Source organism: Elaeis guineensis, chromosome 7 (genome assembly GCF_000442705.2).
Source record: "Elaeis guineensis isolate ETL-2024a chromosome 7, EG11, whole genome shotgun sequence".
In the NCBI taxonomy this organism is placed as follows: domain Eukaryota; kingdom Viridiplantae; phylum Streptophyta; class Magnoliopsida; order Arecales; family Arecaceae; genus Elaeis; species Elaeis guineensis.
The window spans coordinates 90527059-90592246 of record NC_025999.2 but is presented as its reverse complement, the minus strand read 5'-3'; the positions used below and the strand labels follow the sequence as shown (position 1 = coordinate 90592246).

The 65188-nt window shown below is 38.7% G+C and overlaps 6 protein-coding genes across 9 annotated transcripts; 4 read left to right on the top strand and 2 right to left on the bottom strand.

Moving 5' to 3' along the window:
• The first annotated feature begins 12840 nt into the window (after positions 1-12840).
• Positions 12841-19557, top strand: LOC105048451 (multicopper oxidase LPR2). Of its 2 annotated transcripts, none has more exons than XM_010927756.4 (3): positions 12841-13187; positions 15052-16509; positions 19304-19557. In XM_010927756.4, exons 1-3 carry the CDS (start codon positions 13023-13025, stop codon positions 19355-19357), a joined length of 1677 nt encoding a protein of 558 aa, XP_010926058.1. In that variant the 5' UTR covers positions 12841-13022; the 3' UTR covers positions 19358-19557. The 2 variants fall into 2 exon arrangements, with proteins under 2 accessions (XP_010926058.1, XP_010926056.1); XM_010927754.4 differs by having other exon boundaries at positions 12843-13168.
• A 3717-nt stretch (positions 19558-23274) lies between these two features.
• Positions 23275-31591, bottom strand: LOC105048450 (pyridoxal kinase). Of its 2 annotated transcripts, none has more exons than XR_003801324.2 (4): positions 30283-31561; positions 26218-26280; positions 23826-24112; positions 23275-23724 (listed from the first exon to the last, which is right to left on the bottom strand). XR_003801324.2 is itself a non-coding variant. In XM_010927753.3 (4 exons), the coding sequence occupies exons 1-3, from the start codon at positions 31142-31144 to the stop codon at positions 23984-23986; spliced, it is 273 nt and encodes a 90-aa protein (XP_010926055.1). In that variant the 5' UTR covers positions 31145-31591; the 3' UTR covers positions 23275-23724; positions 23826-23983. The 2 variants fall into 2 exon arrangements, 1 of the variants encoding a protein (XP_010926055.1); XM_010927753.3 differs by having other exon boundaries at positions 31064-31591.
• A 6570-nt stretch (positions 31592-38161) lies between these two features.
• Positions 38162-39591, top strand: LOC105048449 (transcription factor MYB8). Of its 2 annotated transcripts, none has more exons than XM_073260161.1 (3): positions 38162-38474; positions 38591-38720; positions 38884-39591. In XM_073260161.1, exons 1-3 carry the CDS (start codon positions 38342-38344, stop codon positions 39341-39343), a joined length of 723 nt encoding a protein of 240 aa, XP_073116262.1. In that variant the 5' UTR covers positions 38162-38341; the 3' UTR covers positions 39344-39591. The 2 variants fall into 2 exon arrangements, with proteins under 2 accessions (XP_073116262.1, XP_010926054.1); XM_010927752.4 differs by having other exon boundaries at positions 38184-38471.
• Positions 39592-45502: 5911 nt separating this feature from the next.
• LOC105048448 (tetraketide alpha-pyrone reductase 2) lies at positions 45503-47586 on the top strand. Its single transcript, XM_010927750.4, has 6 exons — positions 45503-45727; positions 45810-45982; positions 46194-46382; positions 46682-46844; positions 46948-47137; positions 47234-47586. The coding sequence occupies exons 1-6, from the start codon at positions 45622-45624 to the stop codon at positions 47370-47372; spliced, it is 960 nt and encodes a 319-aa protein (XP_010926052.1). The 5' UTR covers positions 45503-45621; the 3' UTR covers positions 47373-47586.
• Positions 47587-49460: 1874 nt separating this feature from the next.
• On the bottom strand, positions 49461-56089 carry LOC105048447 (signal peptidase complex subunit 3A). The gene is made up of 6 exons (XM_010927749.4): positions 55758-56089; positions 54163-54210; positions 52623-52685; positions 51144-51197; positions 50025-50111; positions 49461-49782 (listed from the first exon to the last, which is right to left on the bottom strand). The coding sequence occupies exons 1-6, from the start codon at positions 55881-55883 to the stop codon at positions 49657-49659; spliced, it is 504 nt and encodes a 167-aa protein (XP_010926051.1). The 5' UTR covers positions 55884-56089; the 3' UTR covers positions 49461-49656.
• A 2447-nt stretch (positions 56090-58536) lies between these two features.
• Positions 58537-60021, top strand: LOC105048446 (stem-specific protein TSJT1). The gene is made up of 5 exons (XM_010927748.4): positions 58537-58830; positions 58925-59165; positions 59250-59370; positions 59570-59676; positions 59784-60021. Exons 1-5 carry the CDS (start codon positions 58628-58630, stop codon positions 59817-59819), a joined length of 708 nt encoding a protein of 235 aa, XP_010926050.1. The 5' UTR covers positions 58537-58627; the 3' UTR covers positions 59820-60021.
• Positions 60022-65188: the final 5167 nt, after the last annotated feature.

The following is a 65188-nucleotide window of genomic DNA, read 5'->3' as shown; positions in this document are numbered from 1 at the left end:
ATCGAACTTAAATAGTACTAAGGACTTCATCATAACAACGGAGTTCATTAGAAGATGAAAGCTTATGATGAAGATGCCAAATATATTTTATTTATTAACAAATCAATTACAATACTTGGTTGCTCAACCGTCAACAGCTTAACGATTGGCTTTTTGGGACACATTTCCCACATGTTTCATGCGGTCTACTATAGACTATGGCTGTTTCCTAGCCCGTTTCTCATGATCTACTGCAGTCCACACCCTATTTCACTCTGATTTTCTTGCAGGTGCACGATCCAGTGGCTGTGAGGAGTTTACGGTAGTGATCAGATGGCTCAGAAGTTCCTGGAGTTTTGATAGGAGATGGAATTCACATTGGACTCATTTTGAAACTCCTGTATAGATGATCTGAGGTCTTTAAAAGGATATGTGGCAAGCAGAGGCCTTAGAAGATCCGTGGCGTGGTGTGCTCTGTCGAGGACCTAGAGTAGTAGTAGACCGAAAGGAGCCATCAGAGAACAGAGGCAGGGGTGCTTCATGCAGACTATCAGGCGGCAGACAACAGTTGCTTCAAGGGTTCAAAAGATCTTCCTAGAGAGAGCTTTTATGAGGAAAAGCTTTTTGTGAGAGAGAGATTGGGTGTACAAATGTTGAGGGTGTGATATCGTCTTATAATTTTTTTTTTCTCATAGTGAAGCTTGCATGCCCCATAGAGGCGAGCCTTTTGGCTGATACACATATTTGATTGTTTTCTATTTTATTTTTTTTTCTTCCTGTTGTGATGCGTGGTATCGAAATAGTCCTGTGGAGGTGGTGTCCTAACCAAATATCTCCAACAAGTGGTATCAGAGTGAGGCATACCAGAACATAGATTGTGGCAGTAGTGAGAAAGATTGAAGATGGAGAAGACAGGCTAAATCAAGGTGGAGATAACAAGTTTGATGGAAAGAGCAATTTCTCCTTGTGGCAAGCGAGGGTGAAGGACGTGCTCATCCAGCAAGGATTGATCAATGCTCTCTTGTGCGAGGAAAAGCCAACTACTATGGAGGTACAGGATTGAAGCGGCTCCAGATGCAGACGGTAAGTACGATCCGCTTGTATCTAGCAGATGAGATAGTGATCCATGTGCTTGGTGAGTCTTCTCCGATGGTGTTATGGTCGAAGCTCGAGGAGTTGTACATAGCAAAATCTCTCACCAACACTCTCTTCCTCTAGAGACAATTCTACCAGCTACGAATGACTGAGGGGCAGAGCATGCAGGAGCATCTCAGCTACTTCTAAAAGATCCTCACCGACCTCCTCAGTGTTGGTGAGAAAATTGAGGAGAAGACTAGAATGCTGATCTTGCTAGCGTTGCTTTTTCTTTCATATGAGTCATTGGTGACTACTCTTCTAGTGGGAAAGAGCACCATCAAGATAGACGAAGTCACTGCAGCGATTTTTTAGAACAAGGTTCTCAGGAGGAAAGACATAGCTTTGAGCTCAGGCGGTAGCTCAGATTTGGCGGTTTCTGGAAGAGCAGAAGGTGGCAAATAGAGCGACAGAAGATTGCGACGAGGACGGTCCAAGTTTCGGATGAGGGACTTGAGCAAGACTAGATGTTATTGATGTGATGAGTTGGGGCATCTAACCAGAGATTGCCTCAACTCAGGGATCGGACGAGGACTACTACAACGATAGCCAGTAGCGAGCCAGAGGATGATGTCCTAGAGATATCTGATGAGGTATCTATTTTTTTTAGTAGTGGATTATAGATTATGCATGCATCTATCATGTATATTATAGGAAGGAGCAGTTTGATTCTCTAGAGAGCAGTGAAGGCATTATTTATCTGTCTGATGGATTGAGCGTGCGATCAGAGGCATCAGGATGGTCAATTGGAGGATACATGATGGTGTAGTGAGGAGATTAAAGGAGATCCGATATATGTCTGATTTCAAATAAAATCTTATCTTACTGAACAGACTAGATTCGAGAAGCTACATGATGGTAGCTGGTGGAGAAATTCTGAAGGTGTTGCACGACGATAGGATTATTCTGGAGAAAAAGAAGATGACGAGAGGATATTACTATCTGGTGGGGAGTCCAGTGCGAGGTGGAGCTTCAGGAGCCAAGAGGAGTCCAGAGCGAGATGGAGCTCCAGGTGGAGATAGATCGGGCATGAAATGCGAGACTTGAGAGGATGAGAGGCAATATCGCAAGATGAGATTCTTATTGCCGCAGATAATACCTTGAGCAGGTCTCAGGTCAGAAAAACCACAGCATATGATGGAGATGGGATCGAGTGGTCTAGCTCGACTTCCATGTTTATCCATTTATGATCAAGTAGGCGATTATCTCAGAATATGGGGTCGAGGAGATCCAGAAGCTCTCAGAGTTAGAAGGAAGCCGAATATCGAGTCGAGATAGAGATTGTTAAGATTTGATACCTCAAGATTCGGTCTATATTGAGCTCACAACGAGGTTCGTAACAACGAATGGAGTCCAACGAGCCCAAGATCAGTCCAAACGGAGTCCAAACGGTAAAGTTATGCATGAAAGAAGGTAGCACGACCCACGGAGCGGCGGAGGCTGGCAGCAGCACAGCCAGGCCCAACAGACGTGTGGGCGCTCGCGGCCCAGGCATGTGCACGGCTCAGGCATACGCACGGCCCAGCGCACGTGGGCTGACCTCGAGCGCGCGGCTCAGTAAGGATGCACACGGGCGGTCCTAGCACGAGCGCGTATGCGCGGCACAGCCTGCAGTTGTTCACGTGGTCCATCATGGACCGTCAGTCCACGTGAGGAGACATGAACTGCTACTTGGTTTCCCCACACGTTTCGCGTGGTCTACCATAGACCGGGGCCATTGTCTAGCCCGTTTCTCGCGATCCATACCCTATTTTCTTCCAATTTTCATGGAGGTATCCAGTGGCTGTGGGAGTTTGCGGTAGTGATCAGATGGCTCGGAGGGTCCTGGAGTTCTGATAGGAGATGGAATTCATGTTGGACTCGTTTTAAAACTCCTGTGCAGACGATCTAAGGTCTTTAAAAAGATCTGTGGTGAGTAGAGGCCTTAGAAGATCCGTGGCGTGGTGTGTTTGACCGAGGACTCAGAGTAGCAGCAGACCGAGAGGAGCCATCAGAGAGCAGAGGTAGGAGTGCTTCATATAGACTGTCAGGCATCAGACAGCGGTCGCTTCAGAAGTTCAAAAGATCTTCTTAGAGAGAAAGCTTTTGTGAGGGAGAGCTTTTTGTGAGAGAGAGATTGGGTGTACGAGGGTTGAAGATGTAATCTTCTCTTATAATTTTCTCTTTTTTCATAGTGAAGCTTGCATGCCTCATGCAGGCGAGTTTTTTTGTTGTCTATATATTTAATTATTTTTTATTTTGCTTCTTCTTTCTTCCTGCTATGATGTATGATATCGAAAAGATCTTATGAAAAAGATGTCCTGACCAGACATCTCCAACACTATGAAGCCCATCCTATATGATATTTTATAGTATCCACTCCATATGATTTTTGTTCATCCAATGTACCCATTAAGGCATACTTAATGAAGAAAACAAGCAAGGCACCTATAAAACTCGAGTAAATAACAACATAAATCCTAGGAGTAGCATCCTTGTCTTTGAATCGATGTTTGATTCTACCCTTCACTTAACGACGCTGATAATGATCCCTTCATCCACCCCCAATGGTAGCCAAGGTACTTCGACGAGCTGTTCACCATCAATGGTGAGGCCTTAATTATCGTTCCTCTTCAATCTTCATCGCTGCAAGTACCGCTTTCCTAACATCAATGCTGGCAACGCGCTCGGACCAGAGTATAAAAAAATGTGGAAAAAAATATGTGGTAAATATTAAGCATAGAGGGGCACTGTTGAACCTTTTGCACGAAAGGAGGATCCTATTTCCTTGGCGTAAACCTACCGCGAGTCATTTACTGATAGCTTTAAGATGTATATGGTTAGGAGGCATTTAGTATTGGATGATCGATCTAAAATTAAAGATGATATAGATAGAGATGATAAGATCATCATTTTTGATCGCATCATGATGATCCAATATGATAGTATTTTCAAATCATATCTACTTCTCAAATCATTCCTCAATCCAATAATAAGATGTACCTGTTCTCGAGGTCGGAAATCTAAAATCATCCTCAAACAATGATCTTGAACCAAAATATAAGGATAAAAAATATCCCTCGATGTAGTAAAAAAATTAATATATCAATAAACATTAATACATTATATCAATATTATATATATATATATATCATAATATTATATTATATTCAATATTATATATTATATTTATGATATATATTACATGATAATATATTATTAATCATATCATTATCATATTATGATTTAATGATAATTTTAAATTAGAACAAAAATATCTTATCGTATTTTATATTTGTTGATAAAATATTTAATGTATTACTTCAATTTGTCTTATTTTTTAATCAAAATAAATATTCATATTAATAAATAATATATTATAAGTATAAATAAAAATATTAATTTTATAATAACAATTAATATATTTTTATATTATTAATAATTTATAAGACTAATAAATATATTTTTATAGAATCTATTAATTATTAATATATTTATAAATATATTAATATTTTATTTATAATATATTATATATGATTAATAAATATATTTTTATAAAATATATTATGAATAGTTTTAGCATTATATAATCAGTAATCTTGGATTTTTATAGAATACCAAACAAATTACTCGTGGATATTCGAGGATTTTTAAATGCTAGATCATGGCCTACCAAATATCATGATTTTATATCACCGATGTTTATATCATCATAAGATTTATATCATCAGTAATCTTAGATCATCATGATGATCTTTTATTTTGGATCATCAAATGCTGCAGATGAATAGTGGAGTTTAAAATTTTTTGAAATTTGCATAATATATAATCCAATAATCAATTCGTGCACGAGAAAGTGAATCCTTTCTCACGAAAGATACAACCTGATCCAAGCATAGATACATGACAAGACCGGGGTTGTATCTTTCAATAAAGGAAGGTTTCACCTTCATTCTCATGAATCCACCATTGGATCACACATAGATCTTATTCAATGATTTGTACAGATCGCAAAGCAAGCAATGGATTTGTTCGAGTGAAGGCAAATCCTTCTTTCATGGAAAAAAACACGATATGAGTTCGAAGCCCAGTTACATCTACCATTGCCACATAATTTCTTAGCTCTACCTTCACACGAGTCGGGATCCTATGCAGTGTAAGCACTATACAGGAGGCAGTATGGCACTCGAACCACGTCATGTCATCTCGTCAAAGAGATGGATGGCGGCGATCATGGGCTGTACAGTACATCCTTCATGGTGCAAAACACGTAATACAAAGGAACCGAACTCCCTTCTTATTCTTAATTAATACAAGAAAACCAATATTAGTCAGCCGAACCTTAACCTAGATTGGGATGCGGAAAAGATGGATTCTATTGAAACACATCTGATATACGCTTGCAGCTTATGTGAGATGTGCAAAAGCATGCTAAGCCTACTGATGAAGAAATAATGCCTTTCCATATAGAAATTTTCTCTGCAATTTAATGAAGAGGTTGGCATTGTCCATTTGATAACCGCTCATGTATCGGTCGTTTTGTAATTTTACAATGCAATGGTTCGACCTATGAAGCTGATTTCTTGGTCCAATGCCAAAGCACAAAAAGCCACTCACTGCTTTGGAGATTTTTAGACATTTCACTATCTTTAAGCAAGAAAGCTTGGCCTACAAATTGTCTGTGATTCCCCTAAAAAGGTCAAGAAAGTCTAGTCTAGATTATATATCTAGAAATATTGTACATATTGCTGCTAACCTTTGGCCAATGTTGAGGTCAATGTAGCCGAGGGGAGTTGACGTTGGTTGAGTGGTTGAAGGTCCCAAGGTGAAGAGATAGACCTTAAAAAAGAAAAAAAAAATTCTTACCGGAAGTTTTTCTGATGGGGATCTTCCAAAAGCTTAAATCAGTTGAAGATTAAATAAAAAAGAGAGCGAGGGGGTTGAGACTTTCATGTGCACCATTTTCCTTGCTTTCCTTTATTTACATGGGGAGGTCAACGGCAATTTTCGTCGTGAGTGGCGGCCATTTCCACTAGGATTGCGCACATAATGGTCATATGCGTCGTGGTTGGCAATTAGCCGAAATGGGCAATGATAACCCACAGAGCTATTTTGGATGCCTTATCGGCCAAGTCGCAGGCGGCTAAGGATCCTGGACATAACTATCACCAAATATCAAGGGTGGACGTGATCGCACCTTCAAGTCATCTACGATCAAAGTAACTAGGTCAGTAGTCTCAATCCGAGTTCTCCTTAATACGAATTGAGATTAGGCAGAATATTTACTGCATCAATACAGGCTCCCACGCTTCCCCGACGGGCACTATATTGATACGTGGGATCTATTTGCCACTCGTATTATCCTTATGTCCTACCAAACCCTAATTGTCTGCCATGAGAGATTGATGTATTCAGGAGGGAGGACTGACCATAGAAAGCACTCCAGCAGGGGTTTAGGTTGCATCTTTCACACCAAAAATTGATTGATCTTCTTTCATGATATCAATCATTAGATTACATTTTACACGACTTCCAAAAAATGACAAATTTCTTCATTCCATCCGCAACACAGATGATGAATTTGATATTGTGCTCTAAAACACATACAAAATATGATCCAATGATTGATATCATGAAAGAAGATCAATCATTCTTTCACATAAAAGATACAATCCGAACCCCTCAACTATTGGTACATCCTAATTAAATCAGCACCATGATGCCATAGTGGATGGTTAATCAAATTTTAGTTCACAGAGGCATCAGCCACATAAAAATTTTGATGATAGATTTGAGTCTATATCTTCCAAACATCATGTCTAGTAGCATCTTTTTTTAAATTATAGTCCACCAAATGAAAATGATATTTCCAAATATCATACATTAGTACGTGCAAAGTAACAAAAATAAAAAGTATTTGATGAAGTGGGTGCTGTCTCTATTGGCCCCATTTTTTTTTTTGGTTTAGGCGGCAAATATTCTATACTTGAATATTGGATAGGACATTCTCATTATTCGGTCAGGAATAATTATTAAAGATATAAATTGAGGGTTGCTTAAGTTTTGACAATCTTTTGCTTAACAAATAAAAGTTACACATTTGATTCTTGGACGGTGCACTCCAAAAAAATCTAAATTTAAATAATTATATTTGAAAAGAATCTCTCTTCCACTAAAAATTACACATATAAACACACACACACACACACACACACACACACACACACACACACACACACATATATATATATATATATATATATATATATATATATATATATATATATATATATATATATATATATATCCACAAAATGATACTCAATTACTGAAATAATTAATTATTAAAGTATTTTCGATGGAAATCCTCCAACGCTCAAGTTAGTTGGAGATTGGAGTATAATGGAAGAGAGATAGAGATCAATGAAAGAGTGGGAAGGGCTCGAGACTTATCTAAGTGTCCTCTATTTTCCTCTATTTATATGGGGAGGTTGATGGCCGTTTTTGCAGTGAGCAGTGATCATTTCCATTGAGATTGCGCATATGATGATCGCATGCATTACTATTGGTAATTAGCTGAAATAGGCAATGATAACTAGCATGGCTATTTTAGATGCCTTATCGGCCAAGTTGTAGGTCGATAGGGATCCCAGATATAACTATCATTGAATATGAATGGTGGGCATGATCGTAGCTCAGATCATCAGTTGAGGTAACTTCGTTGGTAGTCCCAATTCGGATTCTCCTCAGCATCAATGGAGATTAGGTGGAATATTTATCGTATCGGTACGGGCTCCACACCTCCATGATGGTCACTATATTGATATGTGGGATCCATCTGCCACTCATATGATCCTCATGCACCAACCAAACCTTAATTATCTGCCATGGGAGACTGATGCACTAAATAAGGACTGATAATGGAAAACACTCAAATAGGGGTTTGGGTTGTATCTTTTGCACCAAAAAATGATTGATCTTCAATCGTGCTATCAGCCATTGGATTATATTTTATATGACTTTCAAAGAATGATAAATCTTTTCATTTCATCCACAATACAGATCACGAAACTGATGTTATGCTATAAAAGCCATACAAAATGTGATCCAATGAATGACATAACAAGAGAAGATCAATCATTCTTTCGTATGAAAGGTACAATCCGAACCCCTCAAGCAGCATTCGTTTATAAATGCTATGGATTTACTAAAGTGTTGGCAGATCCTAATTAAACCAGCACCATAATAACATAGTCGATGGTTAATGAAATTTTAGTTGACTAAGGCTTCCACCATATAAAAATTGTGACGACAGATCTATGAGTCTATATCCTCCAAATATCATGTCCAGAGGCATTTTTTTAAAAAAAAATTATAGTCAACCAAATAAAAATGACATTTCCAGATTTCAATATTATATGTGCAAAATAACAAAAATAAAAAGTATTTGATAAAGTTTAGGCAGCAAATATTCTATATTTGAATATTGGGTAGGGCATTCTCATTATTCGGACTGGAATAATTATTAAAGATATAAATTGGGGGTTGCTTTAGCTTTGACACTCTTTTGCTTAACAAATAAAAGTTACACATTTGATTCTTGGATGGTGCACTCCAAAAACTCTAAATTTAAATAATTATATTTGAAAAGAATCTCTCTCTCACTAAAAATTACACACACACACATATATATATGAAAATATCTTTAATTTGATACTCAATTACTGAAATAATTAATTATTAAAGTATTTTCGATGGAAACCTTCTGGTACTCAAGTTAGTTGGAGATCGGAGTATAATAGAAGAAAGATTGAGATCAATGAAAGGGTGAGAGGGGCTCGAGACTTATCTAAGAGTCCTCTATTTTCCTCAATTTATACGGGGAGGTCAATGGCCATTTTTGCAGTGAGCAGTGGTCTTTTCCATCGAGATTGCGCATGTGGTGATCGCATGCACTACTATTGGTAATTAGCTGAAATAGGCAATGGTAACTAGCATGACTATTTCAGATGCCTTATCGGCCAAGTTGTAGGTCGATAGAGATCCAAGATATAACTATTATTGAATATGAAGGGTGTGTTAGATGTATGTCCTAGAAGTCAATATGGCTGATACATTGTAATAAATCTAAGGTACAATTTTGTACTTAATATATTGATATGATCAATTAAAGGATAATTTTTTTCATTCAAGTATGATATGTCCTTGAATCGATCATGGAATTAGTTTCGATATATATTCTCAAAGTATTGAAAATTAGAGATATGTATTTAATTTCTAAATACTTTCGGTCATAGGATCATCATGAAGACGGTGATAGATCTGGCTAGACTGACACACAAGTCGCTTTCTTTGGGATAGATGAGTCTTTGATCTACTGTGTAGAGACAAAGGGTGATGAGTGCGGATAGTTATTAGAGAACAACTAGTACTGAGCATGACCATACGAGAGATCACTTGAATTTCTATTCGATTGTCCATGATTATCTCGATGTTGTAGTTGTGTGACTGATCTTTTGACTTGAGATGGTACTGTTACTCGCAGTGAGGTTACTGAAGTTTGACTGACATATAAATATGGATCTCAATGAGCCATTATAGTAGATGTTGGCGACAATTGATCCACTGTAGGAGTGGGGTACACATCAAGATAGGATCTATCGATCTTGATAGAAAAGAGTAATCTTATGAGATTTGAAAGTTTAAGTCCAAGAGTCTGTAGCCATAGTAGTGTGATTGATGGAAAAAAATTTTTATAGAAGTCACAACTGGACTTGAGCTAATCGAATATATCATATGACTGATGTTGAGGTTTGATGATTTATTCATGACCCGTCATCTAGTCAGGACTCATGATAGAGGGACTGAATCACACATTAACTACACCTAGAGATTCATTTCAGTTCTATTGGGTTGCTACTACATAGTGCTAGGTGTCACTGGTGGATTATGAGAGCTCACTAGGATTGTTCTGGATCGACAATCCTTACTAAGTTAAAGTAAAATTATTCCGATCCATTGAAAAGAGTTTCAATGATACAATGATAAGAGATCATTGTATATCTCACTACCAGATAGAATTGAATCTATGGAGTCACACAACAAAGAGATTAGGGCTGAAATTAATAATTGAGCTTATGAAGTATCAATTGGATTTAGAGAAATTCATTAGGTTCATGATAATCTTGTTAGCATATGATTGGATTCAATTCTTTTTTCAGTTGGGATTACTTATTTGATAAGATAATTCTAACTTAATTACCTGCTAATAATCTACATGAATAAGATTCATGGAACTCTAATTGTTGAGTGTCCAAGGTGATGGATCAAATTAATTAAGGATGCAAGTCCCTAATTAATTTTCATGATAGTTATTCTTGGACGCTACCTTGATTTGATCAAGTTGGGCATGTCCATTGATTAGAGGGCTTTTAGTTCTCTTATGAGTCGTCTCTTGAGTGTATTTTGGGATGTCTTATTATGGGTGCAAGAGCTTCAATTGTTAGCGCCTAAAAGGATTCCTAATCTAAATTGAATAACTTAAGTTATAAGGATTCCTAATCCAAGTAGGATTTGTATTATGAGATTGAATAGGATTCAATCCTTGTGCCTATGAGATCTCCCCTAAGGTCCTTAGAGCATCCAAACCAGTAACCCCACATGTCAAAAGAGAAGTCCCACGCCTTCTCTTTCTCTCCCTTTCTCTTCCCTTGGGCATCCCACACTCCCTTTCTCTTGAGACACGCGTCCCAAGGAGTCCCACGCTCAAAGGCTGTTGGGTGCTTCTTTCTTACTGGTTTCTAGCATCTGATAGCAGTACATAGTAAGGAGAGAAATTCTAGAGAAGAGAAGAAGAAGAAGATCAAAGAAAGAGATTAAGCGTTGATCGCGATTCAGATTTCGTTCAGATTCAGCAAACTGAATTTTGGAGAACAAAAATTCAGATTAAAGATGACTATTTCAGACTGATTCTAAGTGGATACTCGTAGAGGTCGGATATTTGTGCGGCTAAGAGAGAACTTCTTCTCTTCTAGATCCAAATTTGAAGAAAAAATTGCGAAACAGATATGTGATTTAATCACAATCTGAATTTCAGCATATATTAATTTCAGCATATGAGATAGATCTATATGGTTTTATGTTTTCATGCATGCATAATTCAGATTAAAAGTATTTTAATCTTGTTCTCCACTGTGGTGTTTAGAAAATAAAGTTTTGAAATACATATGCATGCATCAAATCCCGAATTCCAACAGGATGGGCGTGACCGCGGCTTCAGATCATCCATAGTTGAGGTAACTTCGTCGGTAGTCCCAATTCGAGTTCTCTTCAGCATCAACTGAGATTAGGCAGAATATTTACTACATCAGTACAGGCTGCCACACTTCCGTGATGGCCGCTATATTGATATGTGGGATCTATCTGCCACTTATATGATCCTCATGTACCAACCAAATCTTAATTGTCTTTCATGGGAGGCTGATGCACTAAATAAGGAGGGTTGATAATGGAAAATACTCAGCTAGGTGTTTGGGTTGTATTTTTTGCATCAAAAAATGATTGATTTTCATTCATGCTATCAACCATTGGATTATATTTTATAAGACTTTCAAAGTATGATAAATCTCTTCATTTCATCCACAACACGGATCATGAAACTGATGCTATGCTATGCTATAAAAGCCATGCAAAATGTGATCTAATGAATGATATAATAAGAGAAGATTAATCATTCTTTTATGTGAAAGGTACAATTTGAACCCCTCAAGCAGCACTCATCTATAAATGCTATGGATTACTAAACTGTTGGCAGATTCTCTAATTAAACCGGCATCATAATAACATAGTGGATGTTTAATGAAATTTTAATTGACTAAGGCTTCCACTACATAAAAATTATGATGACAGATCTATGAGTCTATACCCTCTAAATATCATGTCTAGAGGCATCTTTTTTTTATTTTTTTTCCATTATAGTCAACCAAATAAAAATAATATTTTCAGATATCAACATTATATGTGCAAAATAACAAAAATAAAAAGTATTTGATGAAGTTTAGGCGGCAAATATTCTGTACTTGAATATTGGATAGGGCATTCTCATTATTGGGACCGAAATAATTATTAAAGATATAAATTTGTGGTTGCTCCTGTTTTCACACTCTTTTGCTCAACAAACAGGAGTTATACATTTGAATCTTGGATAGTGCACCCTAAAAATTTTAAATTTGAATCATTATATCCTCCCAGTATCTCTCTCCCACTCAAAATTACATACATGTATACATATGAAAATATCCGTAAAATGATAATCAATACTGAAATAATTAATATCTTGTTATTTCTAACATGATTAAATGAAAATCTCTTGGAAGATTTGGACCTTACATGGTAGATATATGCCATCTCCTTTCTTAAATCCACAGCAAACCGTTCCTGGCTCATCAACCATGCCATATCCAGAATTAATCGGAGATTATGTGGAGGCTAAGAATGGATGACAGACGGAATTTATATTCAGCCCCGGACAGCCAAAGTCCATCCATGCGCGACAAAAGGCGTGCAAATGACCCCACGCACCATTAACTTTATTTCAAATCCTTCTTCTCTAGTGAAAATTGACAGTCCACTAATACGAGACAGCGACCTCCCGGTCAACACCAGCCGCTTCCTCCGCATCCAACCTGCTGAAGATATCCTGAAAAATATCGGAAACACCGTCCCATAAAAACAAGGGAGGGCCACCCCCAAGGCACTCAACCCCACACACTTCGTCCCCCCCGCCCTCTTCCCTGATCCCACGAACGAGAGCTAGGAAGAGAACAAAATAAAACACCAAGACCAAGGAGAAAAGATGGCAGCCATGGGGACGGCTCTCTTCTTTCTGATGCTGGTCTCTTTGGCCGTGGAGGGAGTGTGGGGTGGTAGTGATGATGGGGAGAGGCCGCTCAGCGCCTCCACGCTCGAGATGTTCGTGGACGAGCTTCCCGATATGCCCAGGCTCCGAGGGTACGAGGTCCAAGACGGCGTTCCGGTCGCCGGTAATCTCACCATCGGCATGTACGAAAAGACGTGGGTCAGTCCCCTTGCTCCCCGTAAGCCTTGTCCTTTCCCTCCGCATTTGTTTCTTTCGCCCCACGTTTTTTGAGTCACTGGGTGGTGCTGGGGTCTGAGCTCACCGGCCGGCCACCGGCCGAGTGGGCGCGGTTGGACTCCGTGTCCGACGATGATGGTTCGTCATCGGATGGCGGTGTACGATATCTAATTAGTTACAGGTACAAAAATTGTATAGAGAATTCCCACTTGATTAAATTGGAGTGATTTGCTTTCATTAAAAAACTCACTTAACGATGCTAACCCTCCTTGAGATTTTAGCTGAAGTAGCCTGAACCACACGTAGTCGCAGGCAAAGCAGAAGCTGGAGTAGGCTAAGCTCCTGCATGTGTCAGCTATTGGGCAACTCCGTTACCTCGAACGCTTTTGGAGAAAGATGTAATTGAAATATAAATTTTTAAGTTGATTTCTGAGTGCCCATAGTTTGGCCTTTATGCCGTCCACATGGACTTTAAGCTGAGGAAATAAACAATGTATCGAAATAGGATTAGCAAGTGTCTGGGTTAGTGTAATCTTCAACAAGTGGAAGGCCTGTGCAGCATACCAGTATAAAAATCAAAAATAAAATAAAAAAAGGTCAGGGCAGTGTACGCTGCGCAGTACGAACGTGTCAGATTCCTTTTTCTTATTATGAGGTAGGAGCTTTCTTATTTGCACTAGTACGGCAGCACATAATTTAAAATATTATTATTTTTCATTTTGATGCCCATCTTAAAACCAATTCAGTAAAGGGGATAAATTTTGGAGAAACAAACCTTTTACCGTATAAGGGGTAAGTTATTTCACAGGATAAACCTCCTTTTGGTATCTGATTGAAGGGATGAGTTCAACGAGTATGCATCAGATGTTCAATAATTTAAATTTCATGACCATGATAAAGAATTATCCTTCCATTATTCTACAGGTTTAAACGTGGATGAGGGCAAATTAATTTTTTAATTGGAGGGTATAAGTTTTCCTCTTCCATGGGATAATTCTATTCAGTTAAATTAGCCAAATAGTATTATCACTTATTTAGTTATTTCTCATATTTTTTTGGAGCCTATTTCGGGGACTTTAGCGTATTTGAGAGTATATCCCTATTTTCTACTAATCCTCTCTATCAAACGCAGTCTAAAAATATTGCACGAAGATGTTGCACCAAGATAGCACCACTATGGCAATCCACCTCTGTTAACTTGACATGATTTGGTTATCACTTATCACGTTTTTTCAGTTGGTGTCTTGTGATACGAGAACAACACTTTTTCCCCCTTTTTTGAGTCTAGTAGGTTTTCCTCAATATATAAGTAGTACGTTTTCTCTTTGATGAATATGGTTGTTTGTTACATGAAAGAGGGGAAAGAAGGGCTTGTTGGAGCTGAGTCACATCTATTGCATGGAGTGGTGGTGTCTTGCGGAGCTAAACTTGACAACAAAGCCTTTATGTGTGAGGATTGGGTTCCATCAAGTGTAGGGACAGTTATCGGGAAACTTGCATTTTATAGTCCATTTAGCAGTGTTATCTTTGCACTACGAAAGATCTTCTCTAAGTTGTATTGCAGAAAAATCACAAAAAGGAAATTGTTGAAGATTTTCTCCATGGCTTCCATATGAACTGTCGGGTCTCAGGGCTAACCTCACCCACATTCACAGCCGAAAGCCGCGAAATCACCAAAAACCACATCATCATAAAATATTATTTATTTATTTATTTATCTATCAATTTTTATTTAGTGACGGCCCTTGCAATTCCTCAAATGAACGATGATGATCCCATTTATAACTCATTTGATTATTAATATATATATATATATATATTATTTATTTATTTATTTATTTATTTATTTATTTTTTTTGTGACAGAAATTCCACCGGGACCTCCCGGCGTCGCGCGTCTTCGCTTTCGGCACCTCCAAGGAAACCGCTACGGTGCCGGGCCCCACCATCGAGGGCCTCCAGGGCGTCCCCACCCACGTGACGTGGACCAACTACCTCCCCTCCCGCCACATCCTTCCCTGGGACCCTACGCTCTCGGCTCCACGCCCTCGCACCGGCGGCGTCCCCACCGTCGTCCACCGCCACGGCGGCGTCCACCCCCCGCACTCCGACGGCCACTCCTTCGCGTGGTTCACCTCCTCCTTCTCCTCCACCGGCCCCAAATGGTCTCGCCCCACCTTCTCCTACCCCAACGCCCAGCCCCCTGGTTCTCTCTGGTACCACGACCACGCCATGGCCCTCACCCGTGTCAACCTCCTCGCCGGTCTCTTCGGCGCCTACTCCCTCCTCGCCCCCGCCCTCGAATCCCCCCTCCGCCTTCCCTCCGGACCCCAATTCGACCTCCCCCTCGTCGTCTTCGACCGCAGCTTCCTCTCCGACGGCTCCATCTACATGAACTCCACCGGCAACAACCCCGACATTCACCCCCAGTGGCAGCCGGAATACTTCGGCGACGCCATCATCGTCAACGGCAAGGCCTGGCCTTTCCTCGCCGTCCGCCGCCGCCGGTACCGCTTCCGGATCATCAACGCCAGCAACGCCCGCTTCTTCCGCTTCTTTTTCACCAACGGACTCCGATTTGTCCACGTCGCCTCCGATTCCGTCTACCTCCCAAGACCGGTGAGCTCCAAGAAATTCCTCCTCGCCCCGTCGGAGATCGCCGACGTGATCGTCGATTTCTCCCAATCTGCGAACGATTCGGCGATCCTCGCCAACGACGCGCCGTACCCGTACCCCTCCGGCGATCCAGCCGACGAGATCAACGGCCGGGTGATGAAGTTCGTGATCGGGCGGCAGAGGGAGGTGGATTCGTCGCGGATCCCGGAGAGCCTGCTCCGGTATCCTGCGCCGGCGGTGCACCAGGTGGCTGAGACGCGGTACATTGCGATGTACGAGTACGAGAGCGCGACGGGGGAGCCGACCCGTTTATACCTCAACGGGAAGTCTTTCATGGAGCCGGCGACGGAGACGCCGAGGGAGGGCAGCAGCGAGGTGTGGCACGTGATTAATCTGACGGACGACAACCACCCGCTGCACATACATCTCGCGGTGTTCGTGGTGCTGGAGCAGCGGGAGCTGGTGGACGAAGACCGGTTCAAGGACTGTATGATGAAATTGAACGATGCGATCAAGTGCCGCGTGGAGGATCATGCGATTGGGAAGAGATACAGTGTGCCGCGGTACGAGAGAGGGTGGAAGAACGTGTTCAAGATGAGGCCCGGGTGCGTGACAAAGATCCTGGTCCGGTTCAGTCCCCTCGAGCCCGAGATGGGGACGTATCCTTTCAATTCGACCGAGGAGCCGGGTTACGTTTATCACTGCCACGTAATCTCTCTCTCTCTCTCTCTCTCTCTGTGTTTTTTTTTTTTAAAAAAAAAAAATCCGTCGAACGAAATGGTCCAATGGACCTGTAGATAGAGTCATAGACTTTCTATAGCCCGTATTAGAATTGTTTGGCACGTGTCACGAGGCCCATCCGTAACGTAGGCAGGTGAATAATTGGTCGGTGTGGGACAAATACATGTGAACAGCTGTGTCCGGGTGCGGGGGCCGCCAACTGTTCACCTTGAAGTTGGTGGCTGTCCACCGCACATGTCACTCATCGTAGGATGCGATCGCTTCAGAGTTGGAGTCTAGCGGCAATGGGGTATGCTCACGCTGAAACATAGCATGGTTAGTTATACTGATAATAATTAATATAAAAAATTTAAAATAAATTTTTAATTTAAAATAATTTTTTAAATGAGTTTTAGATAAAAATAATTATTCATTCCAAACATAAATTAAAAATAATTATTCATTTTTGACTAAAATTATCTTTATATCCTTATATCTTTTAAAATACTACAGTATTATATTATCATAGTACAGTATTTCTTTATAATAAAGTAGTATTATATTATATTAATATAATATTTTTTATAATAATTTAATATTATTTTATTATATTATATTAATATACTATTCGTTTACAATAAGATAATATTATATTATATTAGTATAGTATTTCTTTACAATAATATAGTATTGTTTTATTGTATTATATTAGTATAGTGTTCCTTTATCATAAGATAGTATTACATTATCATAGTGTAGTATTTTTTCTATTATAGTATTAATTTACAATAATACAGTGTTGCTTTATAATAGCATAATATTACTTTATAATAGTGTAGTATTACTTTTATTACAGTACAGTATTGTTTTATTATGGTATAGTATTACTTTATAATAGTGTAGTATTGCTTTATAACTGCAATAATAATTGAGTTATTTTATCCCTATTTGAGTAGTTGTTTTTATGTTATATTTCAAATAAAAAAGATTCTTTATTTGAAACTTAAATGAATAGGTACTTTTAATTTTAAACTCAATCAGATATTTTTCATTAATTTTTTTTATTTAATATTTTAAATTTGAAAATATATCAAAATTAAAGCACTTAGTTTTACTATTTTTATTTGATGACAACAACTCCTCTGCCTTTCGTCGTCCCATAAATCCAACCATATCTTAATCTCATACGTCCAATGTGGGGTGTAGGCCTGGATGTCAAATTGCATGCATCAAACACCGTCCTCTAGGTGATAAAGTAAACTGAATCTCCTGTTGCGTGGTAAAGTATGATATCATCATAGATAGTTGTTATATTATCCAGCTTAAGACGGACAACTCTCCTACATTCCCATGATGTGTCATTCATCATGCTGAAAGATGCCTAGATATATTCTTGAAATTAATGAAAGTCGTTCTTCTCCGAAATGAATGATTTTGTGGCTCTCCCTGATGCCATATATAACTCTTCCTTGCAAAGATCTTGATAGTAAATATCCCATATTTAAGAGCCTCTCCCACCATCATTGAATATCAATTGATATGTGGACTCTCACCATGGCACCTCCGGAGTTGAGGTCCTAGAAACACTAAGAACATCTCACAACAAGGATATTTGCGACCTCTTTCTCTTTCTATACCTAGTCAATGGAAGAGGATGCCGTCTTATTAGCTTCTGTTAGTCAAGAGACATTGCCACCTGGCCCTTACCTTGTATTCCAAAATTTAAAACAGGAGCAGCTGGATGTTTTCTGGCATATTTAGTTGGGCATTGAGGGATAATTTGATGAGGTTCAAATCTTTAGAAAAAGAAAGGTAAATTGGAACTAAAAAATTAGAATGATAAAAATAAATATTTATATATGTAAATATGTAAGAATTTTTATTTTGTTGATTTTTATCCTAACCAGGTATTTTTTTTTAAAAAAAATTTATAAGAGTTTAGGATTTTTTTTTTTTTTTCAATGAAACAAAGAGAGTGCTAAACGCTTTGAACATGCTAGGGAATAGTTTAATAATATAAAGTAGAAAGAAAAAATTTGGTTGAAAAATATGGTGAACATTGCGGCTATATTTTGGGGGGGCCAAGTTCTATTCTTTGCCATCTCAATGTAATTGGATATAGATTTAGTTAGATGTAGAGTTGGGATCATCCCACTACGAGGATAAGAACTTTGAATGTCTCAAACCAAGTCTCCCTCCACGCCAATAATGAGACCTAAATCCTATCAACATAATTAAACTTCTGGACTTGATACTCCTTGCTATATTTTTAAGGTTTGCTTTCTTTTTTTTTTTTGTTACTTTATCGTTTTACAATTGCTTTGCTCTTAGGCAAAACGGTATATATATTAACATCTGTTTTGGCAGCAGGGCACCTTCCACCACCGCCACCACCACCAAAATCTCTCCTCCTTCCCACAATATAGAGTTACACAAATAATATCTAAATCTTCCACAGCTTTACCACCTAACTTGTGCACCACCACTACCTCCATGTCACTAAACCAAGATCCCAAACATTAGCATCACTGAAAAATCACTACCATTATAACCTAACCCAATCTGATTTTGGTGGCATCTAGTCAGAGTGGCCATGTAAGATTCTGACTGATTGTTAGAGTGGAAACCTAGTAGTCCATCTCTTTATTCAGTTTTGCGGAAACTGGGGGAAAAAAAGAAAAACCATTCTATGAGTCTTTTAATTAATTTCTTGGCTGTATATATCATTTTTTTGGTAAAATGAATTTGTATTAACCATCTTTTTGCTCAAATTGTAATGCAGATTTTAGATCATGAAGATAATGAGATGATGAGGCCTTTAAAACTCATACCTTGAGAGGATCTGCTGGTGGATCAAAAGCTTCGAGTTTTGTTTAAAGAGATATTCAATTGCTAAAGAAGAAAGAAGAAAGGCAACTATGCTTTTTATGGCTGTAAACTATCATGATGATATTAAATGTAAATTGACCTTACAGAGGTGATAAAACATATTCTACTACATAACATCAACTCACCTAATATATCCTTTGTACCGAAGCGTGTCCATCCGCATTTCTCCCATCCTGCCAATCCAATGGCTCAAAAGTTCAAATCCTTCCTCTGCTATTTATTATCTCTTTAAATAATTTTTATTTTATTAAAAACATAAAGGTACATGCATCACATGTGCCATGTTACAATAATTATCAAGGCAAACATTTCGAAAGGAGATTCCTAATGGTGCAAAACATACCAACCAGCATTGCATGTGCAATGATTCCTAAGCGACTAGTTAGTTTTCATGCAAAAATCTTTCTACAAATCTAGACATATTTGAATAAATTATGAACACTGCCAACCATAAAATACATAATCTCGAATGTTCTACCATGTATGCTCCAATTTATATGTTTGGTCGTAGTGATGCATATTTCAAGGACCTAGGATTGTAGAGAATTTGCGCTCTTTTAAAGACAAAGCAACACTGGAGAATTATTATGAAAGTAGCTTTCTTTCCTTCATGAGTAGTGGTTCTTTAACAAGTCATAATATGTCATAAAACTTATCTCACGCGAACCATTTATAGCCCCATAAATACCTACGTGCCAAGAACTTTCTCCTCCACTCAAAAGAGAACCTGCAGAAATGTTCAGGTGCAGAGTTACTAGATCACAATTAGATGCAAGCTCCGCCCAATGCCTAAGAATTCCATTCCTTCTGCACCCTTTGATAACAAACAGAAATTACTCTGAGAGGTGTTGTCTTGCATCACAAGCATCTTTGTCCAGGGAAGCAGCTTCAATGGCCGAATCATAGCATTGTCCTCATGATTTAGTATCTGCAAAGTAGATATGTTGAGCCAGAGAGAGAGAGAGAGAGAGCCGATGAGTGACTGCACGCGTGCGTGGGAGAGCAGCTAGGTGAGCCAGTAAAAAGCTAGTGGTGAGGCACCACCACTTTCTTGCGAGGTGGTCCTTGTTAGAATCTGTGTTACCTCACATTTTAACAGCCCTTGTTAATTACGACAAATAAAGCTAACTCTTCATAACTGTTCTTTTCCTTTTTTTTTTTTTTTTTTGAGAAGATGGGAAGCTCTATCAATTCTTGATAATTGCCTCAGATCTGCATGTTTTAAGAAACTTCTTATGAAAACATCAAGTTCGTCTAAAAGTACATAGTTTTTGTGACACGATACAATATCTAGATTTCGAAACGACTTGGTATATAGAAATTGGTCCATAGAAGATATAATATTTTGTCCCATTAAGTCTTTTAGATCGTATCCACTGACTTAGATTTTTCTTATTTAAATTATAAATATGAAGACTTCTATTTACAATTTTGTGCATAAATAATTATACCATCAATTATAATCTATTCAAGCATATTGTGGCCAATCCTCTATCATGCTCGTAGCCGGTGAAGAGCACCTATAAAACGAAATCTACACTGACCGAAATTATGTCCAACGGAGATCCTCCGATGATTAAGTCAGTAGAAAGTAGTGAACAGCAGATAAGAATATTTGAAATGGAAGAGTCTTAGTCTAGAATTGTCTTATCAATGCTATTCATCTACCTCCCTTTTATAAATGATTCAGATGTAACCATCGAGCACGTGGTTTCGTCTTTTATGTCATTAAATTATCGGGCCATAATTATAAAGTTAATGGACTGTTTATGCCCACTAATGATCGTGATACGTAGTTGATAACTATTTATAACGGTTAGATATGTAGGTTTCGCATATTCTGACATCATGTAATCATGGAAAGTTAAGCTGACTATATGTCGGTAGTTGTAAAGATCCGAATGAGCATCGATCGGTAACTCTGATATGCCGATGGTCATTGATCGGATATTAACTAAGTTATCATGATTGTCCGTTGATGGTTGAGAATAACCGACTGTCGGTTGGTCAACTGATTGTGAGTTGGTATACTGTATTTATGAAGTTGATTTATAATCGGAATCGAGGGTCGGTTGAATTATCCTAATAGTTGCCTCTCACTCTCAAATCTAAAGTGGCCCGACGTAAATATTGTCACGTGAACTGTCACGTTGGATGAAAGAAGTTGTTACATCACGTACTGCTTCGAGCCCCAATTTGGCTGCTGGCATTAATAATTTTTTGAAATATGAAAAATCTCTAGCTATTTTGTTGTTTCAATAACTGCGAGATCATCATTGGACTGTCGTTTTGGAAAGATAATTCGGTGCCCAGAAAATCTGGACAATTTGATTAGATTTTGGTCATGTGTCCAAATTTCATTGGTTCTGAACTGTTCACGCGGATAATGGTAAGGTGACATAATCTGAGAATGCCGAAAACGTGATTGCCCCTCTTAATAAGAATATCGAGATGGTCGCCGCTCTGGAGATGAGAAAGGTGAACGTCGTGGAGGACGACGGCTGTGCCTAGACAGCACGGAATGAGCCACTGACGGCTGCTGCTGTTGCTGTTGTGTTTGCTGCTGTTGGAGGCTTTGGACCGCCTCCGTCAATACCTTTATTTACTGCATAAGTGTAGTAATTTGCACATCTGTGGTAACCACAGGACGCGAAGAACTGGACTCTGCCAATGGAGGTGGAGGAAGAACATCTTCCCGATGAGAAGACTGCCTCACTGATTCTATTGACTGTTGAGCTCTGATTTTTGGTATGGTTGCTTGTATCCTTCTCTTACCTAGCGCGTCAATCTATTGCAGTCAATCCCCTGTTACGCTCATAGCCGGTGAAAAACACCTGTAAAACGAAATCCACACTGATCAGAATTGTGTCCGGCAGAAATCCTCCGATGCTTAAGTCAGTGGGGAGTAGTGAACAGCAGATAAGAATATTTGAAATGGCAGAGTCTCAGCCCAGAATTATCTTACTAATGCTATTCATTTACCTTTCTTTTATAGATGATTCAGATGTAACCGTCGAGTACATGATCCTGCCTTTTATGACACTAAATTATCGGACTATAATCATGGAGTTAACAGACTGTTTATGTCCATTAATGATCGTGATACGTAGTTGATAACTGTTTATAACAGTTAGATATGTAGGTTCCGCACATTCTAACATCATGTGATCGTGAGAAGTTAAGCCGACTATATGTCGGTAGTTGTGAAGATCCGAATGAGTATCAATCGATAATTCTGATATGCTGATGATCATCGATCGAATATTAACTGAGTTATCGTGGTTGTCCGTTGATGATTGAGAATAGCCGACTGTCGATCAGTCAACTGATTGTGAGTCGACATATTATGTTTATGAAATCGATTTATAGTCAGAATCGGAAGTCGGTTGAATTATCCCAATAAAATATATCGGAAGGTAGTACTAAAATTTATTTAAGTGTGCTGCTTTGGATGTTTTAGGGAGCCGCAAAATGAATGCACCAGTCAATTGGTTAGGCAGTCAGCTCCATGGAGTCGAGCTTCCCAACTTACTGCCACTTATATGACATGAAAATTGCAAGTTCTATAATTAATTTAGACCTACTTGTTTTACCCTTTTTCTCGATGACCCATCATTCATGCTCCACCCTTCTATAGATTAGATGCTTTGGTGTGATGCCCTTGTTCAGGATGTCAGAGCATGCATACAATATGCAGCTTTACAAGGACTTGGTTTGGATAGCCACCACCCTTCTATAGTTTTATTGGAGCACGTCCTTTTAACACTCTTCATGCACATCAGCACATGTGGTTGTCTCCGTTGAATCAAAATATCTTAGTTATATTTCCCACCAATGTACAAGACCACACACGAACAAGCTTAATGGAAAACAAGGAAATTCTGATTGATCATAACAAGATAGAAAAATAATTGTCTAATCTAACAAGAATCAAAATCTCTACGCTATATTTCCCAGTAATGCAGGGAGCATCACATGGAGGAGCCCTGGGAAACACAATTTTTAGTTCATCATGTTTTAAGTCATCAAATAATCATGCCAGGAGGCCTTAGACCGCCCAAATTCAGACCTCAGACGCAATTTCCTTGCCTTCACTTTACCAGCTTCCAGATGATTTCGGAGCATTACGGTTGGTGTTTGCCAAGTTTTCCTCGAATCAATCCCATCATCCCCCCAGCGACAGCAACAACTTGGCAGCTGCAGGCTGTGGTACTTAGTGAAGCAAGCTTTATGTCGGATGTCGAAACACAGTAAATTTAATGGAAGATTGTTCTCTCTACAATTCCAACTGATAGGATCACTTGATCATGAATCCTGATCAAGACAGAATGCAAATGCACCAGTTTTAAATTTAGAGAACTATTTGAGTAATATAGGTCTACAATATCTTTGTAATATCAAGAGAGAGATGGCACCTTATTTCAGGATCTTCAGCCCATATGGTTAGAAAACCTTTGAGAAAACAGAATGATATAAAAAATGGTTTCAGCATGACTATGAAGATGACAGCAGCTCTACTTCCTATGCCTTCAGGCAAGTGAAGCTTCATGCCACGATCATTTTAAGTATATTTTTAGGCCTTATATTTAAGCTCTGGGCTTTGGATGTCATTCTGGCTTTGAATTAATCGGGTCTCCAAGCTGCTTGACTGAGGATCAAAACCCTCTTTTTCATAGTCTGCTACCGTTCTTTGTAGCACAGCCTGCACATATGGAACGAGACCTATTAAATAGCTGCCAAAACATAAACCAAGAGAAGCCCTCCAATGAACCACACCCACATGTTCTGGGTCTGAAGGGCAGGAGAAAGGGAGTACGGGGTGTGAAGTTTTGCAAGAATCAGTCTCCTATCTACATCTTCTGGTTTTGGGATTCATCTGTTTGATATGTAAGAAAAATAGTGCATGCATGCTACTTTATAGAAATAACAAATTTGTCATAGATTTTGATCATTCTGGATTAGAAGTACTGATACTACAGACAGCAGCAATATAATATGGTTTAGAATGAAATCTGATAGTGTTTTTACATCTCTTTCTAAAACTTTGATTGTTTCCCTCACATCGTCCGATGATTTTAATATCCATTTTATTAGTTTCTCAACTTTCAGGTTGCCTTTGGTGCATCGCCGGGCAATCTTGAAAGATAACGTGGATTGCCTTCAAGATAGATTGCTAGCATTAAATTGCTAGTAATGTTGATTACTGTGTTTTGTACATATAAGTAATGTTGCAGTAAAATTACTGAGAATCGTGATTGACATATTTGGTATGATAATCAGATTACTAGTAATGTGAAATCAAATTCTCAAAATACCGCCATAAAATTGCACAAAAAAAAAAAACCTCCATAAACTTTTGTGGAATTTTGAATTACTAGGAAAGAGTTTGATTTTATTTTCTAAATTTAAATCAAAATTTTCAAAATACGCCTAGCGAGAAGAGGGGGCAATGGCTAGGTCATCGGAGGAGGGGGCAGATGAGGGCGGCGGTAATGGAGGCAAGGGAGGAGAGGTCGATGCCGGCGTAAAAGTGGGGGCCATAGTCGGAGATGACAAGGGCACGAGTGGAGGGGAGGTAGTCGAGGGCGTAGAGGGCACAGGGGATTTCAGAGAAGAAGAGTGTGAGAGCCGCCAAGGGAAGGTGTGGAGGGGTGGGTTTTGTATGATTTTTTTTTTTTGAGAGATAATTTTGTCCAAAAATTTTTTTGCAACATTGCCAAATAAGTGATAATCTGAATAGCTACATCTCCTCAAGGCAATTTGCATTGCCTCCTATGAGGCAATCTGGATTGTCGAGGCAATCTGGATTGTGAAGACAATCTGGATTGCCGAGGCAATCTGCATTACCATCCAAAAAACATACCAAACACAGTAATCTGGTGAGAGCATTTTAAATTGCCGGCAATTTGGATAGATTGAAACAGCTGCGATGATTATCTGAGTATGAATGAAAGTACATGCCAGAATTAAATGTGAAATCTTTTATGTTGTCAAGGTCAAAAAAATTGTTCACCTGTCTCATTATTCCACTACAGCATATCTACAGCCGTTTACTAACAGTTGCTTGACAAGGTTATAGTTCCAACTTCCAAGTATTGCCTATACCAGATTACATTATCCAATATATACCATGCTATGTTGTCATCAGCAATATAATAACTCAATAACTTCCTTTTCTCTTTTCTTTTTTACATTGTCCAATCTTTAAATAAGTCTAACCTTTTGAAAGCATTACTTCCCCATTCTCACACTCCAATCCACACTTCAAGTAACCATTCGCTCAACTGTCACAAATATGTCATCGATAAACCTCAGCAGAAAAGGATAAAATTTTGGCATTATTCTCCTATTTTTTATTTTCTATAAAATATTTTATTCCTAATTGATCATAATAAAATTTTGATGTATTCAAACATTATTCTGGAGATATAGAAGATGAGTAAAAAAGCAAACATAAATAACAAAAACATTTTGTTTGAATGTTAATTAGCAGTTCTTGAAATACTTTGCTTCTGCAAACTCATTGTTCCATGAAGATACCCTTAACTGTTTGCAAATACAAGGTCTTTATAAAAGGACAAAAAACACATTTAATTCTGATAATCTCAGTAGCATCTTTATTAAAATAAAAATGAATTCTACATTGCAAATCAAGAATCTATACATGCTAATCAGGAAGGTGAGCTTATGAAATTTGGCACCAGAATAACTTGTTACCTAGTCTTAAGAAGTCAATCATGTACTTTGCACTTAAACAGCAATTCACAGGCAGCTTTTCTTGTAAAGCTATGTATTAACGTAACAAACCTTTATAGGTCCAGCAGCATGAAGAAAATTACAAGCTTCCAGTCCATCTGTTTCACAGTAACCCTGCAATCAACCAATTAATTAGACGCCCATAATGGATAATGTAATTTTTCTATGAATAACAGACAAGTTTCTATAGAAGAAAACTTTATCCACAAAAGATATGATTGTACAGAGAATAGATTATGATATGTCAAGCATCTCTTGGAAATCACAGAAAAGAAAACTATGGCAAAAAGTTACATCCAGATCCAAGAATTCACCCAATTTATCTGCTAAAATCCATCACATAAGTAACACCAACTCAAATAAATAGATAAACAGTGCTATTATAAAATCTTGTGAAAAGCAAAAAGCAGGAATTTGTAATCTGATCACCAGATGGCACTGAGACTCAAAGAAAAATTTGCAAAACAAGAAGGAATATTCTAGATTGTGTTTATTTATATTATGTTACCTTACCGCAACTATTCATTGGCAGTTGGTTGTTTAATATTATGGTTACTCCTATCAGTTGTTTTGAGATTGGTTTAAATCAGAGCAATCAAAATCTAGTCCACCATAGTTAACTGTTTGTCCCAGTTAAACTAAAAGGAACAAAGATGTGGCCACCTGTTCCTCTCTCCATTATTTAACGATCAGGTCCAATTCATGCATCTAATTCTTCTGGATCACTGGAGTGTTGTGGAAGATCAAAAAGGAAAAATTACAAGAAGATGCTTAAAAAAGCATGAAGAACTGCAAGAGGACAAATGGCAACAAAATGGAGTGACCAAATTTAAGATAAGTATTTCCAACCATCCTTCAGAATAAATAGAAGTCTAGAAGAAGGTTGGCCATATATATTGCTTTCCTTGATTATGCCCAGCTTAATTGGTCTAGATTACAACCAAAAATGTCAAACAGGCTCAGTGAGCACATTCGCACGTATCAGATCAGATAAATGGTAGAAACCTCATAACGAGCACCATTCTCATCCAGGATAGTGAACCTGAAAACTCAAGTACTACATATTAAATGAGATTACATGATATTTATATTGTTGTTGCTCGATACTTCAAATACCAGCATAAGACTAAGATTGCATCATAATGAAGCAAGAAAATGAATGCATTCAAATAGGTGTTAAGAAGGATGATCGTAACGATAAAGACACCTAAAACCTACCTGAAATATAGCAAACCATGTATCCAATCCAGATTTCGACTGTACATTCTAAACTGTAAGTCTTGCAGTCTAACTAGAAGGGCAGTTCATGCAGCGAATAAAGCTGAAAGACTTATTTGGCCTGTGTATTGTAAACCTGACATCGGAGGCATTATTATCTTCTTTTCTTCCAAGAAGACTTTCCTATCCCTAATAAGAAAAAATATATTACTTAAACCTTTTACCTATCTACCATAAAAGCAAGTTTAGTTTGTCTTTTCAGTAGAAATGACAATCCTGCTGAGTAATTGGAGACATAGCTTAAAACAAACAATGGTTGTGCGTCTAGAGTGGACCACACCTACTTGTTCAAGTTGTTCCTGCAGTCTACACTGACTCACTAATAACATCCTACCTTCAGTAAACAGCATGATTACTATTATAACGTTTCATTATTATGTCATCATTTTCTCTCTCTACCACCAACACTATAGCCTCTCAGCTATGCTCTCTGCCTCTACAACTATCAGAACACCACCAAAAAGATGCTAAAGCAAACCAACCGCCGAAGAAAGAAGCACGCGAGGAATACATGTTTGTTCTTCTAAATTCATATCCAAAACATTCTTAGTCTTCAAATCATCAGACTCATTTCCTCTTTACATCAAGCTGAAATTATCAATTCACTTATCTAGCTGATGCATGAGACATTCTTGTTACATGGAAATGTATGCTCAGAGCATTCAAATCTCAATGCTCTATCAAATAACATCAATTTACAATTGATCCATGGTTTCAGGTTTCATAGTAAGGCTAGCACCAGGGAACTGTTCCAATCAAGTTCATTCAGATTCACACCATTGAAAAAGGGCTTTTTAACTAGTTGAATAAAGGGTTTTCCTTCCACATCACTAAAGTAGTTTTTAGCCAGCCAGGTTGAGACTGCAGTACCATACCAGACCTGTTCATACCATGCATATCGACTCATACCGGTAATGAATCGATACTCAATATGCCACTAGTGTTGAGTGTCGGTACCAAGAACCATTAGTACCAACACCATAGCAGTTGGATAACGATACAGGTACTGAAAAGTGGTCATGCAAACTTTGCTCTGATGTTATTGTCGTTGTCACCACTTCTACCGTCTAAAAGTGGAACCTATCTGGAATGGCCAGCAAGTCAGAATATACTGTTATATTTCTGATTCTAATCTAGTTGCCAGGCTGTCACATAAAGATTTGTGGAAATTCCTGGTGACTAATCTTAGAAGTTTTTTAGCATATGTGCTTTTATAAAAAAAAAACATATCAACTTATTGCAGCATTAGGGAGGGAAAACACATGCAATAGTCAATCTTGCCTGATAGGAACGTTCATAACATAACTAGGTCAACCAAGCAAACATATTAATCAACTATCGACAAATCACATTTTACATATGCAGAGGCCCATGCCAAATACAACACAATCATGAGCAAACACAACTAACAGCAATTGCTCATTATGTATGTACACTACCTCCACTCACCCATCATTTGTGCTTTAAAGGGTGGATACATAATGTAGGTGGTCAAGGAACTGTATAGCGCATATGCATTATACTGTCGCATACTCATATCTTGTCAGTATTTTAAACATTTAAAAACTAATAAAGATATATTAAATACAATAACAACAATAACTTTTAAAACAAAGCAAGATCACTAGCAATAACATCTTGCAATTAGTACTTGGTACTTACTGACAGCACCAATTATAGAATAAATAAGGCCACATGTGCAGTCATAATGACAATCAGGCTGCATATGATGCAGGACAGTCACAATCCTGCCATGTATATGCCCTCAGGATGCTAAATAAACCATCTTTTTCGGCACAAATGTGGCTCGCTTTGATATAGTAGTCATGTATAGGGAATGCAATGTGATCAGGGAGCTGTACATGCATATGCAGCTTCGTCCACCATATTTTAGAACATTGTTCGTGCTTCTATTGCAAAGAAGGGAGACAATCAGCAAATCTCTTTGGTAAGATGTAAATCTCCACCAAAAAACAAAGGATAAGAAAGAAGAAAAAATATTCAAATGAAAGCTAATAATCTCAGCCTTCTTCTAATAAAACATCTGCGATCAAGGTAATTAGCCTAGAATTAAGTAAAAAGAGGGGGGGGCGCGGTGCATAAGAACAAAGAGAGGCATAGAGAAGAAAGTGTTTATCTCCTATGATATATAATGCCAACTCTCAGAACGTCCATCAGTCATTCACTGATATCTAACATCAGAACTTCCATACTCTTTAATATCCTCCTCCTCTCTCCAAGTTTTGCAAGTTCAAACCATTATGCTGACTACTTCAATGTACACATATCAAGGATGCTAAAGTGGGAATTGGAAGTATGATCACAAAGGAGTGGCAGTTAATGATCCAGTCTAGTGATAGATGAGCCATTAGATTTAGAATTTGAATTTAATAAAATTTCCATTTTGGATATAATTACAGCAACGATTATTAGGGGGCACAAGCAATGTTTTAAAAGGTAGTTGCAGTATGAAGGCAGTCAAGGATAAAACAACACATGCATCATGCAGGCCACATATGCAAGCATTTATGTGCTTAATATTGTAATATTTAAATAACAATAAGAATATTTTTTATAAAATGGCAATATCAACAAAACTAAATTTTTCCCAAAAACAACAACCTGTATAAGGTCTCCAATATGAAAATGATAACGATCTAAATTGAATTTGGCATAAGATGCTTGCAGTCCTAACTCCTAAATAGACAACACATCCATAGGGACCCAAGACCGAGCATTTCCACATGAAGGCATTTCTTATACACGCTTTTAAGGTTGAGCTTCATTCATCCATGTTCATTGGATGTAATTATAGATTTATACTGGCTGTCAACCTACCGCAATTCTCCTCTTTTATTCCGGCTTGGGGCCACGTAGGTACAAAATATAGACAGAGTTGAGTTGAGTTGATTTGGCTTCCTTCATCTCTCTCAATGGAAGAAAACCGACCCCTGAGTGTTCAGCATTATGGACTTCAGCAACTTTAAGACTCTGCAGGACCATGCCTCTTGCCCACTGATTTACACAGTATGTCTCCATTGCCAAAACTCACCCTGGAGCTTGTCCTTGGACTTCATATGGTAAAAAACCCACATACTAGAAAAAGTGACGGCGAGGTATGTTACTCGCGTGCTATATGTATGGCAGGTTTTCTAGACTATATTTTCCAGGGCTTGACTCTATGAGCACGAGATTAAAGAAACAAGTGGTGTAGTTTTTCTCCCTCTTTTGCTGTAGGAACTCCCGTGATTTCAAAAAGAAACACTTTTGAATCAAGGGCTCTTCAGGAAATCTTTGAGGAATTTGAAGCCACTCATGTTTCCGATCTCGGGGTGCATCGAAGTCATACCCTGTATTTTTTTTTCCCCTACCATTTCGTATCAGACGTCGTAGAGTTCGGTAGGCGGGCCATAAAGCACCCATTTCGGTCCAAAAGCATCGTTCTGCAGCTATTTGGCCCCTTTATTGGACCCATCCATCTTTCCCCAAGAAAGGGTCCGGAACTTCCGTCACTTTCCAATGTAAAGACTAGGGATTATATAATTCCACGAGGGAAAAAAAAAAAAAAGGAAACAAAGGGTAATCAAGGAAGGAAAGAAGACAGAACCCGGATGAAAACCTGAACGGTGTGGCACTGGATGCCAAGGACGCGACCAGTCTCGGACGGGAGGGTGATGGAGAGGATCGGAGGAGACGCCATCGCCTATCTCCTCGGGAAGGAAATCCTCGACGACCTGCGAGCGAGGATCAAGAACGACAGCCGAAAAGGCTACGAATAAAGGCGTAAGCTTCCTGGAGCGAGAGGGGGAGCAAGGCGGTGGTTTTTTTTTTTTTTTTTTTACCTGGAGACTGTGGAAAGAAGGAGGGTTCTTGATTGGGCACAGGGCGGCTAGGACGAAAAATTATCGCACGGACCAGGACAAATCTCAGAGCATACGCACGGTGGATGACGGGCACTCAGGAATCGGTGAAAGACAAGGGGTAACGTGGCGTGTTATGCACCGTTGGATTTGCCTTGGTCCGTTGGGACGTCCGGGACCGGGGAGTAGGACGAAGCAGCTTTGTGGCTGGGCCGGAGCAAGGGCAGGGTGGGGCAGAAAAAAAAAAAAACAGTGGGATCAGCAGGATAAAAATAGTTTTGATGTTATTATATGAACCGATTCGGATATAGGTAAAAATTTTAAAATTTAATTAATATTAATATTTATATTTATTAAAAAAATAAATATAAATATAAATTGATAATTATTTAATTTATATTTAAATATTTAAATTTATATATAATTTTATATAATATTTATTAATTTTTTAATAAATAATATTTATTAATTTTTTAAAAAATATATATTTATATAAATATGTTATTAATTCAATTTATCATCTATTTTTAATTTTGTAATCATAAAAATTAATTATCTAAATAATATTTATAATTATATTTATATTTTTAATATTTGAATGATATTAATATTCATTTCAAATAAATATAAATATAAATTTTTTATTTAAATAATATTTATATCAATATTTATATTTATTAAATAAGATAAATATAGATATAGATACGATGATATTTGATTGGGCTTCGTTCCATGAAATCAAATTCACCATTAATTATTAATAATTTATTAATTAAAAAAAATAAATATATTGTAGTGAATGTTTCTTTTTTACGCATCATATGGAAGGGGAAGGAAAAAAAATAGTGAAACCTGGTCCAACAAATAATTTTTCCGATTTAAGGCACTGGCAGGGACCCGTCCGCGTTATGCAAGGGGCGCAAGGGTGGTTCTTTGTTGACTTTCCGTGATTTACGGATATGCCCTTCGACGAGTATTTTTTATGAAGGGAGCGGATCTTGCACCATCCAGCTGTTACATCCAACGGTTCAGTGAAGTCAAAAAAATTACTCGTCGAGTTTCATTCCTCTTTTCGTAGCGTTTTCGAGGGATGCAGGGACCGCCGGTCAATGCACGCATCGTAACGACCCACGAGAAGCGTTTTCGAGGGATGCAGGGACCGCCGGTCAATGAACGCATCGCAACGACCCACGAGATGTGTTTCAGGTGCCTGGGGGAGGGGGAGGGGGAGGGGAGGGTGGGGGGTGTATTTTCGATGAATAAAGAGGATCTCGAACGATACAGTAGTCACATCCAACGGTCGGTAAACCCCAAAAACTGGAAAAAATCACTTCATGGTTCCTCCCACCTTTCAGAGTCCGGTGCCAACCGGTCAACGTGCATGCATCTGATTTGGGAATGGGGATAAAAAAGAGTGAAAAGAACCCTTTCAATTCTTGTGAATGATACAAGTTGAGAGAAAATACTTCAAGAACGATAAGTTGAGAGAAAATGGATAAAAAAGACTCCCAATCTATACCATGTTGTCTATCGTGGATGTATTGTGTTGTGCATTTGTTGTTATATGCATAGATCATCCGCGTATTTTATGTTTGGAATCTGTTTAAATCATATAATTTAAGTTGAATCATAGCTCAAGTTACATTACAGTTTGATTTTGAAAATCAAGTACAGGAGACTCAATATTCGATGTTTAGAGAAAAGATAGAAGAAGATGAGGAGGGAATGGCAGATGGAGAAAGCGAGCAACAAAGGAGAAGATGGTGGCGAAAGAGGTGGGTTAGAGATGTAAAGTGGAGAATACGCTTAGGTTGGCGGGGAGCCATGCAGCTCATCTCGCAATCATTTTGGTCACAAGTCACATTGCAGTTTATGGAATCTCAATTACAAGCTTGCCACAATTTGACCTTGCAATACTGTCAAACATTTGAGATTGGCTAAGAACGCAACTTGACTTGCAGGCAGGTCCACCTACAGGGCTCCAAACATGTTCTTAGTTCCTTATCCAGCAAGATAGCTAGGAACCAAAATTTGTGCATGGTGAATGCTTTATAGGAATTGAACCATTCGTGGAGAATCTACTCGGACTGGTCGAGAGTCTTTTTATGTTGTTAGATGTACACATTTGGATGTAATCAAGTATCCCTCCAGGCATGTAATTGATCTCACAGGAATTGATTGGTTCGACGTTTCCTTTTGAGGTGTAAATAATGGGATTTTTTTTTTTTTTTTTTGGGTAGAATGTAAATAATGGGATTTATCCCTTGGTTTTCTAACAAAGAAAACCATTTTTTTTTCTCTTGATTTTATGTGATTTGCATCACCTAGATGGTTCATAATATGGGTAAAGGACTGACTGCTAATTCATGGATAGGTCCAAGAGATACGTAGTCATTATCTTTCTGGGAAATTCGGACCTTGAGACTTTTCCTCTCGAGCTCATTTTTCTTTAGTCAGATATATATCCACCAACAGGTGCTGTTAGAATTCAATTATGAGGGATCTTTGGACACAAATTAAAGGTTAGTGAATGTCGGCTTTCTCGTATAGATCATCAAAGAAGCGTGACTTATGTAGAATCTATTCCATTGCAACTTGATTATGTTGAAACGATTGAGCCCATACTAGACTAGATGGAGTAATTTGGGCTGGGAGAACACATGGAGAGATAATTTCCTACATGTTGAGGACTTTGTGATAATGATCATTTGGATCAAAATAAAACCTTCAACCCACCCCTACAACTCCCTGATATAACATATTAGCATCAAACTGGGAGACAAATTAGAGATTAAGAGTCAAAGTTTGGCTTGCCAAAAAAGGTGTATGTCATTATTATCATGTCTTTGGGGTTCAAAACTTTTCTCTTTCATTCATGCCACAACAGGTAACTTAGGAGGTTGTAATGTAATTCTTTTTTCTTACACTAAAAAATAATGTGAGATGTTTTATAGAGTATATATAGTAAAGCCAGTTTCCAAGCCCATTCTCCATTTATTCATGTGGCACCACATTGTATTCCTCTTCAAGATTATGGTTTCATACTCTAATACGTCTTGAGATGAATAGTTACACATCCATCAACATAAATTGCATCTCTTAGGATGTGTGTTAATCTCAATATCAACAATGCTAGCTATCTGATTTACCATTTGCCAAATGGCACTCCCCCTCTGCCATCTCCGCCTATCTCTAAGTCCATTCTTCGTCTCTCTTGCTCTACCATTCTCCATCTTAAGGTAAACATAACATGTCTGATTCCCCCTTCACCCTCTTTTCTTTTTGTTTGGGCTCTTCTAAGCAAGTTTGCTCTTCGTCACGACGAACATGGGCATGACTTGTTGCCCATCGACTGAACCCTCTCCTTTTCACCAACTACATCATGTTCCATCTCAAAAAAAAAAAAAATCTTAAGAATATTTTTTTTAAAAAAAAATTATCCCAATTCTCAATCAGAGAGAATCGAATTTTTCTATATCCCATATGAATTTTTATTTTCTAAATAATATAAAAATATTATTCTATATAAAAGATATTTTTTTTACTCTTTGCTTTGAAACTTCAACATTTATAAGACATCTCTCCATTTTTCGTTGACCATATCCCTCCCCTCAAGATTTGTTCTTGTTTTAAATCTTTGTTTAGCAGCGAAACTTAGGACTTATTAGACTAAGCTCAGCCGTAACTTTGAACCTAATTCTCCAATTGGGTCCAACTAGACATGGGTCTGGTCCATGAAATATGGACCCAACCCGAACGTGTTGTAATAGAGATCAAATACGTTTGGACTCGACCCGTTTTGCATGCCTCATTTGTCGTTGATTTCATTTATTGTGTCATGGTTCGTTCCTATTGAACTGAAAAAAAAAAAGGATACATCTCTCGTGGAAAAAAAAAAAAAAAAAAAAAGGACAAAAAGAAAAAAAAAACTTTGGGATTGAAGTGACACATCACATCACTCGATATCTTCCTCGTCGGCACCGGTTGGCTATCACACTCAAGATATCCTTGACGCCAAGGTGCTTAATTATTGGGATTAGGGATGCTTATAGGGCCTACCAATCCCGTCCTCTAATGGTTGTAAAGCTTTGCCCTCTTGATTGCGTGAACAAGTTTATAATTCGTTCTAAAATATTTTTTTGATTCATCCCAAATATATTTATTGATCAGTAAAAAAAAAAAAAAAGAAAGTAATGCAGCCCTATATTCGTCAAAGTCTGTGGCGACTGGATATTTTTATGAATACAAGATTCACAAACGTCAGTAGCATAAAAGAGCTCCGGTTGAATTATTTCCTTGTCAACTTAGTATTGAAATATATACACATGTATTCAAGTGACATCCAACACCATCACAGATTCCATTAAGGCCTCCGATAGGGGTTAATAATTGTCGTGGCATCACGACATTCAAAACAAAACTAGGTTCAAGATCTGGCCCGTATGGTACGGTCTTCCAGCCCCATCAAACCAACCGACCAGCATCCCACACACCATGATGCTGAGTTCTCCATGCAAGACGTCATCCCTTGTGCTTTTTCCACAGAAAATTTTAAATAATATTAAAAATGATGTGAGAAAGAAAAAGCCACATCAATGCAAGGTTCAGGCCCACCGCGGCACAGCAGTATCAATGCTAGTTTCCAACCGAGGTAGCATAGGGATCGATCTCTATTATTTATAAATACGTACACAAACTTTGACTTGAGTGGTGCACATATCTTATTTCTCTATCTTAAATTTTGAATATACTTAAGTAACATGCACTTCTCTTTTCTAATCAGGTTGAGGGCAAACACATCAGCCAGTCAGATTTTTTGCTTTGGTAGGAGATAAGGATGCCGAGCAATTGAAACAACTTAGCCGATTGGTACCTACAATTGTAGGCCCCAGATGTTGACCCTGATAAGCAATTAAAGGGGATACTTCAGGTTGAACCAGCTCTACCGCTTAGCCGATGGACCAACCCAGCTACAGAGCAATCTGCATAATGACGGATGGAAAGGATAAAAACGTGGTGCACACATTTTTGTATGTATTGATTGCTTCATGATTGAATTGGTCCACCAACTCAATGATGGATCGATCTTAATCCAACTAAAAATTTTATGATTATTTTATGCATGCTTTGGATAAGAACAAGATATATACGGCCTCTTTATCCATCAATTGTGTTTGTGGTCTCGAAGTATTGAAGTTTCAGCAAACCTAACTTGTATCTTGTAGTACCATGCATAGAGAAGAATAGTGCCTAGATTGGTTTGATATATATATCCTCGTAGCCTCATCCAACAACCAGCCAATCCATTATCCTTTATTCTTCGGACATGAGCATAGGTCTAGGAATGACAACAGATAGGTTACTCGCAAAATTTGCTCTTTCTATATCCGAGTCCGTTTAAAATGCTGCTACCAAAATTCATTCAGAAGTTGATTAAAAATTTATCCAAACATTCCAAACCTATCCCATCAAAAAGGGTAAATCTGTTTGATACCCAAACTCGTTTAATTGATCTTTATTCAAATCGGGTTATTTGGATCAGACACTAGGCTTGAAATTTAAAAAAAAAATAAAAATAAAAAGGGGGAGAGGGAGGGAAAGATCTTTGTATAATAATCTGAATACAACCAATATCAAGTAAAAAATTAGTATGTATGTATGTGTGTGTGTGTGTGTGTAATTAGATTCAAGTAATGGATATCCAAGGGCCAAATCTTAAATCCTTCCTAAGTACCATGAGGTGTCGCTAAATGGATCCTATTCCACCCTCTTCATTTGTCCATGTCAGGGCTATGTTCTCAAAGTACTGAGATTTTTTTCTCTCAAAATTTATATAAGTCTAGTTAGTACAAAGACCGGAAGGTAGAGTAATGTTGAGAAATTATGTCGAAATAGATGCAAAAGTAAAAAAGAAAAAGAACATTTTTAAGCAAAAATTTGTGGTCGAAGTGTTGAACTATGTCCTACAATATCTAGAATGAGACGAGTTGAGAACTTAGAAGGTCCCAAAAGATTATAAAAAATTTTCATTATGACAATTAAGAAAGGATCGAATTTTGTCAAAAATAAAAAAGAAGTAGAAGAAGAAAGAGAGAAAAAACTAGTCTTGGTTCCTTTACAAGGTTAATTGATATTGACTACCATGGTATATTTATTTGTTTCTTCTAAAAGTAGTGATATGCCAACTGGATTTCCTTGAATAGTTAAACTTCATCTCCTACGGGGTGAGGACGGTTGGTTCGCAACGTGCCAGCCCATCTAGCTAGCCAAAAAATCTTGCAGCCAATGAGTACCAGCCATCCCAATGAAGCGTCGGAATTCGACTTCAGCATGGTTAGTCTTGTTCAAGATGATTAGGTTTTTGGCTCTGGTGGGTCTAAAGCTTATATTATGTGGCTCACTCCGGACTAGTTCAAGGGTGGCCTATCCCAAGCCCTAGTTCCGAAGGAGGCTTATCGATCTAATATGTAGGTCTAAGGGGTTTGTAACTTGTTCTGCTGCATGCAAAAATTTGCATAATATTAATTTCACAACACCATATTTGCTCTATCACTTAAATGCCATTGAATTTGATTCAACGTCATTGATACGAAGTATAGCAAGTATTAAAGCTCCCATAACCTGGCCGGCTAAATCTAGAACAGCAGTACGTAGCGGATTGAAGTCAGAAGTTTTCAAGCTGTTCTATGGGCGCACAAAGGATCGATTGGAGACGGGTGCATGGGGGGTGGAAAGCTATCGGTCAGAGAGGGAACGCGTGACCAACCAGCTTCTATCGCCATTCTGGAAGAAATCCAACCCGGCCAGGTTGGCTACTATTTGCCAGCGGTTGAAGCAAATGGAACAATACCAGGACTTCTAACCGCAACTAACAGGCCACACTTTCCCTCACACCCCCCCAATTCTAAACCACCATTCTTCTGGCCAATAGTCAACTCCTTCTCACTCCTTCCATTTGTTTAGAAACCCAGAATCTCTACTATATATTCTTCACCATTGCCCTCTCCTCCACACCTCTCTCTCTCAAACACACAACAATGAGGAAGCCTTGTTGTGATAAGCGAGACACCAACAAGGGAGCATGGTCGAAGCAGGAGGACGAGAAGCTGATTGACTACATCCGCAACCACGGAGAAGGTTCTTGGAGATCGCTCCCCAAGGCTGCAGGTGGTACACACCTCAAATCCCGAGTATCATCACTTATCTTGCTATAAACAAAAAGAAAAGGACTCTTATGAGTGATTGCATTGCTACCTTGAATAATTGTTTCTAGATTCTTTTCTTAGGACTACTTCGGTGCGCTAAGAGTTGTAGGCTTCGATGGATTAACTACCTACAGCCTAATATTAAGAGAGGGAACTTTGCAGAAGATGAAGAGGACCTCATCGTTAAGCTCCATGCTCTTCTTGGCAACCGGTACGCTTAGCTTTCAATGAAGAACCAGTAATACCTGATAGTACTATAGAATTTGTAGAAATTAAGAGATTTAATTTCTACTCATATATATATATATATATGTGGATATATATGGGAAATACGCTTGTTAAAGTGATTTGCTTGCTCTATTTTTTGGCTTCAGGTGGTCATTGATAGCTGGAAGGCTGCCTGGACGAACAGATAATGAGATAAAGAATTATTGGAACTCTCATCTGAGGAGGAAGCTCATAAATATGGGGATTGATCCCAACAACCACCACGTCAGCCAGAGCCTCTCTCTCCACCGGCCTCAAATCTCAGGGAGTGCAACGTTATCCGGTGGGCCTGTGAACCATGAACGTAAGAAATGGCAGCAGTACTTGATCTCGATGACGGACAATGATCGGGTGTCTGATACTGGGAGCTGCCTACCATCGAAAAAAGGTGCTGCGAGCTGCCTGGAGGATAATGCCTACGTGTTGCCCGACTTGAACCTTGATCTTACCATGTCCATTCCTTCTCCATCTACCACATTTGCGGAGTGGAAGCAAGAGTCTGCAGAGTTGGAGGCACCATCAGAGCTTGGGAATGCAACCAACCAGACGCTTCTCCTCTTTAGATAACCTGATCATAATGCTTAATTAATATGTTGGATTAGTGAGGAATGAAAGGGTATTGAAGTAGGTAAGGGGGGAGAGGATATCCTTTATTGTTCTGAAGCCTAGCTAGCATGGAAGAGAGAGTGGTGTTTTTCTAAAGCTAGTCTTGTGCTTGTATTAAGATTTAGGAAGTCTAAGAGAGGGAAACGAAATGGATATGGCAGTGCAGACAGTTTGTTTCCATGATACAATTATAAATTTTTGGCATATCACTAAGAGATTCTAAATTTATAGAAGAACCCTTTGCGTTTTAATATGCATACACACCATTCAAATTGCCAATACTGGTCCAAACCATAGAAAAAAAGATGGAAATTATGTTAAATTGATAGCTAATAGATAAGTTGTAAAATCAAGAAAGCTTAACCATATAAGTTGAAGTCTAATTTATCAAAAAAAAATTATATTGAACTTTAAGAACTATAATTATTTTAACCCTTAGATTTCATAGCCATTTTATGTTTAACCCTTCATAGAAGAAAGTTTCAGTAAAGGTATAACCATATATGTCAAGAAACTAGTACACATGCGTGCAAAAACAAGCCTAAGTGTATATATGCGTGTGGAAGACTCAACATCAAATGCTACTTGTGTTTGAACTAAAGTAAATGGTAGTCAAACACAAGGAGCAAGTGATTCCTCTGCTGTGTATCAAAATCAACACCATTTTTTCTGCTAGATTGAGTTCCATAATTTTTTTTTTCTTTTCTTTTATTAAAAAAAAGGTGGAATGTACATGTTTAATTTCTTACAAAACAGCATCCTAGTCTACCAGAATTCTATTCTCATGTGTATCAAGGTTTCCAATTAGATGTCATCAGTTTATATTTGTATCAACATCAATCAATTGGTATGAAGTATTGGCCTTTATTAATTAGGACAACCACTACAGACTGATATATCTCCAGAAGATGACCATATAATGTAAACAGCTGCATGAGATTTTCCATCGTTTCTTATACAATGTAAAATATTTTTATTGTTAAATACTAAAAAATGCCTTATATTAATAATTAATCTTATTTTTATATCGTGGCCAAAACTTAAATGCATGTCTAATCTATTTGCATGTCCATGGATGTCGAATTCTGTCTTTTTCAAATTTATAGCATTCCGTCTCAGTTGAAATAAACTGCGATCCCCAGTCACATTGACATCCGCAATGGAGATGGCTCAGGTATTAGGCTTCGAAAGAATTAGTGTGTGTTGTCCATGATAAGGCACTAGCACTCGGACATTTGACGTTTGATAAAATTTAATATGATGCCTAATGAGAAGATTGGATCCGGGTATACATACTAGGCTATCGCCTAATAAGTACTATTTGGTGCTTTGGGCCAATCTCTAGATGTTCCTCGGTGTTCAATATACATAATTATTATATTATTTCTATGAAATATCTTAACTGATGGCACTTTAGTATCATTTTTTGAAGATAAAAACACGATCGTGGATGTTGTATTTAAGAATATATAGAAGTCAAGCTTAAGCAAGCTCACCCTAGCTCAGGCTTAGTAATTTGATATATAATCAAGCCAATCTTGAGTGGTTCACAAAAGAGATTTAGGTAAAGCTAGAAATATTTTAAAACTCTGACATGTCTATATGCATACTTTAAGCTAATTTTTACAATCAGATATCAATATTATAGCTGAAAGACATTTATATTAGTATCTAAGAAGTAAATTAATATAAAATAAAATTATTATATATAATAAGTAAAAAAAAAAAAAACAAAACAAACAACTATCTATATAATTTGAATTTTAATTCAGTCATATATATACAGACTAACTAGGCAAAGCACACAAGCTTTACCAGTCTCATACATGGCATCGCATAACCTGTTCGATGGTTCTCAGCTCGTTTGACGACTCTACTTGCGTAAATCTTTTGCTACATGACTTTTCGTTTTCACAACCACCCCCACCAACCCCTCGCCACCCCCTCTGCCCCCACCCCGACGCGCACACAAATAAAATTTTTTTGATAGATGTTCGTCATACGGCCTTGAAAGTCTTTGAGGTGGCTCTTTCCTGGTCTCCCTCATCATTATTATCGTCATCCAAAAAAAAAAAAAAAAACACTTAAAAGTCAATATTATATAATGCATGTCTCCGCCAGATGAAACCAGATGGAAAATATATGCTTCACTAGAGCCATCTGGTTAGGTAGTACACTACATAACTAGCAGGCCCCTACAAATTGCGCAGTACTAAACAAGCTCATCTGGATCCAATGGCCCTTCTAAACTCACAGGTACGTACGAACATAGTTCGCAACAACCATTGAATTTGAGGAGTTTTGAGATTAGATTTTTTTGCTACTGGGATTCTATTTGGATGGTTGAATCCCAAATTTTATAGGATTCATAATTTAATCATCAAAAATATTAGATTATAAACTGGTTAGATCTATATTTTGAACTATCCAAAATCATCTTTTGAGTAGACGGACTTAAATCCCATAAAAAAAAAAAAATCTTAATAGATCATTTTTTTTTCACTCTTTGATATTCAGACGAGCTCGCTCAAAAAATGACCTTGCATAATTGAAAATATAAGCATAGCCAATTTATAATCTAATGCTTTTGATAGTTGGGCCACAAATGTCATAAAATTTTGAGCCCAGCTATCCAAAAAGACCCTCATTTCCGCTCCTTTATCCTGTTAAGTACCGGATTGCGGCATCACAAGATAAGAGGAACTTTTAGGTGGATTAGATCTACAATGGAGCTAGAATGAATTAAATCTTTTATTTTTTTTTATTGTAATAGCAATGCGTGCTCGGATGAATTCATTCTAGATCCTCAGTGGACTTGATCCACCTAAGAAATTTCCTTATCTGAATTCTTTTTTTGCACACAATTCGGATCTTCGATGGTGCGATGTTGGCATTGCAGAATGCCGGGCAGTGTCTCACAGCTACCATCAATAAAGGACAACTATCAAATGAGATGCTTTACGTGCAACGTGCACGGTGACGATGACTATCAAGTGCTGCACCGCATTCTGGGGTGCAGAGGATCTTGGATCTTGATATAGAAATATTATTGGATGGACCACCGTACGTTCATCCTGGTGGATCTTGCTATTATACGTAAAAGGAAGAAAGAGGACAGCTGATAAAATCTCTACGCATATCATTCCACATTCCAGACAGCAGGATACTTTTTCTATCTCCGTTTTGGTTTTTAAAGCATGTTGACTAGAATCCCCCCACACACAAAAAAAAGAAAAAGAAAAAAAAATAGAGAAAACAACTTGTCTAATAAATTATCATGAACGTAGTTTTAGATAATAAGCCATCTTAGTGGTTCACGAGCTTAGCAGCCATCGTTTTATAGGATTGGCCTATGAGACCTAGAAGGCTGGTTTCATAGGATTAACTTTGTTCACAAGCTTGGCCGGTAGATAGAGTTAAATTGAATGTAATTCAATTTTCTATTCACATTAAAAATATAAACACTGATTTGAGCCAAACAACCCATGATCCTTCGTACTTCTTCACGAAAATGATGGTAAAAAAGTGAAAAAGCCATTAGAAATCATCAAAATCATGAACTGTTCCGCTTAGGGTAAAGTAGTATAGATATTATCCATCCAGATCCATTTTCATATCCGAATCAATCCGGATATGGATAGAAATTTGAAGATATGATAAATTAATATTCATATCCGTATTCATATCCATATTCGTCAAATGAAAATGAATATGGATATGGATAGACAACTATTCGATCCGTATCCGAATGTCAGAATCTATATATAATTTTATATAATACTTATTATTTTTTAAAAAATATATATAATTATATAAACATATTATTAACTTGATTTATTATCTATTTAATAATATTTTTGATTCTGTAGCCATAAAATTTAATTATCTCAGTAATATATGCAATTATATCAATATTTTCAGTATCCGAATTGTACCTGTATCCATTTAAAATAAATATGGATACGAATTTTTGTATCTGAATAATATCCATCTGTATTCATATTTATATTTGTCAGATAAAATAAATATGAATATTGATATTGTAGTATCTGATCCGTATTCGATCTAATTTTAGCCCTAGTTCCACTAAAATATCAATAGCCTATAAAGGCCACTACAAAAGAAAATGTGTAAATGAAAGAGGAGGAGTGAAAGAAAATCTTGGATATGTACTGGGCAAATCTTGATTACTTATACAAAATTTCAAATAACACATTCTAACTAATTTTTTTGATAAAGTCCTGAATTATTATAAATATTATTAGAGCAAAATTAGTCCATGGCCATATAGACCGGGGAATACCATAATATGGGCCCATTTTGACTAGCTAACAGATTGGTTGTGGTGTTTCTGATGGGATTTTAGTATTTGTGATTGAATTTGATGGGATTTAGATTTTTAGTGGGATTAGAATGCAAAGGTTTAAATACAGCTAGTATGTGAAAATCTATATGGGCAATATATTTAGTCTCGCATTAGCTATGCATTATATAGTTTTTGGATACTTATAGAAGGTCAAGAAACCAAAATAATACCTTGCAATTGGTATTTTTGAATGAAATCCTAAGTTATTATAAATGGAATTAGAGCAAATCTATCTTATGGTCCATATATACTAGGGGGTATTGCACCAGGGCCCAATTGGATTGGTCGCAGACTGATCATAGTATTTATGATTAGATTTTTAATATCCATAATCGAATTTGAATGGATCTAAACTATTAGCCTAACAAGGATGCTAAAATGCAAACAGTATGTGAAATGAAGAGTAAAGACCCATACAAGTATCTATTTAGCTCCATATCGACTATATACTGAATAAATCTTGGATATTTTTACGGTGTCAAAAAATTAAATATTATCTTTAGACTACCGTTTTTGGGTTAGGGCCAGCATTATCACAACAACCTACAAAGTTTCGGCACGACTAAGATCAGTAAGCTAGGTTTGCCACCCCTCTGAGATATTCCCCATCTGATGACCGTATCAAAAGTTCCTAAGAGAGGTTTTACCAAAAAAAAAAAAAAAAATCCCAGGAGTGAAGCAATATATGCTACATCTCAATAGAAATTTACTAGCATTTTGATTTATTTCATTATCGATGAGTGAGTTGACCCGAGGATGGAAATAAATATTTCCTTGGACAAATCCCCGGTAGTCAAAAATTCGGCATCCGACCCAAATTAAATGAAATATGGTCACCATGGACCCTGTCTTTAACAGAACAAAAAATCTGATTAAACAGGAGGACAAAACGAGAATTACATCCATGCAACGCACTGCATTTTCAAAGCAATAATGGCAGAAAATGTAGGGGAAGCTGAGGCTATAGAGTATAGCCATACTTAGAGCACTACATGTTTCACAAGATAAAACTTTGGAGCACTTACTATTTTACATGTTGAGTTGGACTCTTTTAATCTTACCCAGTCTCTCAGCTTCTTGGAGCCCAACCAACCTATCATGTTATCTGGAGATTTATTTTGGCAGATCTTAAGCACTTGCATGTGAAGCCATCAATTTATCATATGAACCAAGTCTTCAAGAAGATACTTTTTCAGAAAAAAAAAAAGAATGTTGGTGATGTAGACGTGCATCTCCCTTCTAATCTCCATGTCAAGGAATACTTTACAGTAATCAATTTGTAAAATTTATAATAATAGCAAATATATTTAGAGTGCATTTGATTCGAGATTGAAATCAAAATTAGATGGAGTGGATTGAAAATTGAAATAGTCATATTTCTAATATATTTAGTTTGTAAATCGAATCGAAATCAGAATATAATTTTAATACCGAAAAAAATAAAAATTAAATTTTAAAAATTATAATAATTTTTTAAAATTAAAATTAAAATAAAATTTTTATTAATCAAATAATTAAAATAAAATTATTTATTTTTATTTTTATTTCAGGACCTAACTCTCCAGACATGTGCCTAATATATGTGTAGAAAAAAAAGAAATGAGAAATGATAACAAAAAAAAAAGGGGAGAAATATTCCAATAGCACAGTAATATAACCAAGAATTAATATCAGAAAAAAAAAAAAAAAAAAAAAGCATAACCAAGAAAACTAGATAGTGACATGACAGAAACTACGCCCAAATGAACAAAGAAGAAGCTTGGCGATGCCCAGCTACTCTGAGTGGAGAGATCGTGAAGCCTCCACCACAAAATGACCAAAAGTAGAGAAAAAGGAACTCCCTCGAAAGAGTAAAGAAGGAAGACGTGAGAAGATGCCGGAGTACTGCGTGACCGGGGGGACGGGCTTGATAGCCTCTCAACTCGTTAGAGCACTGCTGGCCAAAGGCCATACCGTCCGCGCCACCGTCAGAGATCCAGGTACCTGAGGCCTTGCCATATCTCAATTGAAGTAATCAAAGGCTTAACTAAAGGGGCCGCGTTTCTTTGGTTTCTTCTCAAGGGGATGAGGCCAAGGTTGGCTTCTTATGGAGCTTTGATGGAGCCAAGGAGAGGCTCAGGTTGGTGAAGGCCGATCTGCTGGTTGAAGGAAGCTTCGATGAGGCTGTGGACGGCGCTGATGGGGTCTTCCACACGGCGTGCCCAGTCCATGCTCCCCCTGGCCAAAACATTCAGGTAGCAGGTTCCAGCATACGGGCATGATCCATTAGCTGTTATGTCTCCTATCCACGATCGGAATTATTCACATCATAGGTTTAAGTCTTTAGTTCTTGATCTGATCATGACGAAGTTGAGTTCACTTTGCAGTATCCTCTGCATCATAAAATCACCTAATAATAGATCTGACACACACACAGTTATTCATTATATTAAAAATGTTTTGCAGGAAGCTCTGATTGATCCAGCCATTAGAGGCACAGCAAATGTGCTCAAGTCCTGCTCTAAAGCAAGCTCGGTCCGGCGAGTCGTGCTCACATCCACCTGCGCTGCAGTCAGGTATCGAGACGATGCGACTGCAGTCTCCCCGCTCGATGAATCACACTGGAGTGACCCCGAATACTGCAAAAGATACAAGGTAATCCTCTCGATCCATCTACCTTTCAATTCTTTTTAATGAGTTCAAAAGACCATCAGGCTCTAGTCATTCTTTTTATTGATAAAAATGCTTCAATTCAAGAACAATTTTTTGAAGTTGAGGTGAAGACAGAAAATGGGTAGGTGAAGATCTTTGTACCTGCCTCTGGTATTTTGCCTGATTGGTAGAGTGGGAATTTCTTTTCTTTTCTTTTCTTTTCTTTTAGACCATTAGATGTGTAGCAACTTGGAGATTGAGCAGCATGGTAGATTTGATTTGGATTTTGAACTGAATGACAGATGTGGTATGCTTACGCTAAGACACTGGCTGAGAAAGAGGCATGGCAACTGGCAAAGGAATATGGCATTGATCTTGTGGTTGTGCTCCCATCCTTTGTTGTAGGGACATTCCTCACGCCGCAGCCCACAAGCACTCTCCAAACGCTACTATCCATCATAAAAGGTTAAGCATATAGTCCAAACCCAAGGCCTCTCTCTCTCTCCCCCCCCTCCTCCATACATATACATAACACGTTTGCTCTTGTTCATCAAAAATCCACAAGCAGGAGAGCGCCCTACTTACCCTAACAGGACTGGGGGATTTGTGCACATTGACGATGTGGTCCTCGGCCACATTTTGGCAATGGAGGAGAGCAGAGCCTCGGGAAGGCTCATTTGTTCGGGTAGCGTAGCTAATTGGACCGAGGTTATGGAGATGCTGAGAACCAAACATCCATCCTATCCAATCCCTACCAAGTGAGAATTCCTTTTGTTTTCTGCTTTTTTGAGTTCTCTGTTCTACGACATTCTGCTTTTCTGACACACGTTGCTGGGTCCATGTGGAAAAATTAGGTGTGGCGATTATCAAGGAGAGAACCCACACAGCATGGATACCACTAAGATCAAGGACCTAGGGATGCCACCTTTCAAAGCTATTCCCCAGATGTTTGCTGACTTCATCAAGAATCTCCAAGAGAAGGGATTTTTGTGAAGCTCTTCATTGTTGAAAGCCATCTGACACTTGAGAACAGCAGTGTATGCTACATCTATATCAATTTAAGATGTTTTAGAGTGTTTTGATTTACGCCATTAGTGTCATGAATTTTCTCTGATTAAAGATGTATTTGTCTGCTAAATTTACCATCCTATGATAAAGAGCTCCGAACGTCAGACAATAAAGGTTTGGTTGGATCTTGTGATCTCAATTCATGATACACTTTCTATTTTGGAAAGCCAAATTCGAGCTTTAGACCAAATCCCCATATTAAATTGCTGGGTATTTCCAAAGTAGAAGAAACGTCTTCTTTCTAAAATAAATAAAAAGAAAAATATAGAGTACGTCTTAGATCCATTTTTGGGTAAAAAAAAAAATGTCTTGGATCGTTTTGGGTGACTAAAATGTCTTGGATCTTTAAGGAGGAGAAGTAAAAGTGGGAGAGAACATTGGTAATTGTCTCTGAGGAGAAAAGTTGAAACTGGAAGACATGCAAACAAATACAAAAACAGCAACAACGACGACTCTTACTACCACTTCAAAATAATAAAAAGAACATACAGCATAAAAGTCCTAGATCCTTTTTTGTGTTAAAAAAAGTCATGATCTTTGAAACTGGAAGAGAACATTGGTAGGCTTGGGATAGTGATAATAATCTGTTTGATGAACAACAACAACAACAACAAAAGACGGAAAAAAAAAAAAAAAAAACCTTCGCTGCGCGAGACTGGTGGCTAATACTATATGGTATCTCGTACAGCGAGACTGGTGGCTCATACTATATGGTATCTCCCTGTACGACACGGCATTGCATCATCCATTTCAGCTTACTAGTTTTGCAGTACATCTGCCTCGGTTTTAGGTACAGAACTGCATTCAAAATTGGGGTCAGAATTTTTAATTTCCAACTTAAGGATCAAAATTTGAGGAACCTTTCAAATCTACCCAGATTGTGTGGTAGGAATTGCAAGTTGGCAACCACTATCTGTTATTCTAACCATATTTAGTGTTCAAAGTCAAAAGCTAGGCCTTGGCTCTACCAGTCAACTTGAACGCATGATGTCTCCTTACATAAAATTTTATGAATCCTTTTCGACAAGTAGTTTAATAATGATTTCAAAAGAAGATTAAACAAGATAATCTCAAGGAAGATTGAGCATTACGTAAAAGTCTGACATCAAGTCACATCTAAGACTTCTGTGGCTCTGTATGAAAAATTTATCCCCTGCACCTTGATTTCAAAGAATGATGATTGGAATCAAGATTGGTTCCCGACAAGGCCATTGGGTAGGTAGTGCTTCCATTTCAGAGGAAAATGCTAGCTACAATTTATTTTACCACTAAAGCCGAAAGACCAGGGGCTGATCTGGTCCACAAGTCATTGAAAATCAATTTTTCTGAAAATATCAAGTTATATAATTGGACATCGAAACACATGTAGAAATAAATGAAAAGGATATAATCAATTGATTTAATATCAATATACTAACATGATCAAACTAATAGCCCAAATCCTTTACCATGAACTTGGTATAGAACATGTGCAATATCGAGAAATTTAGGAGAATCCACTGATTATCAGGTCACAAGCAAAATCAGCAGAAGCAAGAAAAAACTCTGATTCAAAACATGCAGGTTCTGTTCCTATATATTGGGTTTATCCAACACGATCTCCAGGGAAAGCATCAAGCTTTTATTTTTCATTATTTTTTTCAGGTAAAAAGGGATTGGCTTTGTCAGACGATCAACAGTTTTAGGCCATTCATCTCTTCCAGCCAGAGAGCTGCTTTCACTCATTAATGGTACCATCACAAAAAAATATATAGCTGTAGCTATACAAAACAAACTTCTAAGAGTGAGATCGGTTTATGTAAGTTGCAACCATCTATATGTGTGTGTGTGGAGCATAATGTATAAAAAGTCTTTCCCTTTGGCAAAGTGATGAGTACTGCATGCAATTTACTGACACAAAGGAAAAACTTTAGCACTTGACAAGCCTCAGCGGAAATTATGAGCATCAGGTGAAATGAGGCTATGGCATGAACATATGCTAAGATGCATTAAAAAAGAACTGAAGTACCCATCTTTGATGTAATATGCAAGCCCATTGATAATCACTAATATTTCTATTCAAGGGATGCGACAAAATTGATTTTGAGAAAGAAACAATGCATTAGGAAAAAAATACATTTAAATAGAAGTTCACTTAAGATTTGACTATGGTAGCCATGAACCATCACAGACAATCAGTTATCAATGGGATTATGGGACATGCTATAAACTATGTATATGCCTCAGGTAGATAGAAACTGGACACGGCCATCTTATCTTGAATCATTCTACCTGTCCTGGGCATAACATGCCAGTGGAGGACAAGTTCAAATTTCTTACCACGAAGGTTGCTTCCCTGAACAAAATAAACATAAACTGTTAGGTTCTTGATATATAATCTTACGATATAAAGTATTATGAAGTAGTCTAAGAAATCTGTCCATCGAATTTTGATATTTTTCATTTAAATCAAAAGAGACATCTCTTTTTTTAAAAATATCAATCAAACTGAGTATTCCAAGTTTGAATTATATATATTTTTTAAATATATTTTGCACTGTGAGCACTAATGGAGGTGTGGATTCTAAGACAACTTGCCTGATCGATGAGAGGATATTTGTTGGCAACCTGTGCTTGAAACTCTGCGTGGTCCTTATCAGGGACTATATGATCCCACAGCGAAATCTAAACAACGGACGACAGAAAAATCAATTTGAAATGCTCTTCAGTGAGAACCTCTGTCAAAATCATGGTGTATACAACAGCACAAAATGATGATAGATGAAGTGTCCCAGTTATGTAATGGTGGAAGCAACATTCCCATGATATATAAGTCAAATTATTGGCCTGTACAACAGAATCCATGCATCTGTGTTTTCCACATCCTAACACAATATAAAGGCTCTATATCCCAACTTTTTAATCCCATAATAATCTTAAGTAGATTCTCCCGATTTAATCATGCTAAAATTGCTGGACAATGAGAAGGACTCTGAGGGTCACACTGATTAAGCTGCTAGCTCATATGTCAGCATTAACTTTCACAAAGAATATTGATTGGTTCATGGTGTAGGTTTTACAAAGAGCAAGGACATTGAATAAATATTAGAAACAAACACAAATTCAGACCCCTGTTTTGGTAGCTGAGATTCAAGGAAGATGGTAATATTTTGGTACGGTTTACCAAATATACCTTAAAACATTGAATATTACTATTCTAGTAATGGATTCAAAGAAGAGAGCAGGAGCCATACAATTTTTTGGATTTTTCTCAAGGTTGATCATCACCAAGACAGTTGTTATTAATCAGCAAAGAACAAACAGAAAGAAGTGGCTAATTCAATGAAAACATCACAAGTTGGCAATAGAGTTACCAAGTGACTCCATGAATTTTAGTAAGTAACCCATTAATAATTCCAAAATTCCAATCACAATTCTAAAAGCCCTTTTACCATCCTAACTGAAAAATGAAGGGAAGGTAACAGTCTGATATTATTAATGGGGATAGTAGCAACCAATATGTATGCGTTGAGTCCAACTTATAAAAAAGAGATTTACAAGATTATGATCTTCATGTATATTTATCAATATCTGGAATGATCACAAATTTCCTACAACATATTATAGACCGACAAGCTAACCAAACCATAAAAGTGAGCTCAACGACAATATCAATGTTGACAGCAACTGCTGCAACAACAGTAATTAACAGCCTACCTGATTCAGGGAATTTTTTGAAGTTTCATACTCGGCAGCCAGAAAAATAAAAACCTGCATAAAATCAAAATAAATAGTTGGTCAAAGCAACCTACCACAAAACTGTATATCAACACCTTGGGATAGATTAAACAAGAAAGAGATTGCATATCTAAAGAAGCCTTAGATCACAGAATAACATCCACAACCATGAAGAAATAAACCAGAAAATATCTCTTTTAAAAGACTGAAAGAACAAAAACATAAAGCATGAAGTAGAAGAATGAAGAGGAAATGACCAAAAAGAAAGCACAAGAAAGAAAAGAAAGCAGAAGTCTTGTCTGATCTGATGTCTTCAGTGTTGCAGTGTTCCATACTATTCATGTCTTGCTAGGTTCAGCACTAACAGATGGCTGAATGACCAGGATATGCTAAGGTTTTTCCAGCCATGCTAATATGTTTTACCACTTAAAATTAGTCCAAAAGATCAGCAGTATTACATCAAGCTTGATAAAATTCAGCTAAGAACCTTAAAACAAGATTAAATCATGATTCAATATCATTGAGTATTATTAAAATGAATATTCTCGAACATATTATCTAAGTAAGCTTTCAATTTGTTCAGCGTAAGTGGTGTTTTTAGCATTATAGTGAATGCACCTGAGGGCTATTGTCCCTGTCAACCAAACAAGTATTGCAAACCACGTTTTCTCATATCATAAGCGTCTTTATCTTCAAGTGTATCATGTATGTGACTCCCATCACTCTCCCATGTGCTTATCAGAATGTCATACAAATAGCAAATACTTGAGATTTTTATGAGCAAAGCACATAAGGATCAGCTGCTACTTGTTTACTATAACAGTCAAACATGTGATTGCTTCCTTATATACACACTATTGCTTGTACTCTTTATCATGAAGACCCACATACCTCATATTTCTAATGTCTACCATGACTTCTATTTGACAAACAACTGCATGAAACATCCATATTTGTCCATGTAAGTATGCCACAGACTCAAATATAATGTGCAATAGGTATAACCTCATGGACAATTCTAGTTATATATTGATTTCAGAGCTAATGGCTGAAGAAGAGTTAGAATTGAGCAAAAGCATAAAGATATGAGTTCAAAGTCATCTTGCAAATAGTTGATTATTATAGGCAAAAAATTATAGAACGTTAAGTAGAATATAACCAGACTTTGTACCATAATTAAAACTATGAAGAAAATGATTTGAAGAATGGAGGGATACATTACGCTTATGGTCATGAAAATTTACACATAAAGGAGCCAAGCACCTAGAACTCTTTGCAATCTATCCATACACAACATTGGCGTGGACCAGCAGAAGAGCATTATAAAACAGGCTTATAGCACTAGCTATATATATATATATATATATATATATATATATTAAAATATTAGATCATGATTCTTGAATACCTTGTGTTATATGTGGACAGTGAAACTACAAGAATAACTTGCAAAAATACCTGCTTTGTGTTCCATGTAAACAGTGATCGCAAGTCCATAGAAATGTTCAAGGTCAAGCTTGCCTGCCAGACAGTAACCTTGTCAGAATACTACTTCCTGTGCGTCCAATATTTATATGTATCTGAATAACTGAGAAGATAAGGCACAAGCTAAGGCAATACGAAACTAAAAAAGTATACATAAACACAGATATAATATATAGACATATATATATATATATATATATATAGAGAGAGAGAGAGAGAGAGAGAGATCCAAAACGAGTGTTCAAGTTCAAGCTAATTTATCAAATAATCTCAGCATTTCCATTAAGGACGGAACAGACAATAAGGTCAACTACGCAAGGAAGTCATGAAGTCACATATTGAGCCAATGGTGGCCTTGGACTTTAGGAATAAAACTCCGCATGACCACATACAATTTGAGAGCAGAACAAAAGTAGAGATCAGGGGGAGAACCTCTTTATATGTGTTTCTTCCTTCTGCCAGAAATCAAGATAATGACAGTACAGTTTTAACTTTCTGATTATGACATTATTTATTTTTGCTATGTATTTGATATCTTGTTAAGCTATAGTGCTATGCCTTGGTCCAAGAATTTAAAGTATACATGTTGAAAGACATAACTATCAAGTTTCACCATTGTCTAATACCCACAGGTGTAGCACTTCGCATGAAGGCTAGGAAGAAACTTATCATAGACAAGCTTGCCAATGCCAGATGGTTCGCTTGGATTCATGACACATGCAACAATGCATACATCAGCACAGGGGCAATACACTCCCAAGGGTATGTTCCATGATACTAGATGTTTCCATGCTGGAATGTAATGGTGGGTTGGCACCTAATTGCAGGAAGCATGAGATCAATGCATTTGGATGATCTCTCCAAAGCCCAAGAGATCACATCTAAAGTTGCCAAATACAGTCTAAACACATGGCATAAGGGAAAACAATTGTTTCATAGAACCTTTTTTTGTAAAGCACAAACAAAAGATGTTTCCCCTTTTACTCAGAAAAAAGGCCACAATTTTAAATCCACTTCTTTGATCAACAATGAGAATAAACTTGATAACAAATATAGCTTATATTTTCTTTATCTCGTTTATTATGTTTGTATTTAGACATCACAGTAATATGATTTGTGCATGTCTTTTGCTGTTGACAGCAGTTAAATTTTCTTGAACTTTCTAGCAAAAGTTTTGGGGGATGAAAACTGAAAGCTCCAAAAGTGTGGACTGGAAAGTAAGCTCAATATATTTTCAATTTCAGAACCATAAGCATTAAGATCATTAGTTGCAGAAACACACAGCACAAGTTCCCAAATAAGCAAATGTATTTTTATGAGAGACATATTAGACTAATAAAAATAGGTAACGGCATATACCAGATAAATAACAGATACTATGATCTTCTATGTCTATCTAATGACAAAATGTGCAGATAAAATATGCAATTGACCAATTGAAAAGATTGTAATTTCAGATGAAAGATATGTTCTCACTTATTTCCACGCACATCATATGAAAAAAAAGACTAACCTCATCATTTCCACTCAACTGTTTTCGAAATCGATTAATCTTGATGACCTGAAAGAGAAACAAGAGATGATTATATACTTATGAATGGTAAGACTTAGCATCTTTATAATCTACACTGGACAGTACTTATCCTCTAGGGAAGTAACTGTATCAAAGAGAAAAATGACAAAAACCATTACAACATAGGAACCATAATAGAAAAGGTTTGTCAGATCCAGGCATATACTTTCTAATTGTGATTAAGGCTTGAGGATATGAGGGCTTGTTGTGATTGCGCATGATTGGCACACTTAAAATGTGAGGTCTGCCTAGTAACTGATCAACATATGAGGGCATCTAGTCCTTTCTGACCCCTTAATTAGTGATCACCAATTCTATAAAATAAGACGGATTGCATACATACACACAACGCAAGTGAAATCCACTGTTTTACTCTCATTTATCTCATCTCTGCCATGCCACCATGCCATCTCTTCTCTCTGCCAGGCAAAATCCACATGCAAGATATGACAATCCAATTAAAAAGGTTGTTAGTAGTATTGGAAAAAATCTTGAGATTGCAGAATCAATGGCATCCCTAGTACTCTATGCTGTTCATTTCCTATGCAACCATCCCTCGATTAAACCAAACAATCACAGTTTGCAGCCACGAGGAAAACACAACACATGCATTCTTGGGCATCCAAAATTAACCCTACAGTTTAAACAATCTCAATGCAACCAAGCTAATCATCCTATGATAATTACTAAAAAAGGCTGGTGAGATTGGTATTCTTCCTACAGGAAATGGATGCAAAACAACTAATTATTAGGATAATGATAGCAGCTTGAGTTGAGTGAGAATTCTTCATTGATTCCCTCCAGCCTGAATTGAATTGGTGCCTTCAATCATAAAGTATAGCGAGTATTGGCTTAAGATTCATTGGAAAACTCTCCTTTCAACTTCATAATCGAGCAAATTCACATCCGACCAGTGTGACAAAAAATATATATAATCTATAACCGTGCTGGTGGCTATTTTTGAATGATTTTAATTTCAATTTCATGCTTCCACCATTTCCTTAAATTCAAATATCTATGTTTTGGGAGTTCAAAGGAGACGTGTTTTTGTTGATTTGAGATAGCTCAACGATGCAAAAGAGAAAAAAAACGAAAAATGGCAGTTTGAGCAGCGGGGAGAAATTAGAGCTCCAATTCCATGATTTCTTGGATTTTAGGAATTCTCATTATCTAACCAAAAACACTTTGTTGTAGAAAAACATGTATTTCAATTCAAAAAATATACAAAACAACAAGATGTTTTTGATATTTTAATACGTATGAAGGCATTCTAAATGAACAACCAAGGTAGCAATTTCACAACTCATCATAGACTCAGAAACCCTTGCCATAGATAATTAAAGGGCGAATAAGGGAAAGCAACAGAACGGCAGTCCTCTTTCCATTACAACAGGCAAAAAAAGAAAGAAAGAAAGAAAGAAAAAAAAAAAAGTCACGATATATTTCACCTTGCAATTGGAATCAAGGTCTAGGTTTGTAGCTAAAAAAGAAAAAGAAAAAGGAATGGGGCAAATATAGAGGATTGGATGAGTGACCTCGGCATGGGCATGGACGGACGGGGAATTGAAGGCGTCGAGGAAGGAGGCGGCGGCGCACAGCACCGCGAGTAGGACAGCGGCGAAGGTGACCAAGTTGTTCAGCCGGTGCATGAACGAATGCATCTCTCTTTCTCGCCCTCTGCCGCTTCGACGTTAGAAAGAAAACTAGAAAGAAAGCAGAGAAAAAGAGACAAGCTTTTCCAACACGATCCTCTCCTCAAAGCTACGATGCGCACGCCGTGGAGGGGACGGAGGCAGCGAGACGGGAGCGACCCATAGGGACGATAAATTTCTTTTGACGGCCCCGTCAAGTTGGGCTGATGAGAACCTTCCGATTCACAGCGTGTGTTACGTGGCATCGATCCAACTTGGTAGCGGACTCTCCGGTGCAAATAAATACCGACGACGGTCCGAACCCAGTGCGGCGAATTCTGTAGCCTGCGGATTGCTGAAACCGTTGGCCAGACCCCTGTGAGGGGAATTCCTGAGTGCTGATTGCTGATTGCTGATTGCTGATTGCTGATTGCTGAAATCGTTGGCCGGCTGAGATGAATGAATTGTGCGCATGGACATGGCTGGGTAACTGTGGCGGACGCTTGCCTGCTGCAGAAGAGCTTGAACGAACAGTTTGCACTCGGCTTGGATGGGCTCCGCGTATTAGAAGGCCAGTGAAGCTAAAACTTCATTTTAGGTTGCGTCATCTTGTAAGCAAGCTAAATTGTACACTTTGGACCAGGGATGGTAATTATAGTCGGCTCATCGAATTTCTGGCCATATCCTATATGAGCAGGATCGATTTTTTTTTGATCCAATTAAACTTTGAGATAGATATAGATTCTAGATAAAATATCTGAAATGGATTTAGATCAGATGTGAAAAATCTTAATCTAATTTTTTTATTTTTAAAATTATTTATTTTAAAATATTTGTTTGATAAATTTTTTATTTGAGATGATCCTATTCGATTCATTTTGTACATCCGATCAATACAATCTATTTTATCCGATCCGATTCAATCCATGATGGGTACATAATGAGTATGAGATTTTTAATTATGGGAGGGATATGAATATTGGCCCACTCGATTCACATCTAACCCGTTGCATCATGATTTTGAGTTTCGAAAATAAAAAGAAAAAGGACCGCTTACCTCTGGCTTAATACAAATTCATTCAATTAATAGATGACCTAAAATCTCTTGAGCTCTAATCCTTTTTTTGTGAGACCAAGTATGAGTCGTTTGATGGGTAAACTCGTTTCCATCCTTGTCCAACTTGTACCTGATTCACCTGTTTCTTATTTGTTTATATTTGAGAGAGAGAGCGGAGGCACCTTCTCCATCCACTTACGTGGGAAATGCATGATCCAACTAGTCACCATGCTCAGTCGTGTAGCATAACTTAGGATTAAATAAAGTATTTTTTATTGCCCTCCCGATAGGTCTAATTGAGACAGAAGAACTGGACTTTTGAATTGCTTCCCAAATTCCAAATATTCCGCCGGACGCGATGGAACAAGTAGCAAGAGATCCAATCTTTAAGGGCTTGCTCCTTAAATAGTTTAGCAAGGCAACGGTGGATTAGCGGACCAGTTGTGAGTTGGATTTGGGTCCAGCAGTCTTGAGCCACTAATGGGTCGGATAAGGCTATATGGCCTTTAGTATATAAGCTCAGCCCAATCTGAACTCGATCCGTCCAACCAGCTAATTGCCACTAGTAAAATAAATCTAGATACCAACTAAAATTTTGCATATATTTATAATAAATCCATTTTTCTTTATAGATTGAAGTACGGATATACCAATTGCATACTAAAACTTGCTCCCATATTTGCATGGTATGATATTCAATTGGGTTTTACTCCTACTTCTCTTTCCAGGGCCTAGGCTTTGGGATGACATCAACCGGGATCAAGGTTGAATCCATCTGGATGTAGCTCCAACCTAACAAATCTACCACGAGAATCTAATATAAAATAGCTACGGACCTAAAGCCATTTCAAGTTAGAGCTAGGTCAAGCTGGACTGAGTCTTACCGGGTCATCTTTTAAAATCATGCCCCGCTTTATATTGGATCAGCCTATCAGCTTTATTATGGATAATTAATAATTTATTAGTTGGAAGAAGAGATAAAAATTAAATATATTGGAGTCGTTATTATGCACGAAACAAAAAAAAAAAAAAAAGAAAGAATTAAATTATTAACCATTCACCCTAAATCAGGTCCAGCCAATAATTTTTTCTCTCTCTGACGTAGCAACATGGCGACCTGGCTGGAATCCGACGGCCATCAGGCTCCACCACGGTCTCCAATCTCCATGCATCATGAGGCGCTTGGCACTTGACACCTATCTTCTGTCACTAATCACTTGGACTCACGCCCATTGCCGGCCATGCGAAGGTCGCCCGACTCGCCCGTCCAACGCCACGTTTGTTAAGAGCCCCGCTCCGCTCGAGCGCGGGGTCTCTGCGATGCTCGCGATGCACCGCAAACCTTGCGGTGCATCACGCCACCGTCCGTCGCACGATGGACGGCTACGTCGCACGGCTCGCACGCAGGGTCCACCGCAGAGGATCCGCGCTCCGCTCCAAGGACCCCACTGACACCATCGGCTAAAACGCTACAACCAATGCCCAGCCAACCCTCGTGCCCCATTGGAATCGCCTCTAGATGATTCCCTTTTGATCCATGGCTCCTTGTCGCTGTCTCCGCCTCGAAGAGAGGAAAGGTATGAAATAATATGCCCACCATCAGCGCTTATAAAAGCTTGATGTCCATCTTTGAAGCTGCTTTCTTGTGTCATTCCTCTTTATATTTTGAGAGAAGGTGTCATTAATTCCCCCTTGTTCCCCTCCTCTCAAAGCAAAGATGCTTGCCATCTTCAGTGGTGCGGTCGTAAGGGCTCCCGAAGAGCTCGTCCAAGCCGGCAACCGCACCCCCACACCGAAGAAGTCGGCGAACAGACTTTTCGACACCTTCGTCCGAAAATTCTCTTCTTCTGTTGCCATTAACATCGACCCACTCGCGCGAATTTCCTACACCCATGAAACCGAGTCCTTGATGAAACCAAGGCAAGTGTTATCGATCCTATTCTTTGCCGTTAATGGCAATTCATATGTATCTCTCATGGTCACAAGGTACAAGATCTTATGATCACTGGCGCAGGTCGTTTGCTGTGAAGGATGATATCTTTTGCACGTTTGAGGGGGCTTTGGAGAATCTTGCGAGCCTAAAGCAACAATATGGGCTTGGAAAGCATACAAACGAGGTAGTTTTGGCTATGGAGGCATATCGAGCTCTGAGGGACCGAGCTCCTTATTCGACTAACCACATGCTCTCACACCTTGTTGGCAAGTTTGCCTTCATCATCTTCGACAGGTCTACGTCCAGCGTTTTCATAGCATCGGTAAGCATGATGAGATATGAGAGAACACAACTATGTATATGTTTTCTTGAAGGACAACTCATCTATTTCATGTATATTGGATAGGACCAAGATGGGAAGATTCCCTTGTTTTTAGGGATAACGGCTGATGGATGTCTAGCTTTCTCCAACGATGCTGAGATACTTAGAGATGCATGTGGGAAATCATTGGCATCATTTCCTCCAGGTGATTCCTCTCTCTCTCCCAGAAAACATGACTCTACCTTCTATATGTTGGTGATCCGTGTCATACTTTGTGTTATCAAAGGTGAACAATTGGGTAGATTTTGTAATCTTACCTGTGATTATCACAGGGATGGTTAATTTAATTGGGAAAGGTCATAATTTCTAACCGAAATTTTACTAATATTGGAATTCACAAAAAGGGTGCTTTTTCTCGACAAATACCGGTCTTCGAAGCTATGAGCATCCAAAGAACAAGGTCACTGCAGAAATGGCAGCGGAGGAGGAGATTTGTGGTGCAACTTTCAAGGTACTGAATATAGGTCTATTTCGCGGTGTTCTATTCCATAAGAATTAAATTTCCGATCTTGATCCTTTAATTTACTAATTCACTCATCATTCATTTATTTTTCACAGATTGAGAGACCAAACTTGCAAGCAACAGCTGAATAGGATGTTCTGCATTGACCGTTGGAACACCAGTTAATAATGCGTACAGGTCGTAAGAAATAATAGCATTAGTCATGGATCACCAGCTAGGTTGGGTTGATGGTGATCATATTGGAAGAGCGTTTCATGTGAAAAATTTTGATACATGTATTGGTCTCTTCTGAAACATTCTTCCTTCCCATCACGGGAAACCTTGGTTTTGCCATGACCACACCCGCCCTCCTGCACTGAATTTTCTTATCTCCATCTTATCCTTTCGTCCTTTCGACTTGTTAGCTTATGTCCTCCTGCCCTGGGGTAATGGCACGACAACTACCATGATGTAGACAAGAGGTACTCGCTAGCTTTACCACGTCACCAAAGTTGTAAACTTCACCATCTTGAATAATATGGCTTAACCTGATATGTAAAATGGCTATTGTGGATGATGCATCTTGGCCATTCACCGTATCAGTTTCTTTTCTCTCCTTTATTTTTGATAGGTACAATTATTGTACCAAAAAAAGGTACAACGATTAAGTTGTATATATTTGATGACATCTTTTGGGCTAATATAATCTGACATAATGCATATATGGCATGGAAAATGATCATAAAGGTCGGGTAGCAATCAGAACAATTTAATATGCAAACATAAACAACAGGCCCCACTCCCTGTTTCTGCTCTGAGGTAGGTTCAATGCATCATTGAGTCCCGGGAGGTCTATCAGATTCGGTAATATGGTTTGGCAGCGATGCAATGACGTCGAAGTTCTCCCAAGTTTGGGGTGTGGCTTTGCTAATTTTAAATCGCTGGTGGAGAAAGACTGAAATAAATAAAAGAAATAATGGAGATAAGCTAGAACAAGTCAATGATCTACTAGGACGTAAGATGCTCTCTCTCTCTCTCTTTCTTTCCTTTTTTTTTTTTTTTTTGTTTAAGTTGAAGGCACATCATAAGCGGATTTTGGATGTGCATGGTGCCAATATACACTTATCATAATTGGGATATTGATCTAATATATATAGATGTTTCTCTTGGTCAGGAAAAATTGTGAGGTGGAGCACTACAGAAAAGGACACATATTCGTCACCGAGTTTGAGGCAACTCATAGCCAATTTGTCGCTATAAACCCTTGTCATCTGCCCCACTTATCCTCTCACGTCCCAATTCATTCACAGCCACAGGATATTAATGGGATGACAACTGTAGATAGCTACAAGTCACCAGGCTTACGGCCCAACTTGAGACCAAGCAGAGAACCTGGACACAAAACTGGCTACAACTGATTCAAGCTTGATCTATATAACTCTCCCCCAGCCCCTGGGTTGAAATAGTTCCGAGTTCCCCAGACCCATGAAAACCATGTCCCTATTAACAACGATTACTACCATGCGTTACCAAGCAGCGAGGTCTCTACTGGGAGAGGAAAGATGAAGCATATTCTCCTCTCACCAATATCGAGGCAGCTCAGCAGGAATTATGTTATCTCAGAAATACACATGAGAATGGCCGGACCCGTTCATGTGATGATCATTTTTATTCGACCAACGTGCTCACCTACAACATTGAAACACATGACCCTCCTCTTTCAAAGCAGCAAATGAACCGACCCGTTCATTTACAGCGAAAGCTCTGCTCACTAATTAGCTTATTCTAGATTGCTCAATTAGCTAGAAAACTGAAAACAGGCGGAGCTTGGACCATACTATATATTAGGCTCGGACTACAAACAAGCTAAGCCAGATTGTTCTCTTCTTCACAAAAACAATTACATTTATAGTGTTTGGCTCATGAATCAGCTCTTCAAGTGGTTGATGAGCCAAGCATGAACAACTAAATAGGAGCTTGGAACAAGTTCAAACCATGGCTTTAACACTGTCGACTGTCGTCTCGACAAAGCTTAATGCTTGGCTTGGCTCAGGACATAACTCTATCCAGATTTCTTCAATCAGCTTGTAGAAAACTTTTATCAACATCACATGATTCGTATGGCCTCATGGCATATGTATGTCAGTTCACCACCCATGTGGGACCTCTTTCATCCATCCTGGGGCAGCGGAATATTTGATTTACTTTGATGGATCCAACACTGACCTGTTTTATCCCTTGATGGGCCTTTATCTGCAAGAATCTTTGGAAGCATTATACCGTAGATAGAGATTGATGGGTGCGCAGCTTGAGCAGCACGGGCTGTCGATAATAATTCGAGAACGCTGAAGGTTACGTCTTTGAAAAATCTGGCAGCCTTACCAGTACCGGTGGTAGCTGATACTCATCAAAAAATAAGAACTTAGAACTACCCAGTCAATTAATCTTATGCCAATCTACAGCCAAGGAATTCTATCTCGAACAAAGCAATCAGCCTATAATACACCTGTTAATTGGATCGATCACCACCAGGTCAGCTGATACTGCCCACCCATGCTTGAGGCATATATATATTGGATCTGGTGGACTCCCTGGAGGTGTTGACATGCACTCACGTATGCCCGGATGCCAATCATTTAGCTGTTGAGCTTGCTGACATAGCTGGTTGTGTACATCTTGCATTTGGACTCCTCACTTCCCTAATGTTGCAGATACTTTAGATTGCCTTTTTCAAGCGAATGTAATAGAAAGCCGTGAGCTAATGTAACATGGGCAGTGCTCCCTCATCTTACCACACACATAGCATACACACTGATGTGGCCAGTTGGACCTGTCTTCCTAATCTTGGAGATTGAGGGTTTGTTTTTCACTTTAATTAGGACTCAAGAGTCTAACACCGGCAAAATCACAACTCATCATCTATAAAAAGAGCTCAACATACCAAATACGCATGCTACGCAATACAATACTCTCTATCTTTTTTATTTTAGGTCTTATTCTCCTCCACTGTTTTGCAAAGCCCTTAGATGACTTGAGCGTCAGTAGGCCTCCGGCCGGATCAGCTCCAGCAACCTTTTATCTTCTTTCTATGTGCGGATTGGCCCTTCTTCTATCCACACAGATCAATCGTCCTCAGGCTTTCACATCTGATTTTGATAGCAACATATTTATTGTTACCTTCCTGCAAGTTCATCTCGGTCTTACATTCTAATTAGTTGGCAATTAATTACTTTTGTGGGGTTTGAAAGAGAAATGAACGTATACACTTTGACGAAAGTAGCGTTGGGACCTAAACCTGGTACCAGGAACAAACTTCATGCCGGTGGTTTAATAAAATTTCATGATGGCATATTTGCGCACGGCCAGGTTGAACCAATTTTAGATCAGGCCTTGGATAGTTGGAGACGAGGTGTGAAGAGTTGCTTGTAATTTAAATTCTTCCTTGTTACATTGCATTCCCTCGTACATGTGGTAAGATGCTTCCTCAGTAATCTTGGCTTTTTTTTTTTTTGAATGGAAGGGAGGCCGAAATAGCCACTCATCTTTTATTGAAGATGAGAAAAAAATTACAAAAAAAAAAAGAAAAGAGATTTAAAAAATTTATAACATAGTTGGTGTTGGTGCAAAAATTTACTTGCGTCGGAGAAACTGGAGTTGGAGAAGCCGCGGTCGCCGCCGGGACCTGCAAAGGAAGTCTAAACCGGAGGTGGGGTTGCTCCGGTAAGACCCTCCGACGCTCAAGTCAGTTCTCTGCCTCAACAAGAATGGAGCGCTCGAACGGAGAATTTAGCAGAGTTTTGAGATAAGAAATGAGCTTATAGAATAACGTATTTGGGTCCCCCTTTTATAGGCGGAGGAGGCAATGGATTGATGGCGACGTTTGTAACCGTCTGGTAGTGGGCCGCCCATGTTCAGGGGGAATTTACTGTGGAGGGTAGTGGAGCGGAATCGTGGCATCGCCGTAGCTCGCCACGTGGAATCAGTTGCAAGGAGTGGAGCAGCGTCCGTTGTCGTGACCTGCCAGCGGATGGGAGAATCGCCCGATATCCGTCGCAGGAAGTGGAGCAGGATCGTGGCCGTTATTGCGGCCTGCCATGGAGTAGTGGGGCTGCGTGGAATCCGCCACAGGAAGTGGAGCAGAGCTGTGACTGTTACTGCGGCCTGTCAGGGAGTGATGGAGCTGCGAGGAATCCGCCACAGGAAGTGGAGCGGGATCATGGTTGTTATTGTGACCTGCCAGGGGGCGCGGATCTGTTGGCTGAAGCTCGGCAGCGGTCGGAGTCCGGCCTCCGTAGGGGTCCAGGCGGAGTCCTCCTTGCGGTTGGGGTCGTGGATGGAGCCCGGCTCCCGTAGGAGTCCGGACGGAGTCTTCCTGCAATCAAAGTTAAAGGTGAAGTCCGGCTCCCGTAGGAGTCCGGACGGGGCTTACCAGCAGTTGACGTTGAGGACGAAGCCCGGCTCCCGTAGGAGTCCGGGCGGAGTCTACTTGAGGTCGAAGCTGTCGGCGGAGTCCGGCTCCCGTAGGAGTCTGGACGAAGTTCGTTTGCAGCCGTTGGAGTCGAGGACGAAGCCCGGCTCCCGTAGGAGTCCGAGCGGAGTCTTCCTGCAATCAAAGTTAGAAGGAAAGTCCGGCTTCCGTAGGAGTCCGGACGGGGCTTACCAGCAGTTGACGCTGAGGACGAAGCCCGGCTCCCGTAGGAGTCCGGGCGGAGTCTACTTGAGGTCGAAGCTGTCGGCGGAGTCCGGCTCCCGTAGGAGTCCGGACGAAGTCCGTCTGCAGCCGTTGGAGTCGAGGATGAAGCTCGGCTCCCGTAGGAGTCCGGGCGGAGTCTTCCTGCAATCAAAGTTAAAGGTGAAGTCCGGCTCCCGTAGAAGTCCAGACGGGGCTTACCAGCAGTTGATGCTGAGGACGAAGCCCGGCTCCCGTAGGAGTCTGGGCGGAGTCTACTTGAGGTCGAAGCTGTCGGCGGAGTCCGGCTCCCGTAGGAGTCCGGACGAAGTCTGTCTGCAGCCGTTGGAGTCGAGGATGAAGCCCGGCTCCCGTAGGAGTCCGGGCGGAGTTTTCCTGCAATCAAAGTTAAAGGTGAAGTCCGGCTCCCGTGGGAGTCCGGACGGGGCTTACCAGCAGTTGACGTTGAGGACGGAGCCCAGCTCCCGTAGGAGTCCGGGTGAAGTCTACTTGCTGTTGAAGTCGTCGGCGGAGTCCGGCTTCCGTAGGAGTCCGGACGCAGTCTGTCTTGCAGCCGTTGGAGTCGGAGACGAAGCCCGGCTCCCGTAGGAGTCCGGGCGGAGTCTTCCTGCAATCAAAGTTAAAGGTGAAGTCCGGCTCCCGTAGGAGTCCGAACGGGGCTTACCAGCAGTTGATGCTGAGGACGAAGCCCGGCTCCCGTAGGAGTCCGGACGGAGTCTACTTGAGGTCGAAGCTGTCGGCGGAGTCCGGCTCCCGTAGGAGTCCGGACGAAGTCTGTCTGCAGCCGTTGGAGTCGAGGACGAAGCCCGGCTCCCGTAGGAGTCCGGGCGG

Excerpts from the sequence above, each read along its gene's own strand:
- LOC105048447 (XM_010927749.4), bottom strand. The coding sequence starts at position 55,883 with ATGCATTCGTTCATGCACCGGCTGAACAACTTGGTCACCTTCGCCGCT. Across the intron at positions 54,211-55,757 it reads CCGTCCATGCCCATGCCGAG|GTCATCAAGATTAATCGATT; the intron begins GTCACTCATCCA and ends TTTCTCTTTCAG. Across the intron at positions 50,112-51,143 it reads CAAAAAATTCCCTGAATCAG|ATTTCGCTGTGGGATCATAT; the intron begins GTAGGCTGTTAA and ends TCCGTTGTTTAG.
- LOC105048449 (XM_073260161.1), top strand. The coding sequence starts at position 38,342 with ATGAGGAAGCCTTGTTGTGATAAGCGAGACACCAACAAGGGAGCATGG. Across the intron at positions 38,475-38,590 it reads GCTCCCCAAGGCTGCAGGTG|GACTACTTCGGTGCGCTAAG; the intron begins GTACACACCTCA and ends TTCTTTTCTTAG. Across the intron at positions 38,721-38,883 it reads CATGCTCTTCTTGGCAACCG|GTGGTCATTGATAGCTGGAA; the intron begins GTACGCTTAGCT and ends TTTTGGCTTCAG.
- LOC105048450 (XM_010927753.3), bottom strand. The coding sequence starts at position 31,144 with ATGGCGTCTCCTCCGATCCTCTCCATCACCCTCCCGTCCGAGACTGGT. Across the intron at positions 26,281-31,063 it reads TCCAGTGCCACACCGTTCAG|GGTTACTGTGAAACAGATGG; the intron begins GTTTTCATCCGG and ends GGTTGATTGCAG. Across the intron at positions 24,113-26,217 it reads ATGCTGCTGGACCTATAAAG|GCTGTGCTACAAAGAACGGT; the intron begins GTTTGTTACGTT and ends CCATATGTGCAG.
- LOC105048446 (XM_010927748.4), top strand. The coding sequence starts at position 58,628 with ATGCTTGCCATCTTCAGTGGTGCGGTCGTAAGGGCTCCCGAAGAGCTC. Across the intron at positions 59,166-59,249 it reads CCAGCGTTTTCATAGCATCG|GACCAAGATGGGAAGATTCC; the intron begins GTAAGCATGATG and ends TATATTGGATAG. Across the intron at positions 59,677-59,783 it reads TTTGTGGTGCAACTTTCAAG|ATTGAGAGACCAAACTTGCA; the intron begins GTACTGAATATA and ends TATTTTTCACAG.
- LOC105048448 (XM_010927750.4), top strand. The coding sequence starts at position 45,622 with ATGCCGGAGTACTGCGTGACCGGGGGGACGGGCTTGATAGCCTCTCAA. Across the intron at positions 45,983-46,193 it reads CCCCTGGCCAAAACATTCAG|GAAGCTCTGATTGATCCAGC; the intron begins GTAGCAGGTTCC and ends AATGTTTTGCAG. Across the intron at positions 47,138-47,233 it reads TCCTATCCAATCCCTACCAA|GTGTGGCGATTATCAAGGAG; the intron begins GTGAGAATTCCT and ends TGGAAAAATTAG.
- LOC105048451 (XM_010927754.4), top strand. The coding sequence starts at position 12,947 with ATGGCAGCCATGGGGACGGCTCTCTTCTTTCTGATGCTGGTCTCTTTG. Across the intron at positions 13,169-15,051 it reads GCATGTACGAAAAGACGTGG|AAATTCCACCGGGACCTCCC; the intron begins GTCAGTCCCCTT and ends TTTTTGTGACAG. Across the intron at positions 16,510-19,303 it reads GTTACGTTTATCACTGCCAC|ATTTTAGATCATGAAGATAA; the intron begins GTAATCTCTCTC and ends ATTGTAATGCAG.